Source organism: Dysidea avara, chromosome 2, assembly GCF_963678975.1.
Source record: "Dysidea avara chromosome 2, odDysAvar1.4, whole genome shotgun sequence".
NCBI lineage: Eukaryota > Metazoa > Porifera > Demospongiae > Dictyoceratida > Dysideidae > Dysidea > Dysidea avara.
Genome location: NC_089273.1, coordinates 8,102,792 through 8,162,801, shown reverse-complemented (window position 1 = coordinate 8,162,801; position 60,010 = coordinate 8,102,792). Strand labels below are relative to the sequence as shown.

Genomic DNA, 60,010 nt, shown 5'->3' with positions numbered 1-60,010 from the left:
GGGAGGGTGGGGGGCGGCGGGTGGGCTCAATATAGGGGTATAAAATGAAGCAAGAAGACGATTGGAATTCAGAGGCCAAGTTTGGGCTCTCTATGGCCCTCCATGGCCCTCAAACCACTCCAAATTGACTGAGAACACTATTGGCGAGCTCTCTGTGAAGTCCCAGCTCACTACACACCATTATCACAAAGCCATGGCCATTCAATGGCACCAATCTCCCACTCGTGGCTTTGACAGGGTCGGAAGAAAGCTGCCACAGAAACCAGACTTGCCAGTCCTGAAGGAAGTACAGTGTGGAATATGATAGTATATTAAGCCAGCAATCCATTTCTGGTAAAAACGTAAGTTTGATTTTGTGCATGTGGAAGCCTTGTTATGTGAAATCCGGTTACATATTATATAGTTTTTTTTTTGCTTTTCACTAGAAAAATCCAAACATGGAATGCTGGAGGGCAGGTCATTATGATTATGCCAATACAAATCAGGCTATGTATGTCTGATTTTGACCACATTCTGGTCTATTTCTGAAGAACATATCTCCTCTTACAAACACTGTGTCACTCAATACATCCCTAAACATGTAGGTGCTGATGAAAAACAGATAACCACCTTGACCTAATTTAATGGAAATATATAAAAATACAATACCATTGCATCATTACATCACATGAACATGAGTAGTGTGTAATTTGTTGATATTGCATGCAAGTTTAGAAATATCCATAGGAATCAGAATGTTGTTTTACAACTATGTATTAATACGTAAGTAACAAAGGTCAGGTGAAGTATTCCAGCTAAGGGGCATGCACTTAAACAAATGGCTACCATGATTTCAATCTTGAAGTAGTTTATACATACATTATTTTAGTGAAATGTCAGTAACTTGCATGTACAAGAGATTTAAAATGCACACATATGTATTATTAAACTAAACTCATAATTATTCTGTGGTGCTTGTTGTGGTTCTGTTCTACCCTAAAGTCACTAACAACTTGCCTTTTGGCCACAACTAACCCATTCTTAGCCTCCTATGTTACCTACCCATTCCCCACAGAAAGCTTAGCTTTCTGAGATTGATTCTGCTATACGTGGTGGCTTTGCTGACTATCTAAGGGGTCATTAGACTAAACACTAGTATTCTCTTTTAAGGTTGTGTTACAAGTGATTTTTAAAGACATATTATATAGCTATTTTAAGAAATAGTCATTATAAATGCAGGTCAACTCCAAAATGTACCAATATGATTTTATAATCTTGAGCATTATCCAAACTTGTGGAAGCAATGATATTGTGTACAGGAAAATACAATGAAATTGAAAGCCTCCTAACATGTATTAACATAGCAATGAAATTATCTCCTCATATACAACATACCCTCAACAACATGTATTCATAAATGTCACAATGAAATTGAATTATATGCTGAATTGAACTGAAATGTTTCATGCATGTATGTGCCTATTGTCTGTTAATTGCTGACATGTATTTAACGTACACACTTATGGTTATAACTGCTGTATATTACAGCTGGTGGAGCATTATAAAGGTGTTCTTTATCTCTTCAACTAATATTCAGAAATTATGAAGGCATACCACTATGATAATAATAATGGGTTTCAACTAAACTTATTGTTGTTTCTAAAATAGCCTATATCTGATTCATTGCTCAGCTCACTTACTAATATTGCCTTCATATTGATAATTGCTGGCAATAAATCAAGGTTTTGTTTCTGTTTTGTAAGTGTTAAACACAACAGTATTTGATACAATTGAATTGATGAATATAAATTTACATTCTCAAAATAACTGAAACTTAATTCATCATGAAATACAGTACAGATATTAATAAACAGCTATACTTCTAATGCTGATGAAAACTAAGTGGTTAAAGGGTGACCATAAAACTATTTAATTATATGGTAGAATCTGATTCAATGATAGATAATAATAACCCTAATTATTGAATCAATAATTGAATCAATAATTGTAAAACTACGTAAGTAAAGCAAAATTTTTCAATAAATCTAGTTTCCTAACAGTAAATGAATGCTTACCATTCAACTGTTTCAAGACAACTGCAGTGTGTAAGCAAATATTAACTAAATATGGTTGAGCTTTCAATTGTTATATCTTACTCATAAAAATGACACATATAAAAATGACACTATTGTGGCTGATGTCATGAAAAAACAATAATAGTATGGAGACTTCATCCACACGATAAAGCTAAAACTGCAAAAACAAACAGCGGTTGTATAGAATGTGGCAATAACAATATCTATTCAAGTATTAGGCAGTTAATTTAGTGTAATAGTTGTCAACATACGTACGTGTTTACATTTTCAAAATCGTGTACGTATGTATTATAAATACAGTAGATATAGAAAAGGTTCGTATTAAAGATATTTTATATTTAGATAGTGGTGTTGCTATATTATTAGACAACAACTTATCATTATACGAAAACTGTTTAACAAGTCAAAGATCATACAGGGATAATAAACAATGAAGTTTCTATGACATTAAACTGAAGCAGACATATACACAGAAAGCGTTGAGATGCTACATGTTTTGTGGTATCATTTATTTCTAACAACAATAAACCTATTGTACACCACTTCAGATGTTGCTTCTGTTATATATATATTATGTGGCACCTGATGATTGCACTAACACAACTGCTAATACTCTGCATCACTACTTGAATTTTTCTGATGTATACCTAACCTCTCATGTTCAACTCCAATTCTTACCAGGCCAACATCACCTCAACAGAAATATGATTATGAATAATATTGTCAATTTTTCATTACATGGAGATGCTATAAATTATACTACTATTCATTGTAATACTCCAGTTACTATAATATTTGTAAACTCCAAAAATATAAACATTAAACACATAACAATAAAAAACTGTACCTATGAATATACATACCATGGATCAAGTCAGTTAACAAAATCACAAGGTACTTTGCTTCTTTTAAGATGCTCAAATGTTGTAATACAGAGTTCTGTATTTGAATGTGATCACAAGCAATGTGGACTGGTGATATGGAATGCTACAGGAGATTCACATTTAACTAACATTAAATCAGGTCAACTATTACTATTTCATAGCCACACACCAAGAAATATTACCACAGAGATCAGAAATTATGAACAATGTGGATGTTGTACTAATGATACTGCTATTAAAATCATTATATATCAACAAATCTATGACGCTGCAGTCAGAGTATATTTATCTTACATAACAATAAATGTGGTTAAACCTATAAGCATTTACTGTTTGACTTGTAAAGGTCAGAATCTCATAGAAATAAAAGATTTGCAATTTATTTGAACAATTTTCTCAAATCGCATTATTGATATTAAAATTGATGGCTGTAAACAAACATATTCTGCAAAAAAATATGGTTCTACATTTGGAAACAGGGTTAACTTCATTGACTGTCACTTTGCCAAAATGAGTGGAACTGATTCAATTATTTATGCACAAACAGACCGGCTTGATGTTGTTTCAGTTGTACACATTTCAAACAGTAGCTTTTAATATAAGAGCAAAATCGATATTCCAGACAGATTTAGAAGATATTTCAAATTGGAAAAGTAGCAGCACACAAATAATAATTCAAAACACAACATTTACCATGATTACAAGTAGTACTGCTGTTATCCTGGTTGAAAGGAACAAACGCACTGCTACAAGGTCAACTAATATTTACCAGAATAGTGAGTAATACAATAATATTGACAATCAACAGTCAGATACAAGTTGAGAATTACATTCAATTTTCCTATAACCAAATGAATTATTCTATAGTAGCCCACAGTATTGTAAAGAAAGGAATTACTGTACTTCATATCATAGCAAACATATTTTTGTTTTTCTTTGTAATACCAAAAGATTGTGATAACATGCACCACATGATTAATGTCAACTGCTTATTTCAATATACCATCGGAAATCGTCAAAGCTACCCAATAGCAAACATCGATGAAAAGTTTATGCAAACACGCTACAAAATGTATTCAATACTAGTGAAAGAAATAAAGGTGACCTTTTACACAACAGAGAGTTTGTAACTTCTCACTGTGATTGGGCTGATATATCAATGTACAAATATACAGATCCGCATGATATAAACCAACATATAATACAATATGTCAATAATTCTTTTAGAAATATCAAAACTAATACAGATATTTGCTACTGCATAGATGACCTACACTACAACTGTACAATTCATGAACTAGGACCAGTTTATCCTGGACAGACATATAAACTGAAGTTAATTGTTAACAGCACAGTTGATGCTGAATCTGTTGTAACGATGTCAATTGATGCTGGTCATAAAAGAGCCTGTAAAAGCCATATTATCAAGAATCATTTTCAACTATTTCACAATGCCTGCACTACAATTGACTACACTATACAATACAACAAGAATGCAAAAAGTTGTGAGCTATATTTGCAGGGTGAAGAAACTTTTACAATGCTACCAATTAAAGGATATGATTTGCAGAGAACATTTTTAAATGTATATCGTGTTAAATTATCACCTTGTCCATTAGGATTTACAATGTCTGTGGTAGTATTTTGTTAATGCGAGAAGAACTTTACAACATTGGAAATGATGCTGTTGTTAGGAACTACTGTTTTCATAGTAGACATTGTAAAGATGTACAGTACGTGTTATGCATAGCTGAGTACATGTATATGAGCTTCATACAGTGGAACCTCAGTTATCCGACCAGTGGGAACAGTGGTGGTACATACGTCCGAAAAGTCTATATCTCTGAAACTGTGTGCAAATAACCTTAATTAGCATAATGAACATTATTTTTAAAAATAACAGAGGTATTCAACTACCCTAATAGAACAGTCACTACTCTAATAGAGCAATGATTTCCACACTTTAAGAATCCAGATAAGTGGGGTCCAGACAACTGAAGTTCTACTGTGTACTGTTATAATTAGTGATTTTTATTCATGCATGAAATTACATAGACTCTTGCCTCTATTTATATCATATATTTGTTTGTATAAGACATTGTATATAGTTAGAAATGAAAATAATGCTTTGGTTGTTCACACATCAAGGCTGTGCCTCCAGACCCATGTTTCTGGTAATATTGTGCTGCTGTTAGAATCCTTGCTACACTGTTCATTTTAGATGGATAATCACCGCTGAACAAATCAACATAACAACATTTGAAATTTAGTTTGTTGTCATAAACTTGATACTATCATGAGACAACATGTTATTCTATTATATCAATTTTTGCTGGCTACACTAAACTAGTGGATCATATTAGCAGTACAATCTTGTAAACAACTTAAAGGAGAGTTTCAAGTGTTCCATGCAACTGGAACTCTAAGACTTGTTGAAAAACATTGGAGTATGTAGCTATGTTTATCATAGTATAGTGGAACCTCTCTTATCCAAAGTCTGGTACATAATATAGTACTGCCCATACCTCATATATGTCCGGAACTAAGAATTGCATGCTATCATGCTAACTGACTTCAATACACTGTCAGGTAATGGTTGTTGTTACTATCAGTTACTACTTTGCAGTAGATATAATGGGCAGAAGAGGAAGTTACTATAGAGTAGTCATGGTCATTCCCCTGGGCTGTAAAAATGTATTATCACCTAGCATCCAAGTGATAGTTATTATTAGTGATAGTTACAAGCCACCTAACAGGTAAACAGTAGCGTTTGGTTCCATAATTATTGTGCTTTCATCTAAACCAAACTTCATTATTGTCAATAAACTACAAGCCACGTGACTAATTTGGGTCGTCCCAACGGCCGGATAATAAGGTCCAGAGGTTCCACTGCACAGTCAAAAAATTAATAGTAAAGGGATTGCATAAGTACTATTCAATTGAAACAATATAATCCAGGCCCATGTAATACGTAGTAAAATAGGAGTGGCTAAGAATGCACAAGTATATGTTAAATGAATTCAACCAAAAGATATATTTGGCAAAGAGGTATAGGCACTTTCATGCTTTCATTTTCCCATGATTTCACATTATTATATGCATCTTGTGTGTTTGCAATATGAACAATATACGGAAATGATTGAACACAGCATACGTACTTCATACACAAATTTGACCCAGTCTGGGAAAACCGGGCTTATCACCTATTTAAAAGTATCGAGAAATGCTGGTTTAAAGTATTTAGTGTGTTGTAACTCACCAATGGTTGAAGCTACGTGTACCAATTTTTCACACGTTTTACACCAATTCCTTACCTTCCACAGCATCCACTGTGCAAGTAGCCAACAACTAAGCTTCCTGCCATTTTAAATAGTTTTTAAACTGTGGTTTACTGTATCAGGTAAGCTGCAAGATGGGTGGAAGGCGGGAAATATGGTGTTCAAAAATTGAAAAGGAAGGCGTAGGGATGAATTAGGCCACGTTTTGGGCCATTGAGGTCTCAAAATTGGCAAAAATGAAAGGAAATTCACAGCAGAGGTACTTATTCAACACCACAGAGCTGTACAGCCACATACAGTCATTCCCAGGCTGACCAGAGCTCCATTAAGGCCCCACACCGCACGTACGGATCGCCACTGCGCTTGGGAAAAGCAGCAAGCAAAATCAGACTACTCAAGTCTAGCTGATTTCGATTGTGGAATTAGATAGTTTATTCATGTAGCTTTGTTTCCTGGGTGAAAAATTGAATCTGCTGACATGGGCGATAAGACCGGTTTTCTCAGACTGGATCACAAATACTGACTGTATTAAATTTTATTTCGTCTATGTTTAGGTGTTGGAACTACTAGTCCAAATACTCTACCTTGGCTCAAACAAAAACAGACCACAGCCCCCAATAGTGAATAACAGTAGAGTCGTTTAGGCCACTCCAACAAAATTCCTTGTTTTCCATTTCATTGACGTTAAAAATACATGCGGGTGGGCGGTTCATTATCCATTATTCATTATAGATATTTCCAATAATTTTTGAAATTCATAACTAACTTACAGGTAAGAATACAGTATAAATATTTAAACTAAGAACCTTAACAGTGAAAAGCTAGTTAAAAGGGCTTTCTGAATGCTAAACTAGTTACTGCTATGCTGCCTATGCAGTCACAGGATAAATAATGAATATTGACAGCAATAATGAATGACCATGCGGGAAGAGAATCTGCATGCGGGTGGGAAATGGGAAACAATGAATTTTCTAGGAGTGGCCTTATATATAGATTTAAGGTTCGTTTTGTCTCATTATAAGGAGTTTTTAAGAATAGTTGTTCCAATACTGAATAAAGACAGAGTTAGAATATGTAGTATTGGAACACTATAATATTTGCTGTGGAAGATGGTTATATAGAGTACATTAATATCAAATTTCATTTCACTTAGAATGTTGCAACTGATTTGTGCTTGGCTGCAACGGCGTCAGAGTAGGTGTGACCAGTGAGGCCAGAGCCTCACCACTTTTTGGCTGAAATTAAAATTAAAACTTGCAAACTTGATAAAGCTAAAACTAAAAGTACTGAACAAGGAATACTTAGTATATATTTAATGACAACAATTGACAGAAACAACATATATCTAACCTGTTTTTCACTCAGAACAGTTTCATGTCGACCACGTCCAAATTAAGCGCCTCTAAAATAATTATCGTTATGTATAATTTTGGCTTTGTTTCTACTTTGGAAACATTACTTACAGTTTTTCTCTTACTAATAAACTGAAATGGTAAGATTTAAGTGTTAAACAGCTACTTTTTGATCATGCATTGACCAGCTTTATGATTGAACACTTGTCAGGCCAGCTATAGCTAGCACCTTTTCACACAGTATTCTAGCCCAAAACTTCCTCCATATAACATCTCAGAATGTGCAGTTTCAAAATTTTCCTGGGGGCATGCCTCCCCCCCTCCCAGACACCACTAGACTGAACCTTAACACTTTCACTTTTACTCTGACACCCCTGCTTGGCTGTCTGTTTACAATGCATTGCTATTAAAGGATAGGCAAGTACAAACCAATTAAAACCTATTAAGTTTAAGGATGTGGTGATTATGCTGGCATAATTATAGGAAAAATGTATTTATGAGTTATGCTGGTATTTAAGCGATTATGAGCTGCAACCGTATCATATAATGGAAACCTGCAATTTAACACAATATGTTATTGTAAAAAACTCGAGATATTCTAATAGAGCAGTCAGCAATTGTAATTGAACAAGTCAAGTAAATATACTACTCTAATTAAGTAGTCAGATAGAATCATGAGGCAAAAGTGTGACCAGATTTGCAAAAAGGCATCTTCCACACACATCTAATCCACCAACCTTGACAATTCATAACTTCAGATTATGAAATGCTATTGACTAGAAATTAACTCAGTAGAGCGCCATCGTATCTCAGGTTTGTATGTTTCTTATAGAGTATTAGCTCTTCAAAGTTGTACACACATCTGAAGTTTTGTTCATCTGTTATTCCATGTTGTTACTACCAAATTTTAAGTCATCCTATTATGATCGAACACAGATCATTTAGGAATGGTGGATCTACCAGTAAGCAGTCGTTCAGACTTGCATGTTCCTTACTCCGACGAGAGCTACAGTTGTAGACTATTCTTATTGGTGTGGTCGTCGACTCTTTCTTAACCAGGTCCAGGTGGTGTGGGAGATATAGTCCGGTAGATAAAACTTGTTACCCGGACAAAATGGTATAAAAGAAAGTTTGGTATCATTTTAAAGCTCTTTTCTCATAGAACAACATATCCAAAGTCCCAAAAAATCCCCATTGGGGAATTTGCTTTATATCAGTTTAAAATTTCCAGGTGTTTTCAATCAGTATGTGCAAAGAACAAGCAGCTGCTAACAATCGTGACTGGATCTGCAAGAACCCCACATGTCAGTACTAGTTCATTTTTTTGAATTTCCATTTTCTTTAGATAGCCAAGGAATGGTAAACTGAAGTTTCAGCTCTAGAAGCCAAGCACTTTTGGAGTGACAGTACTACAAAGTGGTAATAACAGAACTAAAATTAATTTGTACAGTAACAATAAAGAATATAAACTACAGGCACTTAAGTAAACGATGATAACTTACGATTGCAGCCCTCTACCAAGATGCAACTTGCATCATCAGATTCTCCATGAACAGGCAAATCCATTGCTGGGTACGTTTTGTTTTCCAGGCCCTTCCTACAACTATCGCCAGGCAAAATTGACAACATGAGAACAAAACTATGGTGATCGCTTGTTCAACACAAGGCAGACTAGTGCTCATACTTTTTGTCTCCTTGGAGGTACAGACATGAAACAAAGATTTACAAACTCCTATTGCTTTGGGGATCACAATGCTATCAAGGTGTTTGCCGTTAGCACCTTCGATTCCTTCATTGAGAAAGAAGTGCTCAAAAAATTCCAAAATATTTCACCCAATGGCATTGCGTTTATAAATCAGGGGGAAACCACGGCTATTTTACACGATTACACACGGAACTATAAATTGTGACTATAAACTATAGCTACATGTATAACAACTATGATATGACTATAACAACGAGAGTACAATTATGGGGAAAAGGAGAAGTCATCATCCAAACTTTGTGAGCCCGATATCATAAAAATAATCCTGGCATTGTTTGTTCAGCATGAACACACTGAATGTTGTTGATGTAAGCTTCTCCTAGCCACTTTGGATGGAACTACGATCAGTTATGGGTCAAAGAATTGATCTCGGAATTGATGGTACAAAAGGTGTCCTTACCCCAAAAGATTCCACAACTAGTGGAATGAAATGACCTCCTCTTAAAAGCTATTACTCTACACACTGAGTTCAATAGCAGAGACTTGTTCACAATGATCTGTACTAATTGTGTTGACAAATTGTGACCGAATCTGCAAGAATCCCACATGTTAGTGTAAACCTAATTTTACAGTAGCTACCTATAGAATGCAGGAGTTATATTTGATCCTGATTATCAACATGACTATCCTGCCTATTGTGGTGTCTCTGTCTGCAGTCTGCATATAATTTCCTTCTCTGCTTCCTGTGCTGCCCATGGGGTGGCTGCTGCAGCTGGATAGGTGGCTAAGGATACTACTGAAGCATCTGGCTCCTATGCAAAAGCAGCTAAAGAAAATTCTGATCTTTTAACTAGCAAACTGATGTGGACATGGTGTGGCCGGCTAATAGTTTTACTCAATAGGGTGCCTCACTCTGCTGCTGGCATTTACACCAGATATAGGTAGTCACCTATCAGTTACAAGCCTTCTTCCACCTTTTCATTTGGAAACAACTGGCCTAGTGCCTGTCTATAAGATGCTAAAAGACATACTGTAATTTATGGTTGATTTTATTCTGCAAAGTTACAGGGAAAGCATTAGCTAATATAAGACTTCTTAGTATAGTGATAATCGGAAAGCTGTTTTTCAAAATGATACCATTGTGCACAGTTCTCCATCACTATACCAGCAACAAAGAAAAGCTGCACATTACATACATAGGTAATCCTGCAAGCTTATGTAAGTGTAAGTTAGACAGCTTATGCCTCCGCCTCCCATTCAATGATAAGAATCTACTGCTAGCTCAATGCATTCTGTTTCACTTAAAGAGCTATGCAAAAGCAGTTAGTGTTGATTACATGCCTTCTGCACTGCAGCACGCTACTGATGCTTGCTCCTAATCTCACATCCTCCTGATTATTATTATTATTATCAATTTTACCAAAAGGAAGGTGTACACAAAAGGCAAAGCCTGTAGAAGGTGTTCGCCTACAAAAACAAACAAACATACATATACCTACAGTACACTACAAACTAAACAATACACAACAAAACACAAAACAGTGATACAGAAGTTACTTGACACATAAGTAATTATAAAGGTGATGCTGGAAAGACTTTTGATTACTGTCTTCAAGGATATATAATGGTACAGTGTTCCAGAGGCATGCTGTGTTAACAATAAAAGAATATCTCCTAGAGTTAATGGTGGACTGTTGAGGGGTTAGTAAAAGATCCTGATTACTTGAACTGTGCATTATTTGAATCATAGAAATTTTGGTTTCACAAACCTTACTTGGATCTCTGAACAATTCATGCTGAGATGTAGTACAAGTGTTTGGTTCTTCAGAGTATATGTATCTCAGCCTTCCCTGGTGCCATCAGCTTTTTTAAACTACGTAGCAAAAGCTAATTACCTGCAGCTTTCTTTACAACAGCTGTGTCGTTATCAGTATCAGGATTAAGAAAACACTTTCAAAACTGCAGCACTCCCTTTAAAGGGTTTGATGCTACAGTATGTGCCTTCATCCTTTGTATTGCTCACAATTTTGCCTCGCTAAAGACTAATTTAAATCACAGGTCCTATGGTGCCATCTTTCGCCATAAAATTATTCTGGTAATTTGATATTGAAGATGTACTGAATCTCAATTACATACTCTGATCTTGAGAAACATTACACACCCTTGCTCTGCAGTTTTAATGACAAAAAAAGCATGATCAATATTTTGATCATTGTGTAGCTATAACAAGATCGGAGCTTATGGTTACATACGTAATTACATTTTTTTATGAATGCATCTCACACAGGCTAAAGTTTAATGCAATCACTCACTTATTCGTAACAGGAAGTGAATATCTGTATATTAATGTGTGTATCAATATTATCCCCCTCCTCTCCCCTTACAAGAATAGTAGAGGGTGCTAGTAGCTAACCATGGCTTCTGAGCCTATGTACGTATTACATGGTCATAGTGATTATATCGTTATCATGTTCTACTGTATTCAAACAATGCCCCTACAGTAGCCCAAGTATATAAGTGCATGGGGATATGATGGCAAATGAAGCAATGTGCGTAGGGAATCTGATTGTATAATAGTCAAATACCTGCTCAGTAACCTCTGAGCAGGTAGTAGGGGAATGTTCACTCTATTGCAATTGACACACTGTGTCTTCTTCTTGGCAGCACCAGTTGGTTGACGTCCTACTTTAATGGCAGCATGGAAAGATGCTGTAGCATGTGGTCTAGCTGTCGATAGACTGAATGGGAAGTCAGTAGTATATAATCCACACTCTAACACTCTGATCTCTTTCAGCATGGCAGCCTGTAAATCATTGATTGTCCATCTAGTTTGATCATGGTCTCTTGCTAAGTTTCTCCATACAGGGGCAGGAAGCTTTCCAAGGATTATTGGAACCAGTAGTGTGCTGTATGATTCCTTGGATACCCCAAGTGATGCAAGACCTCTAATGTGGTTTTCTGTGATGTCGTGAAACAGTAGTAAACTCCACAGATCTTTAGTTGGTCCAGGTAATTCTATAAGAGCATGAGTGTGAGCATTGATGAGTTTATCAGGCTGACCAAAATGCTGTTTCAGAAGAGTTAGTGATTGTGCATAATTCAGATCGGTTAAGGGAAGGCCAGATATAGCTCGTGCTGTATCACCTTGGAGCTGAGCTTTGAGGTAATTGAACTTCTGTATGGGGCTCAAGGTTGAATTGGAATTTACTGCAGCATCAAAGGAGTCCCAAAATGATTGCCAGCTAAGTGGGTCTCCTGAAAATGTTGGCAACTGTAGCTTGGGGAGATAACTACTGTAGTATGGTACCCTTGAGGACTCACTTTTGGTGCAGCAGTATGTGTAGTGACTGTCGTAGAATCATGTGTTGCACTGGGACTAGAAGCATGTAGATGGTGTAGTTTCACTACTTTGAATTAATGTAGGGGTTGTGGGAGAACTGGTGATGAGGAAACTACTTCACTAAGTTGAGATGTAGAGGATGGTGAGACAACTGTTGGTGTTAATACAGAGGCTGTTAACGAGTCAAGAGTGTGTGTTCTTGAGTGCATTCTTATAAATGTATCAATCAGGTTCACCTTCTCTAGAATCCTGTTTTGTTTGTCTTCCGTCTCTAGAATTGCCTCTTTAAGAACATCTGCATCTACAATCAGCTCAATAATTTGTGTGTCCAGTGGGTGAATGGTCTCCTTTTTCTTCATTAGAAGCTCTTGGGTAGTTTTCAACGAAGAAAATACAAGTTCATTAATTGTTTCACTAGCCATTACTTCCTCCACCTTCTTAAACTGATGAGCTACTGTACGTGGCTCTTGTAAGCATTTCTAGACTTCTGCAGACTAGTTATCTGTTCCATTGTAGAGAGCTCTGGTGAATGTCAATTAATTAATGCACACTGTGTAGGAAGGGAAGACAACAGTTCTACAGAATAGGATTGCTTGTCTTATCGGGTACTGTTATTGGAATTCCACGACGTCTACGTTTAGAAGAAATGATCCCGAATCGATCACGTGCGTGGTCGATCACTCTGAGAATACTATCGGTAGTGTCGTAGGGAGCTCTTGCTGGTTCACAGCACCATAGAAATGTAGGATATCAGCGGGGTTTGTATAGGGTCTGTGACATCAGAGCAATGGACTGATAACTGGCCCCGTGGCACCACATGCTCGCCATATTGAATTATTACATCAACCTATACGCATGCACATAACAGAAGCCTAAATACACACAAAGTAGCCTATATAATAACCTAAATACAATCATGCTATAATGTGTAGTTCTCGACAATAATTACATTAGAAAATGAAAACAGGACATGTATACACTGTGGGCACTTAGGTTGTGATCGTAATTGTGACCGGATTTTGGAAAATTACTAATCACCTATAGTTTTTATGGTCTATATGTGACCCGGTCTGCGAAAAGGGCTCTTATAGCCTTTCCAATTATCCATGTTTGGCTAATCATAACTCCTAATCTACTAAAGCTATCACCATGTATTTACACCCACAGCTACTGCCAGGTTAGGGTTGTTGAGTGACCAAATTGTAGGCTTGTACCATATTCACCAGTCAAGTTATGGGTTACCATATATATGCAATTGGAAAGGCTATAAGAGCCCTTTTCGCAGACCGGGTCACATATGTAATGACTAAAGCCAAAACTTAAATAAGTACTTGTTATAGTTACTATACTAATGGACCTTCAGTGAATAATGTTCAAAACCAAGTAATGACTTTTGTACAAATATTTCGGTATTCATAATAATATACTACTAATCTTATTAATAATCTAGGGTGGAAAAGCCTACAAAAATTAAATCATATCTGTAAGTTACAATGATTTATGTAATAGATTTTCATGGGCCAAAGTGATTTGCTTGATATGTACAGCTGACCCTTGGGGCCCGTGTGTGTGGGTGTACATATCAGGCAAATCGCAAGGGCATGTGATACAACTGATATGTACAATGCTAATAATGGATAAGAGCCTGCTAGGCACCGGCCGATTATTCCAGCATATTTTAAAGCATAATTGGTGACCAAAAGCATCAAGCATGATGCCAGCATAATAGGGACGATATTTGAAAATTTAATTAAAATGCGCAATACACGTGTCTGAAAGAAAGCAAATATTCACTGCCAATAGTATTATTAGTGCATTTCATGTTTAAAAACACGTAATATAACTTATTAAACCGTTTCTTTGTTGGTTATTCACACTTTGCAGAAATAAGATCGAGATACTCTAATAGAGCAGTCACTTACTCTAATACAGTAGTCAGGAAAGGCTGATATACTCTAATAAAACACTCAGTTCTAGAGCATAATCTAACATAATTTTGAGCATAATAGGCTTAATTTTTGAGTAATGCTCAAAAGCATAATAGGTAAAATTTTGGGCATAATAGGCCAGAGCCTAGAGGCTGCGGGCAATTAATCATCAAAGCCAATATGAGACCGATCACTGAGATTATTACATAGACCAATTTGTAAAATTTGATCATGGGACAGCAGCAACTAATGTTGTAACCACATTTATTAACATAATTGGGAAAGTCCTAAGGGTATCACAGAAAAAAATTTAAATCAAGCGATTTTACAAGTACAGGTAGGTATATTAAAGATACTGTCATACTGAACAGAAAGTTTACAACATTTTACTAAACACCTACCTATTGGGGTAAACTTTGTTGTACAGTGTTTATCTCAGAGCTTGAATTGAGGATATAATTTAATGGAGTATACTAAGTAATTGTTTTCAGAAATAGTACACCTTGTTAGCTGCTTGGCAAGTTGCAGCAGTTTAAAAATATGATGCAAAACTCATGAAACTGATTTTTCTGCAGTTAATATCCCCGGTGAAAATGTGAAAGCTATCTCAAACTATCCCAAAAGTGTATGTAAGAATATAGGAAAGTCCCTGACTCCCTGATCAATTTACTCTAATCGAACAGTCGTACATGCATTCTAATAGAACAGTCAAGTAAAGTACATGTATAGAACAGTAATAATTTTCAAGATAGTTTGATCCACACAAAAACAGCCAAGCTGTGAAAAAATGGTGTGTCCTTAAAAAGCCTGGGTGAAAAAGTTGTGAAATCAAATGTGGCGACCAAGAAATGGCTGCAATGATGTTATGCTAATAAATTTTAACAATGCATACAGCCATTATTAAAACTTTCTAGCATTAACATCATTGCAGCCTTTTCTTGGCTGCCACCTTTGATTTCACAACTTTTTCACCCAGGCTTTTTAAAGCCGCACCATTTTTTCACAGCTTGGCTGTTTTTGTGTGGATTTCGCTCCTTTTTGTACTTTATAAGGCCCAAAACCAGCCTATGGCTGACTTTGAGGTTTGTTTTCACTCATGTTTCTTCTTTTCTATGTAGATACAATGATGATTATTGAAGACAGACTTATAAATGTATTTTATTGCATGATTTAATTCAATATTAATTTTGATAATATTATTGTAATAGTGTAATAGAGTGCACATTTTTTGAGGACTTCTAATAGAACATACATAGAATGTTCTAGAACAATCTATTACTTCTATTGGTAGATCTATGAAATTACAAACGTTTGATTATGAGCAGATTTCAATTAGAAATTTCATTTATAAAGCAGAAATTAAGTGAAGTGATCAGTCAAGGTAGCAGTGGTTCAGTGGTTAAGGATGCAGGTGTTAGGTATGGAGGTCCCTGGTTCGAACTCTGGTAAGCTTTTTTTGAACATTTTTTGCACACCTTTTTTACCCCGCGGTGACTGTTCTATTAGAGTATTTCGATCCCGCGATTTTACACATGCTTAGTTTTCGCTTTATAATTTTGTCGCTGTAACTCTATTGCTATTCAAACTATCAAAAGGCACTGCTACAATGACCAGCCTATTTATACACCAATTATCAAGTTATTTCTATACTTGGTTTACCATGTAGCCGTGACAGAACTTTGATATTTTTTTACGTGAATAAACGCTCATAACTCCTTGAATATTACTCAGATTCACAACAAACTTAGTACGTGAATCCGCAGTTACACGCTCTTCATTTGTGCCAAAGATCGTGGCAATCGAGTTACACGTTTGCATTTTATGGTAATTTTTGCTAAGTGTGCGAAAAGAAATCGAAGCCCCCGTACGGCGTAAGAAGAAGAAAAAAACCAAGAAATTAAAACGAAATTTTGAACGCCCATATCTCGCAAATGACTGTTGCGAATTTAATCAAATTTTCTGTGTGGCGTACCCTACTTGGGGGACAGCTATAATGCAAAAATGGTGTGCTTTGGAGAAGGGGCCATGGAGGTATGCACACATGAATAAGCTGTTTTCTTTCTTCCTGTAAATATACTCACGGTGTGGTCGCCGGCTTTCTTGGCTGCACGACACACTATCGTGTGTCGTGATGTCATACAGTAATATCTTCTAGCCTCCAACATCCAAGGGCTAGAAGTGAGTCCCTTGACCATCAACTAATAAGGTTGTTTACAAGTTTGTACTGCTAATATGATCCACTAGGGTTGTGTAACCAGCAAAATTTGATATAATGAGATGATGTGTTTTCTCAGGGCAGTATTAAGTTTAAGACAACAAATAAATCATATTTCAATTGTTGCAATGTCATTTTGCTCAGTGGTGATGTCAAGAAACCTATATCACCAAGACACAATTTGAATGACTATTTCAATTGGTCTCAAAATTGTAAGCCACATTGCCCACAATGTTGTGGGTTTCAGTGATCTTCTGTGGTTTACAATAAATCTATATAAATAGTTGGTCTCTCAGAACTCTGCCTGTCTTTCATCATTTATTTCATTGGTCCTTCTTAGCTTGTCATGTGGCCATGTGGCCTTCTTCCTAGTCTCTCCTCTTTCTCCATAATATTATTGGTAGGAAGCTTTGTGTGAGCAACATATGTACTATGTCAACTATCAATGTGGTGTTTTCTGGCTTCTTCAAGGCATTTTCATAAACACCATTACAACTACCAAGTGTTTGGCTCTATGGTTTATTCAGGAAGTTTTCTGGAGAGTAACATAACCATTTATGTTACCAAGTGTGGAGCTTTCCTTTTTTAAATGGGTATTCTATTTAATAGACATATACAAACTATACGTACATGCACAAACACTATTCATTGAATCAGTCTGAGAGGGGCAAGGGAGAATTATTGACTAAGTCTTTCTGGTTTCTTCATTTTGTACACACGACAAATATACCATTTCAACTGTAGAGGCTCTCCAGTTTCGGAAATTTTTATGCTGGCAACATTCGTTTGTATATACTGTGATAAAGCTTGAAATATTGGCTCTTGTTCCTTTGGCTAGCAAACTATCACATTTAGCAATGATCATCAAGACACACGGTAGTGTGTCGTGCGGCCCAAGAATTCCACCCGTGAGTATATTAACAGGAAGAAAGAAAACGCAATTTTCACACCTATGTAGCTCTGTGATCCCTTATCCGATTGGAACCAAATTGCAAGAGAGGTGCCGGCCAGCTAGGGGAGTCTACACACAAAATTTGAAGAAAATCGCTCCAGCCATTTCCGAGATACGAGCGAACAAAATTTCGTTTTAATTTCTTCGTTTTTTTCTTCTACTAGATTTCGCACACTTCGCAAAAACCGCCATAAAACACGAATGCGTGCTAGGATTGGGCTGAAATTTGGCACACTTAAAGGGCTCAATAAGGCGGATCTTTGTACCACCTTTGGTAGGAATCCGATGAACATTAACGGAGTTATTACCGATTATTTGCGTAAAATAAGGTCGAAGGTCTGTCACGCCTTCAGGGTAAACTCCTTTGAGGAATCAGTTGAAAATTGCTATGTAGATGGAGCAACCATCGTAGGAGTGCCTTTTTGTGGTTTGAAAGGAATCTAGATAAAGACCAAGGAGATATGACACAAAATCCGACCTGTGTCAAAATTACGCGATCGATTTTTATGAATAAAAATACTATTAGTTTTCGTGTATATCAGGCAAACCGCTTAAAGCAATGAGCTGAAAATCAGTATGTAGCTGGAATAATCATCATAGAAAGTCCTTGCAGTAGTACAGAAGAATCAGATTACAAACCACTGAGTTATGATTCGAAAGGCAACTACGTGTAGCAAATGCGAGATCGAGATACTCTAATAGAACAGTCACCCTAATAAAGCATTCAGCTGCAATTATAATTTACTCAATTATATTACATTGCAAGTTATTCTGTAGGGAATTCAGCTACAAACAAGTCACCCTGTAGTCAGATCAGCCAGAAGAAGGTACCTAATAGAGAGTTCAGCTGCAAAGAAACCATCATGTAGAGAGTTCAGCTCAAACAAATTGCCCTGTAGAGAGATCAGCTAGAAGAAGTTACCTTGTAGAGAGTTCAGTTACAAAGAAACAATCATGCAAAGAGTTCAGCTGCAAACAAGTCACCCAGTAGAAAGTTCCGCTATGAACAGATCACACTGTAGAGAGTTCAGTTAGAAACAAGTCATCTTGTAGAGAGGTCAGCTGGAAGAAGTCACCTTGTAGAGAGTTCAGTTACAAAGAAACCACCATGTAGAGAGTTCAGCTACAAACAAATCACCCTGTAGAGAGTTCAGTTACAAAGAAACCACCATGTAGAGAGTTCAGCTGCAAAAAAATCAATCACTCTGTAGAGAGTTCAGCTAGAAGAAGTCACCTTGTAGAGAGTTCAGCTACAAAGAAACCACCATGTAGAGAGTTCAGCTGCAAACAAATCACCTGTAGAGAGTTCAGCTAGAAACAAGTCACCCTGTAGAGAGATCAGCTAGAAACAAGTCACCCTGTAGAGAGTTCAGCTACAAAGCAACCACCATGTAGAGAGTTCAGCTACAAAGCAACCACCATGTAGAGAGTTCAGCTGCAAACACATCACCCTGTAGAGAATTCAGCTACAAACAAATCACCCTGTAGAGCGACCAGCTAGAAACAAGTCACCCTGTAGACAGATCAGCTAGAAGAAGTTACCTTGTAGAGAGTTCAGCTGCAAACAAATCACCCTGTAGAGAATTCAACTACAAACAGATAATCCTGCAGAGAGTTCAGCTAGAGTCAAGTCACCCTGTAAAGAGAATCTAATCCAAAACAGCCAAGCTGTAAAAAAAGTGTGCGGCCCTCAGAAAGGCTATGGTGAAAAAAGATGTGAAATCCAAGGTGGCGGCCAAGAAATGGCTGTGATGGTAGGTTAATGGTAAAAATTTTAATAATGACAATTCAGGTAAATTTTGTGAAGCGGCACAAAAATTCACCTAAATTGTCGTTATTAAAATTTTTACCATTAACCTACCATCACAGCCATTTCTTGGCCACCACCTTGGATTTCACATCTTTTTTCACCATAGCCTTTCTGAGGGCCGCACACTTTTTTTACAGCTTGGCTGTTTTGGATTAGATTTCATTTCTTTTTGTATTTGTATACCCCAAAGCCGGCCTATGGCCAGCACTGGGACTTTTTTAACCTATGTTTTTTTTCTTTACTACAGGAAGAAGAAAAGATGAAGTAGATGTACTTTAAATATTCTTTCAGTAAATGTACAAATTATATATATGTGACCGGATTTGCGAAAAGGGGTCTTCCACACACATCCAATTTACGAACTTTGGCAGTTCATAATGTCAGATAGGAAAATAGTATTGCCTTGAAATTTGGACAGTGATGAGTAACAACATAGGTTAATACATGAACAAAATTTCAGGTTAGTATCTTCTTTGAGAACAAAGGTATGGTCATTCAAGTTGATAGAATTGGATGTGTGTGGAAGACCCTTTTTCGTAAATCCGGTCACATATAATACATATGTGACCGGATTTGCGAAAAGGGGCCTTCCACACATCCAATTTGCCAACTTTGACAATTGATAACTTCAGATTGGAAAGAGCTATTGCCTTGAAATTTGGGCAGTGGTGATTTCTTAGCAGCTGAACTCTCTACATGATGGTTTCTTTGTAGCTGAACTCTCTACAAGGTAATTTCTTCTAGCTGATCTCTCTACAGGGAGATCTGTTTGTAGCTGAACTATCTACAAGGTAACTTCTTCTAGCTGATCTCTCTACAGGGTGATTTGTTTGTAGCCGAATTCTGTACAGGTGATTTGTTTGCAGCTGAGCTCTTTACAGAATAGTTTCTTTGTAGCTGAACTCTCTACAAGGTAACTTTTCTAGCTGATGTCTCTACAAGGTGACTAGTTTGTAGCTGAACTCTCTACATGGTGGTTTCTTTTTGTAACTGAACTTTCTATAAGGTGACTTCTTCTAGCTGATCTTTCAATAGGGTGATTTGTTTGTAGCTTCACTCTCTACAAGGTAACTTCTTCTAGCTGATCTCTCTACAGGGAGATTTGTTTGTAGCTGAACTCTCTACAGGTGATTTATTTGTAGCTGAATTCTGTACAGGTGATTTGTTTGCAGCTGAGCTCTTTACAGAATGGTTTCTTTGTAGCTGAACTCTCTAAAAGGTAACTTCTTCTAACTGATCTTTCTACAGGGTGATTTGTTTGTAGCTGAACTATCTACAAGGTAATATCTTCTAGCTGATCCCTATACAGGGTGATTTGTTTGAAGCTGAATTCTGTACAGGTGATTTGTTTGCAGCTGAGCTCTTTACAGAATGGTTTCTTTGTAGCTGAACTCTCTACAAGGTAATTTCTTCTAGCTGATCTCTCTACAGGGTGATTTATTTGTAGCTGAACTCTCTACAAGGTAACTTTTCTAGCTGTTGTCTCTACAATGTGGCTAGTTTGTAGCTGAACTCTCTACATGGTGGTTTCTTTGTAACTGAACCTTCTACAAGGTGACTTCTTCTAGCTGATCTTTCAATAGGATGATTTGTTTGTAGCTTCACTCTCTACAAGGTAACTTCTTCTAGCTGATCTCTCTACAGGGAGATTTGTTTGAAGCTGAACTTTCTAAATGATGGTTTCTTTGTAGCTGAACTCTCTACAAGGTAATTTCTTCTAGCTGATCTCTCTAAAGGGAGATTTGTTTGTAGCTGAACTATCTACAAGGTAACTTCTTCTAGCTGATCTCTCTACAGGGAGATTTGTTTGTAGCTGAACTCTCTACAGGTGATTTGTTTGAAGCTGAACTTTCTAAATGATGGTTTCTTCGTAGCTGAACTCTCTACAAGGTAACTTCTTCTAACTGATCTCTCTACAGGGAGATTTGTTTGTAGCTGAACTATCTACAAGGTAACTTCTTCTAGCTGATCTCTCTACAGGATGATTTGTTCGTAGCTGAATTCTGTACAGGTGATTTGTGTACAGCTGAGCTCTTTACAGAATGGTTTCTTTGTAGCTGAACTCTCTAAAAGGTAACTTCTTAAAACTGATCTTTCTACAGGGCAATTTGTTTGTGGCAGAATTTTATACAGGGTGATTTCTTTGCAGCTGAACTCTCTACATGGTGGTTTCTTTGTAGCTGAACTCTCTACAAAGTAATTTCTTCTAGCTGATCTATCTACAGGGTGATTTGTTTGTAGCTGAATTCTGTACAGGTGATTTGTTTGCAGCTGAGCTCTTTACAGAATGGTTTCTTTGTAGCTGAACTCTCTACAAGGTAACTTCTTCTAGATGATGTCTTTACAAGGTGACTAGTTTGTAGCTGAACTCTCTACAAGGTAACTTCTTCTAGCTGATCTCTCTACAGGGAGATTTGTTTGTAGCTGAACTCTCTACAGGTGTTTTGTTTGAAGCTGAATTCTCTAAATGATGGTTTCTTTGTAGCTGAACTCTCTACAAGTAAACTTCTTCTAGCTGATTTCTCTACAGGATGATTTGCTTGTAGCTGAACTATCTACAAGATAACTTCTTCTAGCTGATCTCTCTACATGGTGATTTGTTTGTAGCTGAACTATCTACAAGATAACTTCTTTTAGCTGATCTCTCTACATGGTGATTTCTTTGCTGAGCTCTTTAAATAATGGTTTCTTTGTAGCTGAACTCTCTCAAGGTAACTTCTTCTAGCTGATGTCTTTACAGGGTCACTAGTTTGTAGCTGAATTCTCTACATGGTGGTTTCTTTGTAACCGAACTCTCTACAAGGCAACTTTTTCTAGCTCATCTTTCTACCAGGTGATTCATTTGTAACTGAATTCTGTACAGGTGATTTGTTTGCAGCTGAGCTCTTTAAAAAATGGTTTCTTTGTAGCTGAACTCTGTACAAGGTAACTTCTTCTAGCTGATGTCTCTACAAAGTCACTAGTTTGTAGCTGAGCTCCCTACATGGTGGTTTCTTTGTAACTGAACTCTCTACAAGGTGACCTCTTCTAGCTGATCTTTCTACAGGGTGATTTGTTTGAAGCTGAACTCTCTACAAGGTAACTTCTTATAGCTGATCTCTCTACAGGGAGATTTGTTTGTAGCTGAACTCTCTACATGATGGTTTCTTTGTAGCTGAACTCTCTACAAGGTAACTTCTTCTAGCTAATCTCTCTACAGGGAGATTTGTTTGTAGCTGAACTCTCTACATGATGGTTTCTTTGTAGCTGAACTTTCTGCAAGGTAACTTCTTCTATTGATCTCTCTACAGGGCGATTTGTTTGTAGCTGAACTCTCTACATGGTGGTTTCTTTGTAGCTGAACTCTACAAGGTGATTTTTTCTAGCTGAACTATCCCTTTCCATAGTTGCATGAACTCCCTACAAGGTAACTTCTTCCAGCTGATCTCTCTACAGGGTGACTTGTGTGTAGCTGATCTCTATACAGGTTTCTTGTTTCTAGCTGATCTCTTGAATTCTCTTCAGGGTGACTGCTCTATTAGGATGACTGCTCTATTAGAGTATCTCGATCTCGCACTTGCTGCATCAAGTTGGATTTCGTGTTATAACTCCGTGGCTTTAAGTCTGATTCTTCTACACCATTGATGAGCCTTTCTAAGATGATTACTCCATTTGTACAAAGATTTTCAAAGCATTATCCCAAGCGGTTTATCTGGTAGGCGTGGCAAGCAGTCGTTTTTTATTAGCTGATCTCGATTGCGTAATTGTTACACACTGTTGGTTTTTTCGTTGTATCTTCCTGTTTTTTAGCTCGATTTCTTTCAAACCACAAAAGGTTTGAGGTTCAATAGTTAACCTATTCACCCACCGATTTTTAGCTTCTTCCCATGCGCGGTTTACCTTGTAGGCGTGACAACATATTGGTGTTATTTTTTGTGATTAATCGCTCATAACTCTTTGCCTGTTTATCGTATTCCAGCCAAAGTTGGTACCGAGATGCGCCTTTATATCCCCCTTCTGTGTGCCAATTTTCAAGGCAATCGGATATGGCGTTCGAGTTTTATAGGAATTTTTGTAAGTGTGCGACAAGGAAAAGAAAAATAATAAGAAAAAAAAAAAACCAAGAAACTGAGCCAATTTTCGAAGTCGCATATCTCGGGAACGCGCTAAGCGATTTCGCTCAAATTTGGAATGTGGAGTACTGCAGTTGGAGGGCATGTCCACAGCAAAAATCGTCTTGTTTCAGCAAGGAAGCACAGAGCTACGGAGGTGCGAAAATTGCGTTTTCTTTCTTCCTGTCAATATACTCACGGGTGTTACGCGCCGGCTTCTTGGGCCGCACGACACACTACCGTGTGTCTTGATCCTGTAAATTGTTCATCTATGTTCAAGCAGATCACCCTGTACAGAGTTCAGCTACATTTCAAGTCACCCAGTAGAGAGATCAGTTGCAAATTATCTTGTGGGAATTAATTGACATGTAATAAATATATGCTCTCTTTTTATATTATGAACTGTTGATATATGCATTATATATATAATTTGTACATTTACTGATAAAATCAGAATGAGTTAAAGTATTTATAAAATCTGCTTCATCTTTTTCTTTTTCCTGTGGTAAAGAAAAAAAAATATAGGTTAAAAAGCCCCAAAGCTGGCCATAGGCCGGCTTTGGGGTATACAAATACAAAAAGAAGTGAAATCTAATCAAAAACAGCCAAGCTGTAAAAAAAGGAGCGCGGCCCTTGAAAAGGCTATGGTGAAAAAAGATGTGAAATCCAAGGTGGCCGCCAAGAAATGGCTGTGATGGTAGGTTAATGGTAAAAAATTTAATAACGACAATTCAGATGAATTTTGTGGGCCGCACTCCTTTTTTTACAGCTTGGCTGTTTTTGATTAGATATATATATATATATATATACACCTGTAATAGTGGAAATTTAATCCCTAATCCAGTCAAGGTTAGTGAAGTAGCTAGCTACATGGATTAAATGTCCACTAGTATATCTGCAGGTGCAGGCTACCTCCCTTGTTTCACTACATTTATGATTTAATCAAACAATTTTTACTTGTACTTGTCTGTGTAATGTCTTACACTGTATGATACCTTATGATACCATAGTATGGTATCTGTATTATACTGATAATGCTCTTCCTTCTTGTTACTCAGTGGTGAATCCAGGAGCTGGAAAGCAGAAAGGACACAAACAGCTAGGCTATTATAGTAAGTTATAGGTGGTTGGTGTAGCAGCAATTATTACCTCTTAATAGTGCATCACGGCTGAATTTTATTATTTTGGCTTTTGCAGATGCTCAAAAGCCATTAGGAAAGTACAAAGGTTATGCCCAGCAACATGATGATTATTCTTAGTACACACCAAGATACTGGGTGACATTTTGACTTTAATTTCAGGTGAGTTTGTGATAAAATTGGTAGTATCCATAAGATTATTCTTCAGTGATTTGACATAAATTTACTAATTCAGTCAAGAAACGTATACATAAAACAAAATCAGCCTTGGGGCTGTAAAAAAGGGCACTGCCAAGCAAAATAGGATCAATCAAACAAGCTTATTCAACATGTCTGGTAAGAACAAGGACTGTTATCAAGTTGCGGCAAAGTAGATTGGAATATTACCATGATCAATCTGTAACAACTGGTAAGAACAAGGACTGATATCAAGTTGCGGCCAAGTGAATGCAGTATTACCCATTCTCCTTGTATCTAGCTATAGCTATATAATAAAACTACAGCAAATACACATGCAACATTATTATTATTTTATTTTATTTACTGTTATTAAATTGTCATTTGGCTGCTTTTTTGTAGTGTGTGATTTTAAAAAGTAGCCAAATGACAATTTAATAACAGTTGCATGTGTATTTGCTCTAGTTTTATTACATAGTTATATTAGATACAAAGAGAATGGGTAATACTGCATTCACTGGCCGCAACTTGATATCAGTCCTTGTTCAACTCACCACTTCTCAGAAAAATTCCAGGTTATAATCGAACAAAACTACTCCATATGCTTAATTACATATCAAAGATTATCCCATGAAGCGCAAGAGTGAATGAATCAAACTTTGAGAAAATCGCTTATGGTGGCTCTCGCAAGAGAAGTGGAGTTCCAAGACTTGCACCGAAGAAACTTAACTAGCCAAAGAATTAGTGATAGCAAGACTGTGGAATTATCACAGTCTAAGATATAAAAGTCAAAAAAATGGCCAGCTCTCACTAATGAGTATGCGAAAGAGAAGGAGAAAGCAAAATTTCATTAGGAGTTAATAAAATATAACATTAATTACTTAATAATGTGCTTATATAACAATGTATCAAAGGTTTTGTTGTATTGTTAGTTGTTTTTTTTTTACAAAATAATGTCAGTATTATGAGTCACTTAAGTTAAAAGCATTCCTATCACCTAATAATATGACCCCAATTTTTCATACTACTTGCAGAGTTGGGGTAGTTACTTCAGAAAAGTAACTAGCTACTAGTTACATGTTACTTTTATCCCATGTAACTTAGTTACAGTTACAGTTACTTTTCAAAAGGTAACTAAGTACTCTAGTTACTAGTTACTTTCATAGTAGTATAAAAAATTTAATTATGACTTGTTTTTAGCTTTTGTAACATGCATTTTGCTCAGAAATGTATCATTAATGGATGCAATACATACATACACTTAAAATAACAATTCTGTTGCTCTTTAAGGTCAGTTTTAATTAATGCTATTTCTGTTACTCAAGCTGAATCATAGAGAACAGTACATAGAATCTGTCTACTTAATGTGGCTGTAGCATATATGGCACAAAAATTGAAGTGCTCTTGCTTTTAAAGCATAACTAGTTATAGTTACAATGTAACTATTGTAACTAGTTACCATTGTAACTTAGTTACTTTTCAGACAATTACTCCTAGTTACAAGTTACTAGTTACAAAGTAAGTAACTAGTTATATTACTAGTTACTTTAAAAGTAATCCGTTAGGTAACTTAGTTACAAAAGTAACTAGTTACCCCAACTCTGACTACTTGTAGGCAAAGGTGTACCCGCAAACTACAGTATCCTAAAATTTCATCCATGTGGTGGGCTGTATGATGTTTTCTCTAAAACACTGTAAGTGCTCCTATTTCAGTCATATGGGGGTAATATATTCATACCACTTTAGCGTGGGCTTTCAAAGGCGCCACTCTGGCATATTTCCCGGGCAATATCAAGATATTTCCTGGGCGATATCATGGGAAAGCGGTTTGCCAATGACGTTGATGCCCAGCCAGTTCAAAGAAACGATACGCTTCGACTCATAGAGCTTTGTATTGTGGGACTCATTTTTGTAGTGGTTGCTAAGCTGAATATATTTGCTAAGATAGACTAGTTGGTTGTTAGTAAAGGATAATGAAGGCACAAAATAAGTGTTTGGGCCATATCAAAACATATGTATGGGATTTGTCAAATCAAGCATCTTCAGGTGGTCAACATTAAAAGTTTTCAAAACACTGGGTTAAACCCCTAAAAATTAAGAATTATGCATTAAATAAATCTAATATCTGTTTAATATCTTTTTTGAAACCTCAACTTGGTAAAACAGGCTGATCATAAAATCTCATCATTCCTTGTCATTTGTTGTCCAATACAAAATACATGTATTTACACTACATACAAAAACACTAATTTACAACCTTTAACTCACAAAATCTCTACAGCACACCATACAATAAAAGAATGCCCTTGAACTTCTCTATCCAATTCGACCGTACAAATGGGAAAATGTCGCCATAGCGACAGTTATTTACTACTGATGACGACATGATACGCGCTCCATACCTTAACCTATTGGAAAATCGTTTAATCATCTCGGCGGGAAAATCCCAATTTACAAGTTGTTATCCTACACCAAATTCGCTAAATTTGGTATCATTCTACGCAGCGAAGGATGCTTAATAAGACTCCGAGCGTACAAATTGTGAAACAGGTTAGAGTTTACAAAGATATGTTTTAAAACACGTGCTTTTACGGGCATTCTGAACACGTAAATTTCGCGGTACAAGGCTCCTTTTTAGCTTCCCCTTCGTTACTGCACAAAGAACTTACACGTGAATCGAATCGCCTTTCATCAAGGAGTCCAATAAACCAAACTTTGTGTCTGCCAACCAGAGTACGCGGAAGTTATGGCGCTTTGTTTAAAATACGGTGGTTTAAATATTTTATATGAAACGGGCGTAACCCATTCGGAAATCCGGAATATCTAAGCTTACACAAGTTTGATGATATATATTAGAAAAGAAACACACGTACATACTGAAAACTACACCATACTACTACTCATTACCTAACTATATACTTGTTACTAGCTACGTACTTAACTTAACCTAGACTTCAGCAAAGCTTTTGACAGTGTTTCACATACTAAACTGTTGTTGAAGTTATGGTCTGTTGACTTCAGCAAAGCTTTTGACAGTGTTTCACATACTAAACTGTTGTTGAAGTTATGGTCTGTTGGCATCACAGGTGATGTGTGGTCATGGCTACGGTCCTATTTGTCTGACCGTAGTCAACGTGTTTTGGTCAATAATAGTTTATCTTGCTCTCTACCTGTTAAATCTGGTGTACCTCAGGGTAGCATCTTGGGACCATTGCTGTTCATAATATATGTTAATGATCTGTGTGATAAAGTTGAGAATTCCACAATCTTTAAGTTTGCTGACGACCTCAAATGCTTCAAGGCAATCCATTGTATCACTGACTCCAACCAACTTCAGAATGATTTAAACTCCCTATATGGATGGAGTCTTGATAATGATCTCTCTTTCAGTATTAAGAAGTGTGTCGTTTTACATTTCAAGGTCACATTACACGACACAAACTATTTCATTAATGGTGTTCAACTATCTAATGTCACAGAACATCGTGACCTCGGAATAGTTTTCTCCAAAAATTTGTCTTGGGCCAGTCATATTGATTCTACAGTGGCTAAGGCTTATAAGTCCTTTGGCCTACTCCGCCGAACTTTTAAGAACACCTTCTCTATTCAAGCTAGAAAAACACTATATCTGACTCTAGTGAGATCCAAGCTTTTATATTGTTCTGCCTTATGGCGACCCCATCTTATGAAGGACATTTTGTTGTTAGAGCAAGTCCAGCGCCGTGCAACTAAATTTATATTGAATAACTATACTATGGATTACAAAACAAGATTGTTTCATCTGAAGCTTTTACCTTTGATGTATGTGTTAGAATTACATGATGTTCTTTTTCTAATAAAATCTTTGAACTCCCCTACTAGTAGCTTCAACATATCCGACCATGTTTGCTTCAACAACAGTCGTACCAGATCATCCAGCAGCAAGTTATGCCACAGAAATTCTGACAATGTCATTACAGCAAATTCATATTTTTACAGAATCCCTAGATTGTGGAATGCATTACCTATCATTGACTTATCCCTTTCCCTCCCTACTATCAAACATAAACTTATTATTTTTTTATGGAATCATTTTACAAATACTTTTGACACTAACAGTAATTGTACTTTGCATTTTTTATGTCCTTGTAGGAACTGTAGTAAGCTTCCCCACTCATGTAACTTTAATATTTTGTAGTTGTACTGTACGTAAGTAAAGTTTAGTTGTAAATAAGTAGCTAAGTAGTTAATTAATTTAAGGCAGCTGGCACTGGTGGCTAGCTGACCCTCAGATCATGTAATTTCCCTTTTTGATTTGTCTAATGTTCTGTACTTGTGTTATTTGATCTGTAAAGCATTAATAAATAAATAAATAACCAATGTCAAAGTCAGGAAATTCGTCCTCAGCAGTAAGCGAATACTGGCGGAGTATCATTTTTGCATTGTACCTCCACAAAATCACAGACAGTTGCTGGAGAAGTTGCTGCCTAGCAAACTTTCGAGGTAAATCGTTTCTAACAGTTGTTCTGTCAGCTATGGATCCTAAAATTGATAGGGCATATGGTGACCAAACACCAAGGTCTCACATACAAGAGGGATAAAATCTCCTCCATTATCATTCACAATGTCCTGGTATTGAGTGTCCTTAGCTATCTCACCAACAGCAGCAGCTACCCCAGCCTGAGAAGAAGCAGAAGATTTGACAGCAGACTGAGTGGTACTTCTGACGGAGAGGTCAAAATAGGCAGGACGACCAAGATGGAATTCAGGGTGGTATATGTCGCCAGGACGAGATTGGTCAGATGAAATGCCTTGCTCCCTAAGAACACCAGGGTGATCTTGGAGCAAGGCATGGTGTACAATAGAGACTAAAGCATTATGACGCTGGATCCTCAAGGGACCATGAGAGCACCCCAGCAGATGATCACCAAACTGGTCAATGACAGATAGACAAGTACAGAGTGGTAAAGTAGGGAACAACGGAATGCCAAGCCACAAACGTAAAACTATAGTAAAATCGTGAGGAGGAATAGCTAGACCCAAAGCAGGCTGTGGAAGTGCTTTAAGCCAACCACTGCTGGTGCCAGAAAAATGTGCCATAAAGCACGCAGACGTGCTTGATCACGAATAGTGGAACTGCTTACAATCTGTTTAAAAGTTGATCATCTAAAATGGCTTGAAGGTCAGTTTGAGAGGAGTTATGCAACACAGAAACAGACATATCTTCAAAGAAAGCGAGTGGACAATCCTCTCCGGGAAATGGCATAAAAACATCAAAAGTTTCCACTAAACGTGACACTAAAATACGGGCAGAATTACAGGACCCCACAAATGCAGGAGCAGCAGAACACTCAGATTCACGTAGGCCCAAGCCTCCTAACCTAAATGGCAAGGTGGCTTGTGTCCAACTACTATCAGAAATTTCACAACACAAGATTCTACTAAGGCATACACAAGTTTTGATATGGGGCGATCGTGGATGTGTATTTCTACCCGCCACGTATCAGCCTTTGAACAGACCACAGAACGGCAAAACTGCTACTGCTACTGCTACGCTGAAATAGGTTAGTAACTTACAGTCCTAAGTACTTAACTTAATATAATAACTTACTTACTGTCCAAAAAGTGAAGGTAGTTGGCTTAACTTAGTACAAAAATGATAACAATATAAACTCCATCCCACAATCACAAGTTTTCTAACATTATGTGTTGAAGCATAGTAAGGCCATACCGATTTGACCTTGTTGCGCGGGCAAATTTATTTTAAATTTTGGTAGGTAGGTCAGTTTGAAAATGAAAATGATGAAAATTTTATTTATTTATTTATTAATACTTACAGAACTGTACAGATCAATAAACAAAATTAAACAATATTTAAGAGCTTAAACACAAGCATAAAAAATGCAAATAATGAATGTAGCTATAATAGTACATACACAGTTAAAAATCTAGGTTTCATACTCTTCTAGTAGCATCAGATATTTCCAATAGAGCTTTCCCATCGTTTTCTACTATTTTAGAACATTGGACGATCTTCAATGGTCCCTTTTGGACTATATCATGAGGGTGCTGATGATGTGTTGTCTTTAATTAAGTACACGTGATCTGCAAACGTGATTTTCAAAATTATTTCATTTGAAGAAAACTGCAGTTGGTCAGGTCCGCGCAACATAAGATCAAATAGGTATGGCCTAACATATTAATGTCATTTTAAAGTCTCAGTGAAGCAATTGTGGAGTTTAATTTTAATACAAACTGTACAGCAGTATGATCCCTAAGGTAAAATTCCTATTACAAATAACAAATTCTATGCATAAGAAAAAGTTACTATGAAAAGGGAAAAGTCCATATGTGACTGAATTTTGGAAAATTACCCATATAGGCGTGCATGAAATAATTAGAATTTTCATGTTTAGTGGTTTGCTAATAAGAGTAGGACATGGTTTTAAATAAATTTCTTGTAATTTAAGGTATTGAGAATGACTTACAACCATTAACAAGTAGATTTGCACTATGAAGTTTGATCATTAAATATTTTAGGTGTCAAATGCACCCATATGGGTGATTTTCCAAACTTCAGCTACATATATACAGTAGTATGATTAATCATCAAATATTTCGTCATAGTCAATACCTTACAGTGTTTCATCACAAGTACGTTGCTCTTCCTTACTGGTTGATTGATGCAGTGCTTGGCCAGAAAATGCAATAGAGCATCCTGTAAATGTATGTGTAATCAAACAAATAAAGTGGTTAAGCAATACTGTATGAAGCTGACAAAAAAAGATGCCACGTGAAGATACTGGATAGGTATTTACAAGTATTGCCTCATTATAGCAATGAAATTGATGTTTTCTATTTGAAACCGCTCACTGAAATTCCCCAGATCCATCTATGCCATGGTTTACAAATGTACCTGTTGGAAAAAACACATTTTGAACAATGATGAAGAAAATGTGTCAAAATGCAGGATTATCACAAATCATAGCCTTCAGGCTTATGGAACCTCCACTCTCTTCCAAGCAAGTGTTCCAGAGAAGCTGATACAGCAGCATACAGGTCACAGGAAGCATTGCGCCAGTATGAACATACTACCACAGCACAGCTAGTTGATGTCTCTAATATAATGGCGGGTGCTGTAAGCAATCCACCATCCACCAGTATTAGTCAAGTTCCAGCCCATCAGCAGGTAGCTGGTAACAGTTCCATGTCTAGTAGTCCATCACCTGCAACAACAGCACCGACGTTATACTAAATGGTTGAGGCAAATCCACCTTGGTTGTTTATTGATCCACATTCAGTGTAAACATAGCAAGCAACCACCTTACCATTGACAATATCCATTTGTCTTTTGATTTGAGATAATTTCAAGCTTCTGTGTTCTAAACCTCCCCTGAGGCAAAAGTTTTTTCCATTGTATAGAAAAACAAAGCATTTAATAAACAGGTAGGATTATCAAGATTAATCACACCACTATCCCATAACACATCCTCATCACTTTTAGACAAAACAGAGATAGTTTTTGTCTCAGTGCCAATTCCACTACTGTGTAGACGCCTGAACACAGAATCACATACATTTTTTAGAGGCTGAAACACTGGATCCTGAAAAATGTTGATTTGTATTTTTGGGTTAATTTTCCGTAAGTGTCTTTGAATTGCTGATGATACACCCTGTAGAATTTTTAAGCTCCTAGGAGTGTACTGACTGTCGTCAGCCTTATGTGTTATTGCAACATTTTTGCAAAGCCACTCACATATTTCTTCGAAATTCTTGAAAGCCAGAACTTCAGGAGGGCACTGTTCTGAAGAATATCTCTGATTTCTTGCTACTCTCCGTTTTTCAAAATTCTTCAGTGCCCACTCAGTGTTCTTCATTGTATTTGCTGGGCACTCACCTTCTTTAAATGCATCGAGCTCTTCGCAGGTGACATCAAACGAAAATCTATCTTTGGATGGTTCGACTTCTTCCTCACTGTGCTCACTATTGGATTCTTTCGATCTCTTGCATTTCTCATTTGAAACCTTTGTTTGATGAGGCCGTTTCAATTGGAGAGATTTCGACGCCCGTTTAGAATCTTTGGCTCCTCACAGCAAGGACACCACCCAGGAATACCTAAACAGAACTTCTTTGCTCCTTCCTTCGTAATTCCTGGCCTTAAACTCATCCGTATAAGAGACTTGCTGACAACTTCAGCACGTGGTTGGCCATTATTCATATAGTTTCGTGCCCAGACCCCACCCACTGCGTCGAGTAGGGTCTGGTGACTAACGCTATGTTTTTGGGCCCGCCGCCATATTGTTTACGCATTTGTATCCATAGCTATTGTCGGCCATTTTCCTAGTTCCAGCCTATCAAATCGCGTTGTACCTGAATCAAGGCATCCGATTAGTCAGAAAAGAAAAATGGCGTAGGGCCCAAAACTCCTGTGAATGTCACCAGACCCTATGCAAAACGCAGTGGGTGGGGTCTGGGCACGAGACTATTATTCATACTGAACAAACCCACAATCAAATTTTCTGTGCATGCTAAAGGAGAAAACGTTTGGACAACATGGTAAACCCATGATCGATTTGTTATGGCTACTCTATAAAAGAAATGGGCCAATGGATAGTTTGTTTTTCACCTATTAGGTGAGTGTTTCTCAGTGGTATATATCACTTATACCACGGTGGTTTGGGATTTTGCTGATATATACACCCGCAGCCTGTGGACCTCAGGCTTTGGGTGTAAATATCAGCAAAATCCCTCACAGCCGTGGTATATCTATTAATTGTGAGTTACAATATTCATAAGTTCATTATCATTTTTATATCTAATTATGGTAAATGTTGTGGAAATATTTACTGACACATTGTAGTTGATTTGGTTTTGCACTTTATATCATCATACTCCTTTCTATATGGTGAAGAGTACATGTTGCTAAGTATTCCTGCTTATAGAACTATGTTATATCTTAATTGGATTTGTGGTTATAAAGCTTATGATCACTGTCTATATTGATCTGAAGTAGTACCATTTCTTCCTAAATCTACATGATTTGGCCCTCTGGACATATCTTAAGCTATGCGACCCTTAATACCCCCTAACCCATAGTACCAGCATCTACCTTAAAGGTAAGTTTTAGGTGTGCATTCTATTAGAGTTAGTCATTCGTGTAAATAACTCACGGTAGTCGTGCGTCCTACTTTCCTTGTCCGCGTGACTTACTACCGTGAGTCTTGATGGCTCCTTCACAAAGAAAGGGGGTGGGAGCATTTGCCCCAAATTCCCAATCCTGCATCTGCCACTGAATACAGTATATAATTGCACTTTTCAATTTTAGATGCTGATTACCCCATCCCCAAGCCCATGCATGCATGTTACTGTAAATTATATTTGTTGTTATATCCTTGGTTTTATTGCAATTTGCATTTTTTGTGCACTGTTTTCTTTGTGTCTTTATTTGGTTTTAGCAATCTAAAATATGTAAAACATTTTATTTTATAATGCTGTTCTATATTCATTGACTAGGCACAGGGAGTGTGACAGAGTTAGATGCACTGTGGCAAGTCTGTATTCTCAAATAAATGCTTGGCTTCATCAGCACCTACCCAACAGTTGTCTATCACCAGTAAAGATCATTCAGAAGTTAGATGTGATTATTTGATCAAAAGAAACTTGCTAGTTGCTACAGTTATTTAGCGCAGGGAATTCAGAGAGATTGATAACTAGCTACTCTCAATATGTAATGAACTGTTATTGATCATAGCTAGCTTTATAAATATTTATTGGTGTCATGATACAAAACTAAAATTGTACATTAAAAGAAGTAGTGAGTCGACCCCTTGTAGCAAGTAGTCTTTGCTGAAATATCATCCAATTCAACTACGAACTAGGTACTGATCCTATAGCTATAATGCAATGATTTTATGTGCATGCTTATCTAACAAGATCCCCACAATGCTTTTAGCATCTACGTACATGACTAGTTAGTCAGTCAGTCAGGCAGCAGAAAATTCTATGATATAAAGTATGAATTTGTAGCAACTTATTGGTAGTCATACTGAAGACACTTTTGGACTTGGTTATACATACCTCATCAATAGTCCAATGCTGCCAAGGCATTGTGTAGATATTGTGAGGTTGGATTCTGTATACTGTACTTGTGAGAAAGTGCAAATCTCCAGCGGTATACTGTACTGTATGATAACACACTGTTATATAAGATATACGTATCAAAATATTATTTGATCTGTGCAAGAAAAGTGTTACAATGTATCATTTTCACACCTTAGATCAAAGGAGCTTCTTAAGCTACATTCACAATGTAGATTAGTTGGTGACTTTTCCCAGGCTCCAACTGGGCAGCAATTATACAGTCATTAAAGCCAAAATTGATTGAGGAGATCAATTAATACAACATACAGTAATTAGTATGGATTAGCCATGAAAACTACTCTGACTGAAAGCATTTTGTTATCCTCGCTATCCGATAACTTAAAAATAGTTTTGATCTATTTCTGAGCAAAAAATTAAACATAGCATAATAATAATGTAATCACTAGCTAGTTTGTTAACATCATGATAACATAATTATATGCAGCTCTGTATATCCACTATAACTATTTCATCTAAAGCTACAATACACATTAGGGGGATACATGCATGTGTGACACACTATATACATACAATCTACACTTGTCATTGTTCACATCTCATAGCATACGTCAGTCAGTCTTGAATCTCGTCCATCACTTCCATGAATGAATCACGCCAGTGAGTAGCATCATCATCCTTTGATTCTCTGCTATTGTAAGAGTAGAGAAAATATAATACAGTATGTGATATGACAGCTATTATTTACAAGTAGTAATGTGTGATTGCATTTGGGTGAGGAGTTACCCATTAGTCAATTATTATTGCAACACATTAATAGTCAACTGTTCTTACTGTATAGTAAGGATCATAGATGTGTGAACTTTCTTGCCCAAAAATATATATCACCTAAATACTAGCCTCACTTTTCCATAACAGCTTGATGATTCTCATTAGCAGTGTTTATTCTAGGATTTCTCCTTTTGGAAATTCAAAATTGGGAGCTAAAGTCTATAATAATATTATGATAGCTAGCTACATTTGTCAAACTTCACAGTTGTACTAAACAGTTGAAATAGTTGCTGGTCATTTTGGGATGTTTCATAAGTGTGGATTCTCCTCACAATATTTTACCCATTCTTGTTTACAACGCTCTAACTATTAACCCTAAATACCACAGCCAGCCATCCTATTAAAAAGAAAAACAGCTGTTGGTAAGCATAACAAAATTAAAATAAGTCTTTGGAAAAGACCAATCACACTTGTAGGAATATTTGACAGTCCTAAGTGTGTGAAAAGAAATTAATAATGAGAGCATTATACAATACATATTAAAATAACCGTGAGACTGAATCTCTGGGTACATTTTTATACAGTGTAATCATCACTCACAATCATATACTACATACTGTTTAGTAGGAATCATGGAGGTTTGGGGTTTCGTGCTAAGCAATATTAGTTAGGTAAAGCCAAGCCCATAAAAGTCTAAAAAGTAACCCAACCCCCACTCAAACAAATTTCTATGAATTTTTTATTTAACTGAGAAGTGTGTGCTAACTGGCTGAATCACTGCCTAACTGAATGATATGCCTCTAGCCAAACATATCGTGACTATGGATTTCGCTAAGACCTTGATTGCTTCATTGTTTAATGTCACTTTGACACAAGACTTGGTTGGGTGTTTCAATGAGGTTTTCTTCAAGTAAAATATGTAAATTTTATGTACCCTAGAATCCGCTTTACAAACTATACAACTATATGTTATTATGAAGCAAGTACAGTTTTTTTCCTGTCCAATTATTCTCCAACTCTTGCCAGCTAAAACTAATTGATGCATCCTTACTTTAAAACTTCTGTGGTGCTTGTATCAACTGTATACACGCTATGGGTGAGGCAGCCACATTTGTTTGAAAACTTTTAAGCAATGTGTAAAAGCATTATGTGGTTGAATTGTATAGTCATAAAGTATAATTATTATAGTACAGTAATATGATGTACCATACTTACATTTCACATGTAGTAGTATTGACTCTCCTGATATCATCACTGTCATGACCAGTAAAGTCTCTCATGGGTACCTCATTGTTGTCATTGATGGTGTCTGGTCTAGGTGGCAGACAGTACTTGGTGATTTTTATTATGGTCTGCTTGTAAAGGTAAATTTCCATTATCAAAAATGGTAGTAAAGGTAGTATAACTAATGCCAATATAAATGATAGCAATAAATCATGATCATAACTGTCAATAAGTGGTACCATTGAAACCACAATCATCAGCTGCAACACAAAGCCATCGAACACATTGAGAATGTTAGATTCGTATGGCTTTATTGTCACATGTATCAAGGCTAGTGTAGAGTTAGCAATAATCAATGAATACTGGGTGGTGTTATTGTTGGATGGATTAGCAATAATTATTAGAATAATCACCACTCGACATGTCATGTAATAAGCTGCAAAAGTGCGATACTTGTCTTTGTAGCATCCTTGAAACTGATCCAACAGTGGTTTTATCCTATTAAAGTTTATCTTGTGGTTAAGAAATGGCTCTAACAGCAGTAAAAGTGGAAGACCCATCACAATGATTAGTGAACATACTATTGCTGTAATAACATATGGTAGATGACGACCATGAAAATACTCTATGTCAGGTGACAGGTAAGTGTAAACCTTATCCACATTATCAAATGTCAGTGACCTTAAAAGCAACAATGAAGTTGTTGCCACAGAAGTGTACGATAATAAAAGAAGAAAACAGATAACATGGATAATTCCTTTACTAACAAATGATGAAAACTTGTATGATATTCTTGCTGATATGCAGATTACTACTATGATGATGGTAACAGCAAGTGGATGGACATAATGAATGACTTGTTGATCAATTCCACTCATATCAGTTACTAAACAGAGCTGTCCTAAAAATTGTGGTGTGACTTTTGCAATACTGGACATAATGCTAACAAATGTTAATAATCCTTGTGATGAGTACAAGCGTTCGCTCAGTAAAATATCCACCATACTGTAATAGTATGTAATAGCATACAAATAACCAATCCCAATGTGATAGTATGTCACAATGAACACTAATATAACTATGACCACCCAGTAAAGGATTGATAATGTCACCACAAGTACTGTCTGTCCAGTTGTACATGTGTCAACACTTACACATTCTATAGAATCAAATGAAAGAGTAAATCCTTCCTTACAACCACCACAAGCAGTACCAGATCGATGTAAGTTACATTGATTTGCTCTGACTGGTGAAAGTTCAAAAAATCCATTAGCTGTTTCACAACAAGTAAAATTACAGTAATTATTAGGACAAATTGTCACTGTAGCTATATCATTAACTTCACCAAACCAGTAACCTCTTTTGATAGATGATGTACTACCAGAACATGACACAACATCACTATTACTGTAGCATACACATCTCAAAGTAGCATTATCATTATCATAATGGAAACCAGGTTGACATGGTGACAGCTCTAATATTAGCTGAACGAAAAACAATTTTAGTTCAGATTTATTGCCATCATAAGAAGTTACGTTTATTGAATAATTAGTTACATCCAAAATTTTCTCTCCCATGATGCTGACTCCTTCCAATAGTGCGCAGGATATTAGCACATTGTCTGGTCCAGTAATGTTATGATTTTGATCTTCACTGCTCAGTACAAATTGTGTTGGCTCAGCAGTTTGATTGAAATAATCCCTTACACAAGCATTGATCATAATTTCTTGACCAAGCATTATATTTCTTGTTAGATAAGTTTGACAGTTTGTATCATTATCAATGCATGTAACTGCTGAGTCATTAAATTCTAGTTTTCTAGGAGAAGTTTTAATGACCCCACCAAATTGATTATATCCTTTATTAATGACGCTGTTGTTGAAACACATCTCATCACATGATGTTGGCATGTCAACATAAATATCAGAACCTGTCAGGTCAGTGTTGTCATCAAATACAATATCTGTAGTGCTAAATGTAATTTTGTTCTTTGTACTTTTTGTTAGATCACAATATATTGCTCCACCATGACGATCAGCTGTGTTGTGATAAAAAGTTACATGAGAATTATGGGATATATTTACAAAGAAGTGATCACTAAGATGCATGGCCCCGCCACTGCCTGTAGCTGAATTGCTGAATAAACACAATTGAGATTTTTCTGCAAATGTAACTGAAGATTTCACGGCAGAAATAGCTCCACCATTCTCTGCTGTATTCCTGGAGAAGTTTACTGAAACGTTTCCTTTAAATGCTGCAATAGATAGTAACATATAAAATGTTCCACCTCGCTCTGCAATATTGTTTTGGAACTTTGCTAAACTGTTTCCTTCAAATGTCAAGGTTGATTGTGCAATTGACACAGCTCCACCATATTCGGATGTGTTGTTTGTAAATTCTATGTAATTATTCTCATCTACTGTAATGGTAGAGTTATCACTACAATATATTGCTCCACCATACTGGGAAACTTCGTTGTTGAAGTAAGTCACTTCAGAATGTCCAGTAAATATTGCAGTGGAATAGGCAGTAATGTAGAATGCTCCTCCACTTTCAGTAGCCTTGTTATCTTTGAACGTCATTTTACAATTTTCTTCTAATAATACAGTGGCTTGAATCCGTGAATATATAGCTGCACCTCTTGTGGCTGTGTTGTGTATAAATTGCACAGTTGAATTTCCTTTAGCTGATATATAAGAGGTACCCTGACTGAGTATAACTCCACCAGTTTTTGCACTGTTGTTGATAAATATTACAAATGCACTATTAAAAAATAGGACATTACATTTTTTAGCACCATATACAGCTCCTCCATCATCACTGGCTTCATTACTATTAAATGTTACACTTGAGTTGCCATCAAATATGATATCAGATGGAGTCGCAATATATACAGCTCCTCCATCATTACTAGCTTTATTATTATTAAATAAAACACTTGAATTACCATGAAATGTGACGTAGCGAAAATGTTCACAATATACAGCTCCTCCATTAGCACCAGCTTTATTGCTATTAAATGTTACACTTGAGTAACCATCAAATATCACATGAGATGTTCTCCCACAAAATACAGCTCCTCCATAATCACTGGCTTTGTTATTATTAAATGTTACAGTTGAGTAACCATCAAATGCGATATTAGCTCCAGACCTACAATGTATAGCTCCTGAATTATCACTGGCTTCATTGCTATTAAATGTTACACTTGAGTTCCCATTGAATGTGATAAGACTGAAAGACCTACCAAATACAGCTCCTCCATTATTACTGACCTCATTATTATTAAATGTTGCACTTGAATTACCATCAAATGTGATATGAGATGATTCTTGACCATATACAGCTCCTCCATATCTGGCTATATTATTATTAAATGTTGCACTTGAGTTACCATCAAATGTGATATGAGATGAATAAATGCAAAATATAGATCCTCCAAGATGACTGGCTTTATTATTATTAAATGTAACACTTGAGTTTCCATCAAATGTGATGTAAGATGAAGACCAACAATGTACAGATCCTCCATCATGACTGGCTTCATTATTATTCATTGTTACACTTGAGTTACCATCAAATGTGATATGAGATGAAGAACTGCAAAATACAGCTCCTCCATCTTCACTGACGTTATTATTATTAAATGTTACACTTGAGTTACCATCAAATATGATATGAGATGACGATGTACTAGATACAGCTCCTCCAAATTTGGCTTTATTATTATTACATGATACACTTGAATTACCATCAAATATGATATGAGATGACGATGCACTAAATACAGCTCCTCCATCATTGTTGACTTCATTATTACTAAATACTACACTTGAGTTGCCATCGAATGTGATGTTAGAATTATCACCATATATGGCACCACCGGACCTTGCACTGTTGTCTTCAAATGTCACTATTGAAATTCCCTCAAATATGGCTCTGGTGTTAATTTGATAAACCGCACCACCAGTTTCTGTAACAGAGTTGCCTATAAAATGTACATCAGACTTATCATAAAATATGATAGTGGAATTATTGCTATAAATTCCTCCACCAGACTTTGCTGTATTTCCCTTGATCAACAAACTACCTCTAATATGAAGATTTGTATGTGAAATGTAAATTGGTGCTCCTGTGTTGTTGACAAACACATTGTCTTGTAAGCAAACATGACCAGTGATCCTACTACCTGAACCATCAATGTAAACTACACTTTGTGTGGCTCTATTGAAAATGAATTGGCTATTTTGGACCATCAACTTGTATTGACCATAACTATTAGTATTTGGTGAATAATGTATAGCTGCTCCATGTCCACTATATTCAATTTTGTGTGTAAAATTGCAATTGTTAATGTACACATTTCCAGACACTTGTGAAAGTAAAACACTTTTTCCTTTGGAGTCATGAAATGAGCATCTTTCAAAAGAAACATTGGATGAGTTGTAGTACTCAATTGCTGGATAATCTTTAGAGCCACATCCCTCCCACTGGATACCTTCAATGGTTAAATTCTTGAAGGAGATGAACTTTACTGTACCAACATCATTACACTTTACAACAGGATTTCTGTGCCCTATTATCATGATATTTTCAAGACCTTCTAATGTCACATTAGAGGACAACACAACATCAGTTGTAATGTTGACAATGGTGTTATCACTGGAGATATTTTTGAGAATGTCATCAATTGGATGAAAGGTAAAGTTTCCAGATATACAGCAAGGAATTTTGTAATGAGCTCTCTCATTTCCACCACCTGAGCCACTAGCATAGTCTTCATCATCATTGTTCCCAGGTACATCATTTAGACTATCATTTGTCGCTGCACTACCTCCTTCAGTTTTACACCACAAACATACTATCAGAACAACAGCTGTGATCATTTTCAAGAGCTCCATGCTTGTATCAACATGCGGAAAAATATTAACTTGCCAGTTCAGTTAACGATATTTATAGCTTTAAAGAGGATATGATGTAACACTGATGATGTCATAAATAATTTGCAATGATGAAGTTATTATAACTATGGTTATGGAAATTCACCACAAGGTCTGAGATTTCATCTTCATTGTACAGAGGCTTAATGTCAATACTCTTAACAATAACTATGTATGTAATACATAAGCAACCATGTACTTAGCCATGTAGTATCCTCACTATTAATGAAAAATTCTCACTGACGGCTATGAAGTGCTATCTTATCAGATGACTAGGCATGCGTCTATTATGACGGCATAATTTTGGGCATAATAGGTGGGGCAAAGAATTGGGGAATATTCCGGATTAATTGGACAAGTTCTAGGAATAATTAGTGTAAAAATTATAAGTTTCTCTTGTAGTGTGATGCAAAAATCTTTTGGATAAAATGTTGAAGCAGTGCAAGCCTAAAAACGGTTGAAAAGATCGAGATACTCTAATAAAACAGTCAATTACTCTAATAGAGCAGTCACTTTCGAGACCATTATTCTAATATAGCAGTCACTTATGTAGTAACTCGAACTAATCTGCTTGTTTTTGCACAAATTCCAGTAGAATAATAGATGAATAAAATAACAAGTGCCAGAAAGAATAATGGGAAGCAGGGGCGGATCCAGAGTTTGGAAAGAGGGGGGGCACCTTTCTGAAAAACAGTTGAAGACCAAAAAAACTTGCTTGAAGACCAAAAAAAAAAAATAATAATAAAAGGTCACGACAATAATAGCTAGTTATCCTTACCAACTATATCACGTCTGTTATGTAAAATAAAATCCTATTTATAGCTTCATAGGTAAGCTACACTGCCTCATGAACATTGTGACTGCTTTATTAGAGTAATTGACTGCTCTATTAGAGTATCTCGATCTTGTATGCAATTTCTTGAAGGGGGGGGGGGGGGGGGGGCATTTGCCCCAAATGCCCCATCCTGGATCCGCCACTGGGAAGATTTTGGAGCATAATAGACTTAAGCCTGCAGATGACTCTGGTACATGTTTAACACAAACAGACCTTCCACATACTGTAATTTAAAGTATGTACAGGTGCAATGAAACTCAAAGTAATGTTAACAGCAGCTTCTACAATAACATTAAAAGCGTACAAAAATATTTCACCCGTTAACAACCCTGGCTTATTAATTACCTTTAGTAGCTTTTGTTTTCAACTTCACACTAGAAGGATATATGTGACCCGGTCTGTGAAAAGGGCTCTTATAGCCTTTCCAATTATCCATGTTTGGCTAATCATAACTCCTAATCTACTAAAGCTATCACCATGTAATTACACCCACAGCTACTGCCAGGTTAGGGTTGTTGAGTGACCAAATTGTAGGCTTGTACCATATTCACCAGTCAAGTTATGGGTTACCATATATATGCAAGTGGAAAGGCTATAAGAGCCCTTTTCGCAGACCGGGTCACATATATGCGACCGGGCCTGCGAAAACAGGGCATGTGGGCACAAACTACATACACCCTGTCATTCTACAGGCCATATCTCAGTATTGAAACACAGTATTTGAATTCTGTAGCTTGTATCATAAAGCCAATTAAATGTTTACTAAGAGCTGAAATTGTATTGCTATATAGCATATGGTACAAAAAGTTAAGAGTGATGGAAGTTTGAAGAAGTAGGCAATTTTTTTTGCAAGCCCAGTCACATTTGTAGCTATTACATGAAAGATTGCTGAAGTGCGTAGTGAACATGTTGTATTATACAGAAATGATTCGATAGTGAATATTTACAAATTTATCATATGTGACCGGATTTGCGAAAAGGTACTTTTCCACACATTTGACATACCAGCGAACAAAATGATGTAACACTTGACTCCTTATACTGATTAACTTGCTCTTAGTATCAAAATGTAGCCAGATAATGTAGCTACATTCGTTGAAAATTTCAAGCAATTATATGCCATGATAAAATAGTTGTGAAGCTTTAAAGTTCAAAAAATGGGTCAAATTTTGTGTGTGAAAAAGGTACCTTTTCGCAAATCCGGTCACATATTATGATTAAAAGTTGACAGTGGGTCGAGCATAGGTTATCAGCTTAGTACCAAATGTTGTCATAGCAATAACTATTTAACTAGATTACGTTAAAAAGTTAATTATCATGAAGTGGCTAATCAGCCAGTATGGCTATTATTTATTTTATACTAGATTACCAGCGCTCATATGCACATTTGTGACCCAATCTGGGAAAACCAGTTTTGTCACTTATTTTAAAAGTATTGTTGTACGTAGCTCACCAGTGGTCGAAGCTATGTATACCAAATTTTCATATGTTTTACACCAATATCTTACCTTCCAGAATATCCACTGTACAAGTACCCAGCAACTAAGTTTCCCACCATTTTTGATAGCTTTTAAACAGAGGTTAACTTTATCAGGCAATATACAAATGGGGTTGGAGGCATGGGCCCAGAAGGAGAGCAAGAAGCTGTTCACAAAACTGAGGAAGATTGTATAGGGATGAATTAGGCCAAGTCATGGACCAGTCAGGTCTCAAAATTGGTTTAAATAAAAGGAAATTCATAGCACAGGTCTTTAGTCAATACCATACACTGCTTGAAGTTTCTTAGTTTACTAGAGTGGTATATCCTCAGTATATGGAACAGTTAATTGTTTGTTATTTTAGTAGTTTTTCAGTAATCTCGCATTCACTGATGTTTACTGAGAGTTTAAAACTTAATGAAACAATTATGTTCCATATACTTAAAGTTACTGACATTTTACTATCAGTATAACTGGGTACAACTACAGTAAAGGAGCTTAACAAATTAGTAAACTAAGAACCTTCAATCAGTGACAGAGCCGTACAGCCACATACAGCCATCCCTAGACTGACCATAGTTCCATTAAGGCAGCACATTAAACATACAGATCACCACTGGGCTTGGGAAAAGCAGCCAGCAAAGCAGACCACTCTAGTCCAGCTGATTCTGAATTTAATAGTTTATTCATGTAGCTTTGTGTTGTTGGTGAAACATCAAATCTGCTGACATGGGCGATAAGACTGGTTTTACCAGATCCACTTTGCATAAATATTAGGAATTCCTTCTTATGGCTACGAAACATGCCTGTAAGCGCCCCTAGGATTAGGAACAGTACTTCTAGGATTAGGAACAGTGCTTCTAGGATTAGGAACAGTGCTCCTAGGGTTAGGAACAGCACTACTAAGTTTAATGTTAGGATCAGATTCAGCCTTGGTTTGTTCTTCACCTTTAATTTGTTACTAACATATAAGAAGTTTTTTTCATTTCCACATTAAATTTATAAGGTAGAAATTAAGGGACATGGGTATACCATTGGTTCAGTAGTCAGGGCCGCCCACAAGGAGTACAACTGGATCATTTTGTCCCTGGCCCCAGCCTGAAGGCGGCCCCATCAAGGGCCCCTTAAATACCTGCTAAAAAGATTGATTAATAGAGCAATCAAGATCTAGATACTCTAATAGAGCAGTCACAGTATTCTTCACAGGGGCAGTGTAGCAAGCTATTTATGTAGTTATATATAAGGAGATATAGTTGGTGAGGGGAAGTTATTGTCATTGTCAGCACATGACCTTTTTTTTTTGGTCTTCAACTTACACCTAGCTGAAGTTGTGATTCACAGTGGAACCCTCCCTGGGGCTCCACTTTAATTCTTTGTCCTGGGCCCCTTAATTTCTATGGGTGGCTCTGTCAGTAGTCACAATGATGGATAAAAGAGTGAGATGTCTTCAGTTTGAATCCCCAATGCACCATGGATTTTTTTTTTTCATCCAGTATCTTTTCAGTTACCATGGTACACAGCGGCGGATCCAGAGGGGTTCATCAAAGGGTTCCATGGAACCCCCCTTTTGAAAGAGCCTCTCTTACTAATAGAGCAGTCAAAACAAGATACTCTAATATAGCAGTCACAGTAGTCTTTCGAGAAGCAGTGTAGGAAGCTATGTATCTAGTTATAAATATAGTTGGTGAGGGCATCAATGGTTAGGGGCAGCTATTGTCAGTAGGTTATGACCTTTAATTTTTTTGGTCTTCAACTTACAGCTAGGCTGAAGTTGCAATTCTAAAGTGGAACCTCCCTTTTTAAAAGTCTGGATCCGCCCCTGGTACAGTAGTCACAATGATGGATCAAAGAGTGAGATGTCTCGGGTTCAAATCCTCAACCATCATGGATTTTTTTCATTTAGTAATATAACAAAAGTAATGTAACAAGGAATACGAGTGATGGTAATAACAGACATACATAGTTATGTAGGGAAATCCCTACATTAGAATTATACTGAAGTTAGGATTGTTCCATATAATATAATCTAATCCAAAACAGCCAAGCTGTAAAAAAAGAGTGCGGCCCTGATAAAGGCTATGGTGAAAAAAGATGTGAAATCCAAGGCGGCGGCCAAGAAATGGCTGTGATGGTAGGTTAATGGTAAAAATTTTAATAACGACAAGTCAGGTGAATTTTGTGCCAAGACCAAGCGGCACCAAATTCACTGAATTGTTGTTATTAAAATTTTTACCATTAACCTACCATCACAGCCATTTCTTGGCCGCCACCTTGGATTTCACATCTTTTTTCACCATAGCCTTTCTCAGGGCCGCACTCTTTTTTTACAGCTTGGCTGTTTTGGATTAGATTTCACTTCTTTTTGTATTTGTATACCCCAAAGCCGGCCTATGGCCAGCTTTGGGACTTTTTTAACCTATGTTTTTTTCTTTACTACAGGAAGAAGAAAAGATGAAGTAGATGTACTTTAAATATTTTATCAGTAAATGTACAAATCAAGACACACGATAGTGTGTCGTGCGGCCCAAGAAGCCGGCGCGCCACACCGTGAGTATATTGACAGGAAGAACGAAAACGTCATTTTCACACCTTTGTATCTCGGTGATCACTTATCTGATTGGAATCAAATTTGCTACACAGTTGCCCGCCAGCCAAGGGAGTCTACATTCCACATTTGAAGGAAATCGCTCCAGCCATTTCCGAGATACGAGCTGCCAAAGGTTCGTTTTTTTTTCTTCGTTTTTTTCTTCTTCTTCGTCTTTTCGCACACTTGCAAAAATTGCTATAACAAGCAAACGCGTACTCCGATCGCCTTGAAATTTGGCACACAGAAAGGGAGTTCAAAGGCGAATCCTAGCATCAAATTTGGTATACATCCGATGAATCGTTCAGGAGTTATGACCGATTATTCGCGTAAAACAAGATCGATTTGTTGTCACGCCTACAGGGTAAACCGCTTCATGGAATGAGTTGAAAATTGCTATGTAGATGGAGTAACCATCGTAGAAGTGCCTTTTGGTGGTTTGAAAGGAATCGAGATAAAAACCACGGAGATATGACAAAAAAACCCAACCTGTGTCACAATTACGCGATCGATTTTTATGGATAAAAAAGTATTAGTTTTCACGCCTACTAGGCAAACCGCTTAGAGCAATGAGCTCAAAATCGGTGTATAGCTGGAATAATCTTCATAGAAAGTCCTTGCAGTAGTACAGAAGAATCGGATTACAAACCACTGAGTTATGATTTGAAAGCCAACTCCGTGTAGCAAATGCGAGATCGAGATACTCTAATAGAACAGTCACCCTAATAGAGCATTCGGCTAATTTATTTACTTAATTATAGAATTTTATTACATCACAAGTTATTTTGTAGGGAGTTCAGCTGCAAACAGTTAATCTTATAGACAGTTCAGCAAGAAGACAGTCACCATGTGGAGAGTTAAGCAAATATATCACTATAGAGATTCAGAACATTACAAGTCACACTGAAGAAAGTTCAGCTATAAACAAGTCATGCACTGTGTAGAGAATTCAGCTACAATTAAGTCACTCTCTAGAGAATTCAGTTACACAGAATTCAGCTACACACAAGTCACTGTGGAGAGAGTTCAGCTACAAACAAATTACCCTTTAGAGTGATCAGCTATAAACAAAAGACTTTGCAGGGTGTTCAGCTGCAACAAATCAACCTTTAGAGCGATCAGCAATGAACAAATCAGCACAAATCTACCTGTAGAGAGATCAGCTAGAAACAAATCACCCTGAAGAGAGTTCAGCTACAAAAAATCACCCTGTAGAGACATCAGCTAGAAACTAGACACAATGTAAGGAGTTCAGCTACAAGCAATCACCCTGTAGAGAGTTCAGCTAAAACAAATCAACCTGCAGAGAGATCAGCTACAAACAAATCACCTTATAGAGAGTTCAGCTACAAACAGATTACCTGTAGAGAGATCAGCTACAAACAAATCACCTTATAGAGAGTTCAGCTACAAACAGATTACCTGTAGAGAGATCGGCTACAAACAAATCAACCTGCAGAGAGATCAGCTACACACAAATCAACTTGTAGAGAGATCAGCTACAAACAAATCACCCTGTAGACAGATCAGCTACAAACTAGACACAAAGTAAGGAGTTCAGCTACAAGTAAATTACCCTGTAGAGAGTTCATCTACAAACAAATCAACCTGTAGAGCAATCAGCTAGAAACAAATCACCCTGAAGAGAGGTCAGCTACAAAAAATCACCCTGTAGAGAGATCAGCTAGAAACAAATCACCCTGAAGAGAGGTCAGCTACAAAAAAATCACCCTGTAGAGAGATCAGTTACAAACAAATTGCCCTGTAGAGAGATCAGCTACAAGCAAAACACCCTGTAGAGAGTTCAGCAACAAAGAAACCACCATGTAGAGAGTTCAGCTACAAACAAATTACCCTGTAGAGAGATCGGCTACAAACAAATCAGCCTGTAGAGAGTTCAGCTAAAACAAATCAACCTGCAGAGAGATCAACTACAAGCAAATCACCTTACAGAGAGTTCAGCTACAAACAAATTACCCTATAGAGAGATCGGCTACTAACAAATCAACCTGCAGAAAGATCAGCTACACACAAATCAACTTGTAGAGAGATCAACTACAAACAAATCACCCTGTAGAGAGATCAGCTAGAAACTACACACAATGTAAGGAGTTCAGCTACAAATAAATCACCCTGTAGAGAGTTCAGCTAAAACAAATCAACCTACAGAGAGATCAACTACAAACAAATCACCTTACAGAGAGTTCAGCTACAAACAAATTACCCTATAGAGAGATCGGCTACTAACAAATCAACCTGCAGAAAGATCAGCTACACACAAATCAACTTGTAGAGAGATCAACTACAAACAAATCACCCTGTAGAGAGATCAGCTAGAAACTACACACAATGTAAGGAGTTCAGCTACAAATAAATCACCCTGTAGAGAGTTCAGCTAAAATAAATCAACCTGCAGAGAGATCAGCTACAAACAAATCACCTTTTAGACAGTTCAGCTACAAATAAATTACCTTGTAGAGAGATCGGCTACAAACAAATCAACCTGCAGAGAGATCAGCTGCACACAATTCAACTTGTAGAGAGATCAGCTACAAACAAATCACCCTGTAGAGAGATCAGCTAGAAACTAGACACAATGTAAGGAGTTCAGCTACAAGCAAATCACCGGGTAGAGAGTTCAGCTACAAACAAACCAACCTGTAGAGCGATCAGCTAGAAACAAATCACCCTGAAGAGAGGTCAGCTACAAAAAATCACCCTGTAGAGATATCAGCTAGAAACAAATCACCCTGAAGAGAGGTCAACTACAAACAAATCACCCTGTAGAGAGATCAGCTAGAAACAAATCACCCTGAAGAGAGGTCAGCTACAAACAAAACACTTTGCAGAGAATTCAGCTACAAACAAATCAGCTTGTAGAGAGATCAGTTACACACAAATCAAACTGTAGAGAGATAAGCTAGAAACAAATCACCCTGTAGAGAGTAGCTACAAGCAAAACACCCTGTAGAGAGTTCAGCAACAAAGAAACCACCATGTAGAGAGTTCAGCTGCAAACAAATCACCTTATAGAGAGTTCAGCTACAAACAAATCACCCTGTAGAGAGATCAGCTAGAAACTAGACACAATGTAAGGAGTTCAGCTACAAGCAAATCACCCTTGAGTGGGTTCAGCTACAAACAAATCAACCTGCAGTCAGATCACCTACAAAAAAGCACCTTGTACAGAGTTCAACTACAAACAAATTACCCTGTAGAGAGATCGGCTACAAACAAATCAACCAGTAGAAAGATCAGCTACACACAAATCAACTTGTAGAGAGATCAGCTACAAACAAATCACCCTGTAGAGAGATCAGCTAGAAACTAGACAAAATGTAAGGAGTTCAGCTACACAAGTAAATCAACCTGCAGAGAGATCAGCTACAAATAAATCACTTTACAGACAGTTCAGCTATAAACAAATTACCTTGTAGAGAGATCGGCTGCAAATTAATCAACCTGCAGATAGATCAGCTACAAACAAATCAACTTGTAGAGAGATCAGCTACAAACAAATCACCCTGTAGAGAGATCAGCTAGAAACTAGATACAATGTAAGGAGTTCAGCTACAAGCAAAATCACCCTTTAGTGAGTTGAGCTACAAACAAATCAACCTGCAGTGAGATCACCCACAAAAACGCACTTGTACAGAGTTCAGTTACAAACAAATCACCCTGTAGAGAGATCAGGTAGAAGAATTCACGTTGTAGAGAGTTCAGCAACAAAGAAACCACCATGTAGAGAGTTCAGCTGCAAACAAATCACCCAGTAGAAAGATCAGCTAGAAGAAGTCACTTTGTAGAGAGTTCAGTTACAAAGAAACCATCATATAGAGAGTTCAGCTACAAAGAAATTACCCCGTAGAGAGTTCAGCTACAAGAAGTCACCTTGTAAAGAGTTCAGCTACAAAGAAACCTTCATGTACAGAGTTCAGCTACAAAGAAACCACCTGCACAGAACTCAACTACAAACAAATTACCCTGTATAGAGATCAGCTAGAAGAAGTTACCTTGTAGATAGTTCAGCTACAACAATTCACCCTGTAGAAAGATCAGCTAGAAGAAATCACCTTGTAGAGTGTTCAGTTACAAAGAAACCATCATGTAGAGAGTTCAGCTGCAAACAAATCACTCTGTAGAGAGTTCAGCTACAAAGAAACCGCCATGTAGAAAGTTCAGCCTCATACAAACCACCTTGTAGAGAATTCAACTACAACAAATCACCCTGTAGAGAAGAAGTTACCTTGTAGAGAGTTCAGCTACAAAGAAATCATCATGTAGGGAGTTCAGCTACAAAGAAACCACCATGTAGAGAGTTTAGCTGCAAACAAATCACCTGTAGAGAGTTCAGCTAGAAACAAATCATCCCGTAGAGAGATCAGCTGGACGAAGTCACCTTGTAGAGAGTTCAGCTACAAAGAAACCATCATGTAGAGAGTTCAGCTGCAAACAAATCACCCTGCAGAGAGTTCAGCTACAAAAAATCACCCTGTAGAGAGTTCAACTAGACGAAGTCACCTTATAGAGAGTTCAGCTACAAAGAAACCATCATGTAGAGAGTTCGGCTACAAAGACACCACCATGTAGAGAGTTTAGCTGCAAACAAATCACCTGTAGAGAGTTCAGCTAGAAACAAAATACCCTGTAGAGAGACCAGCTAGAAGAGGTTACCTTGTAGAGAGTTCAGCTACAAAGAAACCATCCTGTATATAGTTCAGCTACATTTCAAGTCACCCAGTAGAGAGATCAGTTGCAAAAAAATATCCTGTGGGGAATAATGGGCATGTAATAAATATATGTATATAATTTGTATAATTACTAATAAAATCAAAAATAATTGAAGTACTATAATTCTTCTTTAAGTTCTTTTCTTCTTCCTGTAGTAAAGAAAAAAACACATGGGTTAAAAAAGCCCCAAAGCCAGCCATAGGCCGGTTTTGCAGTATACAAATACAAAAAGAAGTGATATCTAATCAAAAACAGCCAAGCTGTAAAAAAAGGTGCGGCCCCCAAAAAGGCCATGGTGAAAAAAGATGTGAAATCCAAGGTGGCGGCCAAGAAATGGCTGTGATGGTAGGTTAATGGTTACATTTTAATAACGACAATTCAGGTCAATTTTGTGCCGCTTGGTCTTGGCACCAAATTGACCTGAATTGTTGTTATTAAAATGTAACCATTAACCTACCATCACAGCCATTTCTTGGCCGCCACCTTGGATTTCACATCTTTTTTCACCATGGCCTTTTTGGGGGCCGCACCTTTTTTTACAGCTTGGCTGTTTTTGATTAGATTATATATACAATACATATGTGACCGGATTTGCGAAAAGGGGCCTTCCACACACATCCAATTTTCCAACTTTGACAATTGATAACTTCAGATTAGAAAGAGCTATTGCCTTGAAATTTGGGCAGCGGTGATTTCTTTGCAGCTGAACTCTCCACATGATGGTTTCTTTGTAGCTGAACTCTCTAGAAAGGTAATTTCTTCTAGCTGATCTCTCTATAGGGAGATTTGTTTGTAGCTGAATTATCTACAAGGTAATTTCTTCTAGCTGATCTCTCTACAGGGAGATTTGTTTGTAGCTGAACTATCTACAAGGTAACTTCTTCTAGCTGATCTCTCTACAGGGTGATTTGTTCGTAGCTGAATTCTGTACAGGTGATTTGTTTGCAGCTGAGCTCTTTACAAAATGGTTTCTTTGTAGCTGAACTCTCTACAAAGTAACTTCTTCTAACTGATCTTTCTACAGGGTGATTTGTTTGTAGCTGAACTATCTACAAGGTAACTTCTTCTAGCTGATCTCTTTACAGGGTGATTTGTTTGTAGCTAAATTCTGTACAGGTGATTTGTTTGCAGCTGAGCTCTTTACAGAATGGTTTCTTTGTAGCTGAACTCTCTAAAAGGTAACTTCTTCTAACTGATCTTTCTACAGCGCAATTTGTTTGTGGCAGAATTTTATACAGGGTGATTTCTTTGTAGCTGAACTCTCTACATGGTGGCTTCTGTGTAGCTGAACTCTCTACAAGGTAACTTCTTCTAGCTGATCTCTTCTAACTGATCTTTCTACAGGGCAATTTGTTGGTGGCAGAATTTTATACAGGGTGATTTCTTTTCAGCTGAACTCTCTACATGGTGGTTTCTTTGTAGCTGAACTCTCTACAAGGTAACTTCTTCTAGCTGATCTCTCTACAGGTGGTTTCTTTGTAGCTGAACTCTCTAAAAGGTAACTTCTTCTAACTGATCTTTCTACAGGGTAATTTGTTAGTGGCTGTATTTTCTACAGGGTGATTTCTTTGCAGCTGAACTTTCTACATGGTGGTTTCTTTGTAGCTGAACTCTCTACAAAGTAATTTCTTCTAGCTGATCTTACTACAGGGTGATTTGTTTGTAGCTGAATTCTGTACAGGTGATTTGTTTGCAGCTGAGCTCTTTACAGAATGTTTTCTTTGTAGCTGAACTCTCTACAAGGTAACTTCTTTTAACTTATCTTTCTACAGGGAAATTTGTTCGTGGAAGAATTTTATACAGGGTGATTTCTTTGCAGCTGAACTCTCTACATGGTGGTTTCTTTGTAGTTGAACTCTCTACAAGGTAACTTCTTCTAGCTGATCTCTCTACAGGGTGATTTGTTACTAGCTGAACGATCTACCAGGTATCTTCTTCTAGCTGATCTCTCTACAGGGAAATTTGTTTGTAACTGAACTCTCTACAGGTGATTTGTTTAAAGCTGAACTCTCTAAATGATGGTTTCTTTGTAGCTGAACTCTCTACAAGTTAACTTCTTCTAGCTGATCTCTCTACATGGTGATTTGTTTGTAGCTGAATTCTGTACAGGTGATTTGTTTGCAGCTGAGCTCTTTACAGAATGGTTTCTTTGTAGCTGAACTCTCTACAAGGTAACTTCTTCTAACTGATCTTTCTACAGGGCAATTTGTTCGTGGCAGAATTTTATACAGGGTGATTTCTTTGCAGCTGAACTCTCTACATGGTGGTTTCTTTGTAGCTGAACTCTCTACAAGGTAACTTCTTCTAGCTGATGTCTCTACAAGGTCACTAATTTGTAGCTGAGCTCTCTACATGGTGGTTTTTTTGTAACTGAACTCTCTACAAGGTGACCTCTTCTAGCTGATCTTTCTACAGGGTGATTTGTTTGAAGCTGAACTCTCTACAAGGTACAGTGACTTCTTCTAGCTGATCTCTCTACAGGGAGATTTGTTTGTAGCTGAACTCTCTACAAGATGGTTTCTTTGTAGCTGAACTACTCTCTACAAGGTAACTTCTTCTAGCTAATCTCTCTACAGGGAGATTTGTTTGTAGTTGAACTCTCTACATGATGGTTTCTTTATAGCTGAACTCTCTGCAAGGTAACTTCTTCTATTGATCTCTCCACAGGGCGATTTGTTTGTAGCTGAACTCTCTACATGGTGGTTTCTTTGTAGCTGAACTATCTCTTTCCATAGTTGCATGAACTCCCTACAATGTAACTTCTTCTAGCTGATCTCTCTACAGGGTGACTTGTGTGTAGCTGATCTCTATACAGGTTTCTTATTTCTAGCTGATCTCTTGAATTCTATTAGGGTGACTGCTCTATTAGGATGACTGCTCTATTAGAGTATCTCTATCTTGCACTTGCTGCACCAAGTTGGATTTCGTGTTATAACTCCGTGGCTTTAAGTCTGATTCTTCTACACCATTGATGAGCCTTTCTAAGATGATTACTCCATTTGTACAAAGATTTTCAAAGCATTATCCCAAGCGGTTTATCTGGTAGGCGTGGCAAGCAGTCGTTTTTTATTAGCTGATCTCGATTGCGTAATTGTTACACACTGTTGATTTTTTCACTGTATCTTCTTGGTTTTTAGCTCGATTTCTTTCAAACCACAAAAGGTTTGAGGTTCAATAGTTAACCTATTCACCCACCGATTTTCAGCTTCTTCCCATACGCGGTTTACCCTGTAGCGTGACAACATATTGGTGTTATTTTTCGTGAATAATCGCTCATAACTCTTTGCCTGTTTATCGTATTCCAGCCAAAGTTGGCACCGAGATGCGCCTTTATATCCCCCTTCTGTGTGCCAACTTTCAAGGCAATCGGATATGGCGTTCGAGTTTTATAGCAGTTTTTGTAAGTGTGCGACAAGAAAAAGAAAAATAAGAAGAATAAACGAAGAAACTGAGCCAATTTTTGAAGTCGCATATCTCGGGAACTCGCGAAGCGATTTCGCTCAACTTTGGAATGTGGAGTGCTGCAGTTGGAGGGCATGTCCACAGCAAAAATCGTCTTGTTTCATCAAGGAAGCACAGAGCTACCTAGGTGCGAAAATTGCGTTTTCTTTCTTCCTGTCAATATACTCACGGGTGTTACGCGCCGGCTTCTTGGGCCGCACGACACACTACCGTGTGTCTTGATTTGTGACAAAAGTATTGTAACAAGGAATACGAGTGATGGTAATAACAGACATACATAATTATGTAGGGAAATTCCTACATTAGAATTATACTAAAATTAGGATTGTTCCGTATCAAGACACACGATAGTGTGTCGTGCGGTCCAAGAAGCCGGCGCGCAACACCCGTAAGTTTTGCTGTGTCCGGGGGTTTTGCTGTGTGTATGCTGGCGGTCCATGCGGTGTTTTTGTAGGCCTGTGTAGGCTTTGTAGGTTTAGCTGCTTTTTCCTTTTTCTGCTTTTTGTCATTTATAAATTAAATTAGGTTTAACTTCTAGCTAGAGATCGGGGAGGATGGGAGTGCCATTAGGGCCGGAATAAAAAAGAAAGAAAAAAAAAAAAAAAAAAAAAGCAACACCCGTAAGCATATTGACAGGAAGAAAGCCAACTCTCCAGACTCGCCGCAAATTATCTCGACTACAAACTTTACACAAAATTTTTTACCAACAAATATCACTTACAATTCCTCCATACTACCTACCAACATCACGATCCACGAGACAGTACCATCCACTGCACTACATCTTACCACATGTATCTACCACTGCACACCAAAATAGTTATTTTTCAAGAACAATTAATGATTGGAACTCCTTACCAGTATATCTTGTTGAAGTTGCAGATGCTGACATTTTTAGAACTGGACTACAATCATTATTGTAATTGTGTTACATGTATTCGGGCAAATCTGAGCACACCAGCAGGGCTGACTACTCAGTAATAATAATAATCATAATCAAGCCGGCGCGCAACACCCGTAAGTTTTGCTGTGTCCGGGGGTTTTGCTGTGTGTATGCTGGCGGTCCATGCGGTGTTTTTGTAGGCCTGTGTAGGCTTTGTAGGTTTAGCTGCTTTTTCCTTTTTCTGCTTTTTGTCATTTATAAATTAAATTAGGTTTAACTTCTAGCTAGAGATCGGGGAGGATGGGAGTGCCATTAGGGCCGGAATAAAAACAAAAGAAAGAAAAAAAAAATATATATAGCAACACCCGTAAGCATATTGACAGGAAGAAAGAAAACGCAATTTTCGCACCTCCGTAGCTCTGTGCTGACTTGATGAAACAAGACGAGTTTTGTTGTGTACACTCCCTCCACCTTCAGCACTCCACATACCAAATTTGAGCGAAATCGCTTCAAGCGTTCCCGAGATATGCGACTTAAAAAAATTGGCTTAGTTTCTTCGTTTTTTTCTTATTTTCTTCCCCTTTTCGCACACTTACAAAAACGGCTGTAAAACGCGAACGCAATATCCGATTGCCTTGAAATTAGGCACACAGAAGGGGGGGTATAAAGGCGCATCTCTGTACAAACATTGGATAGAATACGATAAACAGGAAAAGAGTTATGAGCGATTATTCACGAAAAATAACACCAATATGTTGTCACGCCTACAGGGTAAACCGCGTATGGGAAGAAACTGAAAATCGGTGGGTGAATAGGTTAACTATTGAACCTCAAACCTTTTGTGGTTTGAAAGAAATCGAGCTTAAAACCAGGAAGATAAAACGACAAAACCAACAGTGTGTAATAATTACGCAATCGAGATTAGCTAATAAAAACTACTACTTGCCATGCCTACCAGATAAACCGCTTGGGGTAATGCTTTGAAAATCGCTGTATAGATGGAGTAATCATCTTAGAAAGGCTCTTTAATGGTGTAGAAGAATCAGACTTAAAGCCACGGAGTTATAACACGTAACCCAACTTGGTGCAGCAAGTGCGAGATCGAGATACTCTAATAGAGCAGTCACCCTGAAGAGATTTCAAGAGATCAGCTAGAAACAAGAAACCTGTATAGAGATCAGCTACACACAAGTCACCCAGTATAGAGATCAGCTAGAAGAAGTTACCTTGTAGAGAGTTCGTGCAACTATGGAAAGAGATAGTTCAGATAGAAGAAATCACCTTGTAGAATTCAGCTACAAAGAAACCACCACGTAGAGAGTTCAGCTACAAACAAATCGCCCTGTAGAGAGATCAATAGAAGAAGTTACCTTGAAGAGAGTTCAGCTACAAAGAAACCATCATGTAGAGAGTTCAGCTGCAAACAAATCACCTGTAGAGAGTTCAGATACAAACAAATCTCCCTGTAGAGAGATCAGCTAGAAGAAGTTTCCTTGTAGAAAGTTCAGCTTCAAACAAATCACCCTGTAAAAAGATCAGCTAAAAGAAGTCACCTTGTAGAGAGCTCAGCTACAAACTAGTGACCTTGTAGAGACATCAGCTAGAAGAAGGAGAGTTCAGCTATACAGAAACCATTCTTTAAAGAGCTCAGCTGCAAACAAACCACCTGTACAGAATTCAGTTACAAAAAAATCACCCTGTAGAGAGATCAGCTAGAAGAAGTTACCTAGTAGATAGTTCAGTTACAAACAAATCTCCCTGTAGAGAGATCAGCTAGAAGAAATTACCGTGTAGAGAGTTCAACTACAAAGAAACCATTCTTTAAAGATCTCAGCTGCAAACAAATCACCTGTACAGAATTCAGCTACAAACAAATCACCCTGTAGAAAGATCAGCTAGAAGAAGTTACCTTGTAGAGAGTTCAGTTACAAAGAAACTACCATTTAGAGAATTCAGCTACAAACTAGTGACCCTGTAGAGACATCAGCTAGAAGAAGTTACTTTGTAGAGAGTTCAGCTACTAAGAAACCATTCTGTAAAGAGCTCAGCTGCAAACAAATCACCTATACAGAATTCTGCTACAAACAAATCACCCTGTAGAGAGAGATCAGCTAGAAGAAGTTATCTTGTAGATAGTTCAGCTACAAACAAATCACCCTGTAGAGAGATCAGCTTGAAGAAGTTACTTTGTAGAGAGTTCAGTTACAAATAAACCACCATGTAGAGAGTTCAGCTACAAACTAGTGACCTTGTAGAGACATCAGCTAGAAAAGTTACCTTGTAGAGAGTTCAGCTACAAACAAATCACCCTGTAGAAAGATCAGCTAGAAGAAGTCACCTTGTAGAAAGTTCAGTTACAAAGAAACCACCATGTAGAGAGTTCAGCTACAAACTAGTGACCTTGTAGAGACATCAGCTAGAAAAGTTACCTTGTAGAGAATTCAGCTACAAAGAAACTATTCTGTAAAGAGGTTCAGCTGCAAACAAATCACCTGTGCAGAATTCAGCTACAAACATATCACCCTGTAGAGAGATCAGCTAGAAGAAATTACCTTGTAGATAGTTCAGCTACAAACACATCACCCTGTAGAAAGATCAGTTAGAAGAAGTCACCTTGTAGAGAGTTCAGCTACAAAGAAACCATTTTGTAAAGAGCTCAGCTGCAAACAAATCACCAGTTCAGAATTCAGCTACAAATAAATCACCCTGTAGAGAGATCAGTTAGAAGAAGTTACCTTGTAGATCATTCAGTTACAAACAATTCACCCAGTAGAGAGAGCATCTAGAATAAGTCACCTTGTAGAGTGTTCAGTTACAAAGAAACCACCATGGAGATTTCTGTAATCAATATAATGTATTATATATCTAATCCAAAACAGCCAAGCTGTAAAAAAAGAGTGCGGCCCTGAGAAAGGCTATGGTGAAAAAAGATGTGAAATCTAAGGTGGCGGCCAAGAAATGGCTGTGATGGTAGGTTAATGGTAAAAAATTTAATAACAACAATTCAGGTGAATTTGGTGCCGCTTGGTCTTGGCACAAAATTCACTTGAATTGTCGTTATTAAAATTTTTACCATTAACCTACCATCACAGCCATTTCTTGGCCGCCATCTTGGATTTCACATCTTTTTTCACCATAGCCTTTCTCAGGGCCGCACTCGTTTTTTACAGCTTGGCTGTTTTGGATTAGATTTCACTTCTTTTTGTATTTGTATACCCCAAAGCCGGCCTATGGCTGGCTTTAGGGCTTTTTAACCTGTCATTTTTTCTTTACTACAGGAAGAAGAAAAGATGAAGCAGGATGATTTCTTAGTAGCTGACCTCTCTGCAAGGTGATCCTTCTAGCTGATCTCTCTACCGGATGACTTGCTTGTAGCTGAACTCTCTACAGGGTGATTTGTTTGTAGCTGAACTCTCTACAAGGTAACTTCTTCTAGCTGATCTTTCTACAGGGTGATTTGTTTGTCTCTACAGGGAAATTTGTTTGCAGCTGAACTCTCTACATGGTAGTTTCTTTGTAGCTGAAGTCTCTACAATGTAACTTCTTCTAGCTGAACTCTCTACAGGGTAACTTGTTTCTAGCTGAACTCTCTACAGGGTGATTTGTTTGTCAGGGGCGGATCCAGAGTCTGGAAAGAGGGGGGCACCTTGCTGAAAAAAAGTTGAAGAGCAAAAAAAAAAAAAAGGTCACAACAATAATAGCTAGTTATCCTTTACCAAATATATTATATCACGTATGTTATGTAAAATAAAATCCTATTTATAGCTTCCTAAGTAAGCTACACTTCCCCATGAACACTGTGACTGCTTTATTAGAGTGATTGGTGATTGACTCCTCTATTAGAGTATCTCGATCTTATATACATTTTTTTAAGGGAGGGGGGGATCACGTGCCCCCTGTGCCCCCCCCTCGATCCGCCCCTGTTTGTAGCTGAACTCTCTACAAGGTAACTTCTTCTAGCTGATCTTTCTACAGGGTGATTTGTTTGTCTCTACAGGGCAATTTGTTTACAGCTGAACTCTCTACATGGTAGTTTCTTTGTAGCTGAACTCTCTACAATGTAACTTCTTCTAGCT

The 60,010-nt window shown here is 37.3% G+C and overlaps 1 protein-coding gene and 2 long non-coding RNA genes across 3 annotated transcripts; 1 reads left to right on the top strand and 2 right to left on the bottom strand.

Annotated features, from left to right (window-relative positions):
* Positions 1–24,608: 24,608 nt before the first annotated feature.
* On the top strand, positions 24,609–34,642 carry LOC136242956 (uncharacterized). The gene is made up of 3 exons (XR_010694682.1): positions 24,609–24,742; positions 24,828–24,931; positions 34,439–34,642. It is a non-coding gene; the product is annotated as an uncharacterized lncRNA (long non-coding RNA).
* Positions 30,813–33,333, bottom strand: LOC136242951 (uncharacterized). The gene is made up of 3 exons (XR_010694680.1): positions 32,254–33,333; positions 31,560–32,151; positions 30,813–31,030 (listed from the first exon to the last, which is right to left on the bottom strand). It is a non-coding gene; the product is annotated as an uncharacterized lncRNA (long non-coding RNA).
* Positions 34,643–35,478: 836 nt separating the features above from the next.
* Positions 35,479–41,907, bottom strand: LOC136247759 (uncharacterized). The gene is made up of 2 exons (XM_066039585.1): positions 37,010–41,907; positions 35,479–35,714 (listed from the first exon to the last, which is right to left on the bottom strand). Exons 1-2 carry the CDS (start codon positions 41,905–41,907, stop codon positions 35,639–35,641), a joined length of 4,974 nt encoding a protein of 1,657 aa, XP_065895657.1. The 3' UTR covers positions 35,479–35,638.
* Between the last annotated feature and the right edge of the window lie 18,103 nt (positions 41,908–60,010).

Excerpts from the sequence above, each read along its gene's own strand:
- LOC136247759 (XM_066039585.1), bottom strand. The coding sequence starts at position 41,907 with ATGATCACAGCTGTTGTTCTGATAGTATGTTTGTGGTGTAAAACTGAA. Across the intron at positions 35,715-37,009 it reads AATACTACTACATGTGAAAT|CAGAGAATCAAAGGATGATG; the intron begins GTAAGTATGGTA and ends CTCTTACAATAG.